Source organism: Cryptomeria japonica, chromosome 3 (genome assembly GCF_030272615.1).
Source record: "Cryptomeria japonica chromosome 3, Sugi_1.0, whole genome shotgun sequence".
Taxonomy (NCBI): domain Eukaryota; kingdom Viridiplantae; phylum Streptophyta; class Pinopsida; order Cupressales; family Cupressaceae; genus Cryptomeria; species Cryptomeria japonica.
Window position 1 is genome coordinate 170,759,864 of NC_081407.1, and position 72,089 is coordinate 170,831,952.

Consider the following 72,089-nt stretch of genomic DNA (forward strand, 5'->3'; position numbering starts at 1 on the left):
GGGGGGATTCTATTGTTGGTGCTAATGCTTCATTGGTTTCACTTTGGAGTGAGATACATATTTAGTATGTGTTGGGTGATCCCACAATATTGGGTTACACTTTTTGGTACATCCTGATTTTTGTTGAAATCATACATTTTTTAGAAAATATAATTATTTAAGCCTTGAGAGGTCCTATTTGAAGTAACTAATTGAAGAGAGTTAGATCAAAGCCTCTTAGATTGAAATCCCTTGGATAGAACCTCTCTACTATTAAATCATGTGTGCAATGAAGTCTCCTTCACACCTATCAAAATGCTGATAAAAAAACACTTTTACACTAGCTTTTGGGGAGTCAAATGAATTCATTTGAAAGTTTTGTTTTTTAAGTATGTATGTCCTTACTATAATCTTTCCAAATAGTATAATTTTTAATATATTTATGTTTTATTTCCTATGAATGTAGGTTTTTCATTGAACATTAAGGATTGTGTTTAACTCGGGGAAAATTTGAAAAATAGAGAATAAAAATTGTAAAAAATATATTTTCCCTAGGTATTGAAATCTTCATTTCAACACAAAAAGAAGAAGTTAATCCAAATACATACAAAAAAAAGTTATGCATTATAGAATACACCTATGTCTAAATTATAATTACTCTGAATTTAAAAATTAACTAAAAAAATACATGTAACAAAATATTATGGATAAATATCCATCCACTAGATATTGGTGTGACAAATCTATATTTTTAAAAATTAGAATTTTCTTCTTGCTATAAAAAATGTTATGCATTACAGAATAAATGTCACTTATGAAAAATGTTGAGTACTATAAATATTAAGTTATTAAAAGTTACATAACATGGACAATTCATTTCTAATTATTTTAAAATATATATATTTACAATCTATATGATAAATCTCACAAATTAGTAGTTTACTTCATCTTTAAATTCTTAATGATTTAGCTGCTATAAGTGTTAAAATAAAAATCTAGTGTAAAATGATTTCAGTGTCAAATTTGGTCAAAAAGTGTAACCTAGTATTATGGGATCACCATGTTCCTATGTAGTAGCTAGATGTAGTGGTTGTATTTTGGTGAGATGGAGCACTTACCATATAGACACTTTTGCATTTTAGTTTTGTGGAAGCAACCTTCTATCCTTAGTTAGTGTTCTTTCGACTATTGGCACCTGTATTTTTTTACTAGTATTTTACTCTTACATGTTTGAGTAGTGTCATTGGGATCCTTCATGCAGGTACATGTGACATTTATATCTTTGACTGGCCAAATGTATGTATTTGTTTTCCATCTAATGGTTTGAGTAGTGTCGTGAGGGGCATTTATGTAGATTGTTGTCTTCTTGAACTTGATCATCATTCTAGTTTTAGAGAAGGTTCTTCATTTAGCACTATCGTAGTTATCATTCAACAGTTGTTTGTAGCTTCGTCATGCTTCGAGGATGTTCTTCATATTCCTACTCTTTTTGGGACATTGTTTTGGAGGTTTCATAGTCCTTCCTTCGTTTTTCTCTTTTTTGGAGAGTTCTCTCTCATTCTTCATTTGTTGTTTGATCTTACAGGCTTGAGTTGCAAACTTCAATAGAGATAACACCCCCCCCCCCCCGCTCAACTAGGGGATCAACAACAACCAAAGGGGGGACAAGATTACAAGGTAGAAGTCAGTCATCGACCATAGGAGAATACAGAAGTTGTGGGGAAGCACCTGATGTGCACTAAGTCAAAACAAAGCAAGAGGAAGTTTTTAATTAAAAATGTAGGAAAACAAGGGTGTTGACCCTTTACAAAGACAAGCCAAAAAGGCTACAAACAATTGGTCAAGAACAAACCTTTGATAGCAAAGGCCAAATAGCCCATTTACAGCATCTAGTAACCTACCTCAAGGGTGGGTAGAAGTTTTACCCACAACTCGAAGAAGAGTTTGGGAAGAAGAGGAAGACCGATCTTTCCTCTATCAATGAACAACGGTTCATGCAACACTATCATTTGGAACACCAACACAAGGGGGAGCAATAGGAACCCCCTTAGTGGGACTACCAACACTAGGAGTAGGATGTTGACCAGGCGACAAATCCACCATTGAAGGTTGGAGCAGAATAGGAGCAATAGGCGAAGAAGGGTCCACCAGTCTAGATAGAAACACACCAATAGCACGAGGCAAAGGAGGATGCACAGGGTCTGAGGAGGTCACACTAGTAGCGGGAGGTACAACATCATCCTATGAGGACTCATACCATCCTATGAGGAGTCATCAAAGAAGCAAGAGGAAGTTTATATCATTGTACTTTTGAATTTTAATAAACAATATATATATGATAAATATTTGTCAATTTTTAAAGAAAAAGAAATAACCCAAAGACAAATCATCTAAGACTCCGAACTACCAAGTACCAAACTAAATATCAAATCACATATCATGAATTTACTAAATGCACACACGATTTTAAATGGAATTTGATGTAATATCTGACAATTTATAAAGGAAAAAAAATAACCCGAAGGCAGATCATCCAAGACAACAAACTCCAAAGTAATATCCTAAATATCAAATCGCATATCATGGATGCATTTATATCTATAGCCTTATATGCCACGAAGATGTAGCAAAAGAGTAGACTTCTTTCAAGGCTATTCAAGAGTTGTCGATAGCTACAAAAATACCACTCACGGGCATAATATTAACATAGTTTACAAATAAAATTGTGTGTTGCAAGCAAACCAAATTTATTTTGAAATAGTGCCACGATATAATAGGAGTCTAAATTGCCATGAAACCAAGGCCAAATTATTTTAAGCTTTAAAATACGGATCGCATTGATCTATACATTATGGTATACATTCATCCAGATTGGATTGCATGCAAAATACTTTTTTTTAATGTTATGGTTAGTTTTAAGACTTGGTTCAAGTATGTTTATAATCTTTAGTTGGATTTTTTTAAGACTTGGTTCAAGTATGTTTATAGTCTTTAGTTGGATTTTTTTCGATTAGTTGATAGAATTTAGGTTGGAATTTTTTTACTAAGAATCAAGAATTGTGAGGTATTCATTCTTTCAAATTTGTAAGGTAGTCGTCACTTATGTGCTAGAATAAGTAATATAAAAATTACATTTATGTTGTTTATGTATCATTAACCATTGAATTGGTGTCAATAACAATAGCTCAAGCCTGCGGGATTTCTTTTTTTTAGTCTATGACTTTGTTAAGTGTCAATGCCCTAGTTAACGCTGCTTTTTAAATCAAAAACAATAGCTCAGAGTCCCAATTTGTTATCACTATATTAACATCTAGTCGTTCATCAACAACGGATATATAAACCGATTCTTTAACTTTTCTTTTGAGGTCACTTGCATGAATTTCACAACTATTTGTAGTATGACCTATTTTCTTGCAGTAGTAACACTCAATCTCATTCTTATCTAGCATTCTCTTTCCCATCCTTTTCTTTGACTATAATGCAAACTCTTATTGAGTATCTCCTCCTAAACCTCCTATAGTTGCTCTCTTTTCTTCAACTAAGAGCACTGAAATCACATCTTCTAAAGTCTATGAAGGCAATTGATTGAGAGTTAATATAATATTACTATATTTTGAAGACAAACTATTTAACAAGATAGCTTTAGAATTCTCCTTATCTACCACAACACCAACTTTCGCTAGTCGTTTAATGAGAGATCTAAGATTGCTTATGTGGTTAGACATAGTAATATCGCTAGACATCTTGAATCTAAATAATTGCAGCTTTAGAGATAACTTTTGTTTTGTTTCTTTTGTTTCTTTTGTTTCTTTTGTTTCTTTTCCTCCAAACAACTTAACTAATTTATCCTAGATTTATTTAAATGACTTCCAAATCAAAGCAGTGAAAGGAAGGGAAGCTCAAAATGGTCCAAACAACAACATGTAGTTTCAATTTCTACTTAAGTGAGCACATAGGACAAACAACTCATGCTCCATTTTAAGTTGTGATCTCTCTCTCCTTGGCAACATTGGATGTGAATTACAACACCTTGATTACCTCAACTTTGATACCAATTTTTTTCAAAGAATAGCATCTACATGATGTTTTTCTTGTTGTTTTTTGCTTTTTGTTGTTAGTCAATATGGTGTTGTAGCGTTAAGAGGTGGTGTTGGGATTTACACTCCAATTACAACAAATTTTGTTAGTGAGGGTTATATATGTCACAAGTCTTAGTTAGCCATCAATTTATTTTAATTGCTATTGAATAGCTTTATTTAGTTGTTAACATAGTTAGCATGATTATAGGAATGAGTTGAAGATTGCAATTATATTTTGATACCCTGTTTATGACTAATAATTAGCAATGAGCGAGTTGCTTTTGTTTTGTTCTTTGATCTTTGTTCTTTTTTTCAATTTTATGATGTTGAGACCTTACACTCAATAAGTTAATATATAAGGAATTTATATTTATTTGCATCATAATTCAGTTGTATATGAATCAATATATTTTCAAATATTTAAACATGAATTTTATCATTTAAAATAACATAATAGAAACTTGTATCTATTATCAATTGTCAAAATTATATTTTAATTTAAATGTCCAACAAGTTATAATATTCATCTAAGAAGACTTTAAAATGGTTTTGTTGATAAGAAATCATAAATTATGGTCACAATTCAAGAGGTATTAATAATCAAATTAAATTATTTAATGTATTGGTCAAGAATCATTCTAGGTGTACTTTGTTCTTCAAGTTCAACACACACTATGTGCCTCTTTTCTAATATCCACAACCCTAGAATACTTTCTGAAGATGGTTATAAGCAACATACCCATTTGCAATAATTGTCTGAACAACTATTTTATTTTTCTAAGATAAAGTAAGTTAGGACTCTCTTCTTTCTATTATATTAATTTTCATAAATAGATACATATGTTTTTGATATTGATAAGCAAAATTGAAAGGGATCAAACCCTTGGACAACAACATAGCCAAAAGGCAAACGAGACTACTACAACCAAGTTACCAAAAACAACTACAAACAAATGATAAAGCTAGGACCCTAGAGGTACCACTTAGACAATACATACGAATCGGCCTCTCACCCAACACTCTAGCATGAGTTTCAGATAAAATATTTAAAAGGACCTTTTATTCCTTCTAAAAGCAATTCAAGAGATATTATCTTCTAAGTCCTCAAAACAAGGGGAAGCGGGGGAGGAGGGAGATCTCCCTCAAAGTGCCCATCAACATGCAAAGGAGCAACAAAACAATGAGGTTAAAGGTGACCCTGCAATATGTAAGTAATCTAAAGTTGATCTAAAACCAAAGGAAAAGCAAGCTATGAGATCTGGGGAGGAGGTTCTCCAATAGGGTTTGAAGGAGCAAAAAGAGGACATGTTAGAGCCACACTAAAAGCTAAAGAATCATTCTCCTAAGAGGGCTCGTCATCCTAAGGAGAGCCATCCTACAAAGAATTGGAGGCATGCATAATCAAGTGATCTTGTTAGCATTCTTCACCCAAATTGTTGTCCATTGAGAGAGAGAGAGAGAGAGAGAGAGAGAGAGAGAGAGAGAGAGAGATATAACTAGGTGGCTACTAGAAAATTGTCATTTACATTTGAAAGGGAGACCAAGGGAGACCATCATAGTCAAGCAATTAAGTCTCTTATCCCCACCAGCAAAGCCACATCCCCGTAAATACACTAAGAGATGTCAATGTCCCCTAAAATGTAAGCAAGAGTGCCCATATAGAAAGTGGAATTATCAACCCTCAAGAAGCAACCAATAAAATCGTCTACAAACCCCATGACATGAAACCTCCCAAAACCTGCCAATAGATACATATCATCAAAGATAACACAAAAACCAAAATAAAAAAGAAATTGAAACAACTGCAGTTTCTTTGTTCCCGCCGACCCACATGGACACCATTACTATCATTTAGCAAAACTATATACATGACTATTATATGTTATTCTGCAAACATTTAAGGACTTCGATATTAAAGAACCTTACAACCTACTGAATATGGTTGAACTTAATTAACTATGGACCATTGTCAATAATTACAAAAGGAGGCCAAAATAACATACAAACGTGAGATTCATCACCAAAATACCAAACTACGGAAATATCAGCTTTCCACCTCTGAATGAACCATCCTTGAGCTTAAGTAAAGCAGCTTATCGAATTAGAAATTTTATAGACTTTTCTGCCTTAGCTACACTGAATTGTTCCTGCAATGGAGAAGATTTGTCTCGTCGAGTGAGAGTCACCACTTGCATGGATGGATGATATCCTTCCAACCAGCAACCATCACCAAAAAAATGTCAAATGGAGGTCCACTCCTTGATGATAGCCTCCATTGAAGCTTCTATAGCCCTAACAGTATGAATTGAAGCCAAAACACACAATTCATAACTAGTACAAGGCATTGAAGAAAGCTTGGTCAAATTAGCTTCGTCCACTTCCAACAAGACCATCATAAACTATCAGATATAGAACATACCCCGAGCTTTTATTAAAGCTTTATCCCCCGTGAGTATGAAACATTGATTACAAGCGCGGAGGATATCTTTGAAATAACTCTGACACATAGAATCCTCTAGGAAATCTCGACCTCTCGAGAATTTACTCAATGGCCTCTTTGACATCTTCCTTTTGGACACAGAAAACCTTTCGAAGTCTGGCTTAAGTAATTTTACCTATAAAGACCGTTTGTCAAACAGTTGAGCCCAACATCACTGTCCCCATTTCCACCAGCTTGCAATGAAGACAACACGCGCCGGCTGCAAAGTGAAATAAAACCTGGTAATGTGTTGTGAAATAATGGTGAAACCATGACATTGACATATCGTTAATGAAATCATTTTAGTTGAGGGAGTCTTGCCTTGCTCTCATACTGTCACACAATTCAAGCCCTCCCACCGTGTCATTTGATTGCGGAAAATTATTGCTTCCAATCAATCAATGACACATTGAAAGAAAATCCATTTTACCTTCCTAGTAATAATGGGAGATGAAATATTCTTGAGGGAATGTGGAGAGATTTTATTTCTATTTAAAAAATTTAAATTTTCCAATTCAACGAATGCCTCTTCTTCAATCACCCTTGATCGCCTTATTTAAGAACAAATTTTGGAGCAAGTTTCTTTTAGGTTGCTTTGATTACAATACTTTTGAGTCTCGACTAGGACACCTTGCAGCTAAGAGATCCAAGTTCTCTTGGGGTGCACCATTAGATTTGAACTTGGATGCACCATCAAAATTTATTTCCCACATTCCTACTGGAGAGGATCTGAGAATAAATCCCTCCCTTAATGAAAGGTCTTTAAGAATAACCATTATAATTACATTTTATTTATTCTCCCTTTTAATTAAAAATACAAGGAAAACACTCTTTTTTCCACTTTGGGAGAAAAGTTCAATAACATAAAAATTCCCTATCATGTCTTATTTCAGATACTATAATAAAAGCATTTATCATTTTAACCATGATTCATTACTTACTCTCTAATAAAGCTTCAATTATCATGGTTTGCAGTGAGTTAAAGCCAGTAAGTGGACCAAGCGATCAGGTTCCTATACGATCGGTTATAGGGTATTATGGATTATGTTAAGGCGGGAGTTTAGTTTAGTTCATTATCGCTCAATGCACTCCCTCAACCAACAGGAATTACTATCCCCTCCCTATGGTCAAGTGTATAAATGACCTCGCCCCTCATCTTTTAGAAAAACGCCATCATCGTCCTCGTCATTAAAACATTGTTTCCAGTGAAGATGTGCATTCATTGCGAACACCACTGACATGAATTTAAAATATCATAAAGATGTCAACTGCAAAATACCGACTCCAACATCAAACATGAATTGTAAAATAGGATGAACTAAGGGTGAAAAAATCATTTACACTATTTCTATGTTCAAATACTTACTCTAAGATCAATAATTTCCAAAACAAATCCCTCAGCTAGAGTAGACCGCCATCTATCAAACTGTGGCATTCTAGAGTACCTCTATCCCCATCAAACCAAGTGTGGCATTAGTGGCATTCCAGATGGGCAGACGCCCAGCAAATCCAACAGAATATACCCCTCATTCATCCACAAGGGTATTCGAAAGCAAGCAAGTAAAAGGCCAGCTACCAAGTCACCTTATCATCTCTTAACACATCCACAAACAGCACACACATAATAAGCACGCATATCATGCATGTCTGCATTATGCAACCTGTTGAAACAAGCCTATTTTCTAAAATTGAGTTCATTTTTACCAAAACATCATATTCAGTCCGTCATTGACTCATTTTCCATAATAATTTACTGCAAATATTTAACCGAGGGTTTCATCCATCATGATGTCAAACCCCCTTAAGGGCATTTGAAAGCAAGTAAAAGCCTTGCTACCAAGTCCACTTATCATGTCAAGTTATCCACAAATGGAATGCTAAAATAATCTGTATAAAACATTTTTCACGTTATGAAACTATTGAAACAATTCTACTATTGGAAAACATTCAAGTTTATTTTTATCCACATATCTATTCAGTCTGCAATTTGCTGTCATAACCGATGACGGCTCATTAAGGGTTAGCACATCTTAAACCATCATATGCACAAGTCACGTTATATTCCTTGTGTCCACCATGCATTGGTTCATGACATTAACACGTGCATACAGGAGCAGTCGCATGTTCCCCTAAATGACAATCAACTTTGCTAGCCTCTCTTTCATCTGTAACACTGAGAAAGCAATCAAACGACAGACAACTCTAGCAACTAAGTTGCCTGAGCATTATAGCAAATAGAATGAACTATTATTGCTCATTTTTGTCCCCAAACAAGTGTTATCATGCAAACAGATATGGGAAATTATTTGCTTCAATAGCTATACTATGTGTTTGTCAGGCACACAGTCCTGAAAGACATGCTAAAGCATCAAGTGCAGGAATATTATTGTGTCACATGCCAAATTTGAAATAATTGATATACCATACCATATCTGCACAATCACAATACCTATTAGCTGTGAAAATTTTGATCGATTAACTACCGAGAAAAAAAATTGTAATATTTCCAATAATAGAATGTTGAATTTATTGAACATCATGACTCAATCAGTGGCAACTCTTATGAAGACATTTAAAATGATTTTGTGCTAAATTCTCATGCAATTACATGAGAAATAGGGTCTTTTCAAGCCTTGTTTTGTACCATGGAGATCAACCAATCAACATTTTATTATCCTCCAAAAATTTGTAGGTTGGCACCTCAAGGTTATAAGGAGCAGGACCCTTCCTGATTCGACCAGATATATCATAATGCGATCCATGACATGGGCAGAACCATCCTCCAAAATCACCAGCATTTGGCAGAGGAACACAACCAAGATGGGTACAAACACCAATCACAACCAACCACTCTGGATCAATCACCCTTTCTGAGTCCTGCTGAGGATCACGGAGAGAACTCACATTTACACTGTTAGCCAATTGGATATCATCATCAGTTCGCCGCCTGATAAAAACAGGCTTTCCACGCCACTTAACTGTAACCGTGTTTCCCGGATCAATGCTTGACAAATCCACCTCAATGGAAGCCATAGCAAGAACATCCTTACTTGCAGACATGCTCAAAATAAACTTGAGAACTAACAAACGGATTAAGGAAGCATATATAAATCTTCCACCTGTCAAGACAAAGTAGGTAAATGCTCTTTTGCTAGGATCCCCTGGGGCAAAACGCTCATGGTTATGTTCATCATATACTATCTTTGAAGTAGGGTTTTTCACTGCTGCAACAGTGGGGGGCACATCAGAAATTCCTAGCTCATGCCTTGGAAAAAGGGTCTCTGCTGCAAAACCTGGAATTCATAGAGCAGTTATAACATCACTTATCTAGTGAGAGCAGATCATTTGTTCTAATACCAAAACAAATTTAGTAGCAAATATGGATAGCATTAAGATAATCACAGATAAGGAAAATATAAAGGATAAATCCAAAGCAGCTAATTATAGTCATCATGCAAATCAGCATATTTCTTATCACTATCTACGTATCATCTCATAAAAAGTGCAAAATAACTTTATTTGTAGAAATTTTAAAAGCTAACAAAGAAAAAATAAAAATAGACAACATTTCCAAATGCTAAAATAAATCCAATGCAGATAAAAGCGCAATATGTTTTATATCACTCTGAGAATGCCTAGACTACCAATATCAACTTCACCACCAACTGAAGTGAACAACTTATTTGAATATTTTGTAAATATCAATGTGAAAAAACGGAAACTTCAAAATAAAACAAAAAGGATGTTTGCGTAAAGCTTATAAAAGAAATTTTCATCAGAGGTAAAAACCAAAGGGTAGAGGCAAAACATCAGCAATGAAAAGTTATGAACAAAATGACTAAAGAAAATTCTTATGCAGAAACACTCACGTTGAGGTGTTCACTATTAAGTGCAATAACCCAGATTGTCAAGGAGAGTAATAGAAGCCTTTACTTAGGAATACTGGCACTATATGGTCATCTCTAAAATCAGCTAATAATAAGCTCAAACACTTCTCCCTCAACAATGTCCAACAAGAGAAGACATTATCTTACAAACCTATTCTATTATGTCCAAGTCTATTATGTTGCCAACAAGTCCAAGATAAGTCTGAGCCTCAAACCTATGTCTGAACCTTTCTGAAGTTTTATGAAATCCTGAACTGTGGTGAAAAATCCTCCCCTCAAACACAGGTTAACCATATTTATAGCTGGTTTTGATCGTTTCCTGAGAGCCTATGATGCAAAGTTCAAGCTTTTTGCTAACAGGTCAAAGAAAGTGAGCAATTTATAAATTAACTAGAAGCATGAATAAACTAAAATGATGGAAGATGATAAATTTATACGTTTTTAGATATGTTACCCCGAGTTTCCGGGACGGGGGGACAGGGAAGCAGGTTTCTGGGACGTTTTTTTTTTCCGTAACAAGGGACGGCTATATATATATATATATATATGAAATTTAATCATAGCAACATAATAACATTTATAAATTAGACTCTTGATTCCAATTCTAATTACCTAATGTCATTGAAATTTGAATCAATGATCATTCATCAAATCGTCATAGAATAAGATTAAGAACATAGGATAGCATCATGATCAAATGAATCAAATAAGACTTCGAATTTCAATTTCATACATTCATAGATATAATTTATTGAAAGAATGAGAAGTATCACTATCAAGTATCATATCATAGATTCATATATCAAAATATTTAAATAAGCAGAGGCTGCAAGTTTCAACTTTCAACAAAATGAAACATTGAAAAGTTAAAGTAATTGATCAAGAGCTATAAGTATCATATCATATATCAACTATCAAGATAATGTATCAACGTATCATATAATGTCAGAAATGAGATGACTCAAAGTGACAAAGTCAGAAAGTCTCAGACTTCAAAGTCAAAATGAAAACAAAATCTGTTCCAGAGCTTAGAAAAGGCTATGTATGTAGGAGTTAATGGAACTCCTTGCATGAGGCTTCTAAATCTATCAGGAGAGATTGGGTGTGCAAGTAGCTTTATTCTCTTCCAGTACAATCTTTTTTCTTCTCATTTTTAATCTGATTCTTAACCTAATCAAATAGATCCCAAGTCTTCCCAAACTAATCCAATTGATCTTTTAAAGGTATTGTGTAATTGGTTTTAATATTTTTACTGCTTAATGTCAATTTACTAATTAGCAAAATTAGCCAAAATCCAATCAACGTGATCTCTCTAAAGGTAAAAAATGTATAATTTTACATTTATAATGCAAGTCAGGAAAACAAAACAAAAAGTTATTTCAGATTTTACTCTTGTTTCTGCAACATATCAGCACTGATTGTACCCATTTTTTAGTAGACAGTCATATTTTCAATATGTTAATGGATTTGAATGAATGGTATTCTCATCCTACATTGTGACTATGCTTGTGATATGTAATCTTAAAGTAACAGTTTTGAGAGTTTTCATATCTGTGGATCTAGGTTGTGAAAATTACAGCTCCATTAGGCGGCTTGAAAAAGCCAAGGATCAGCTGGATCAGCAAAAAAAAAAATATTTTTTATAAAAAAAAAAATTAAGTGCCCTTACTGCCGGAAATGGCTAACCGTCCTCGGGACGGCTAGGGGACAGCTTGGGCATCTCCTGCCATCCCAGGGACTGTCAACGGTCACCAGAAAAATAGTTGACCGTTTCCGAGTTTCCAAGACGGTTTCCGAAAATTTTCGGAGATCGGGGACGGCTTGGAAACATTTCCGGCCGTCCCCAAGTCCCCGAAACGGAAACCGGGTGCCTCAGGGCCGGAAACGCATTTCCGGGTAACACTGGTTTTTAGGCTTTCTGAATATATTTAAAAATTTGACAAAGAGAAAAAAAAGGAAAATACATATAACCCAGAAATGACCAAGAGGTGGCCAATTTGAGTGCCAATTATTAATATTAGAAAAGCTAGATACACTGATAGCATATGCTATGCAGATGGATGAGGTAGAAAATGTGGTTATATGATTTACAAGTGTCACATGGACTGTACCAGTGCTGCCAATCTGTGATAATATGCCATAAATATTATAATAATTTACAAAAGATTAATTTTTAAAAATCAGAAAAACTTTACTCGCTGCGATCAGGGATCTGGATTTTCTAAAAAAAAAAATTAATTGCTTTAAAACTGAAAAATAATATTTTTTAATTTTTTTATATTATTTTTTTAATTGCCCTTAGTGCCGGAAACGGCTACCTGTCCCCGGGAAGGCTAGAAGACGGCTTGGACATCTCTTGCTGTCCCAAGGACAGTCAACGGTCCCTGAAAAAATAGTTGACCGTTTTCGAGTTTCCGAGACAGTTTCCGAAAATTTTCGAGGATCGGGGACAGCTTGGAAACATTTATGGCCGTCCCCAAGTCCCCAAAACGGTTTCTGTTTCCAAAATGAGTGCCTTAAGGCCGGGAATGCATTTCCGGTTAACACTGGAGAAAACATTATCTCACAAACCTATTCTCTTGACTGAGATATAGGAGAGTATAGCCATCAACATGGGTAAAATGACACTGTCCCCATCGTTAGCAGGACTAATGACGCCATTTTGTCAGTATTGTTGCAAGGTTTTGTGATGTAAACTTGAAATCAGTAGTCACCTGAAGACATGGGAGCACAGGTACTGGATGAGTACGCCATTCAAATTAAAGAACTTGAGTAAACGAATGAAGATAAGGCTGTATTGCATAAATAAGGTTGTTTGCTATTTTCCAAGCAATATTGTTGCAAGGTTTTATGATGTAAACTTGAAATCAGTATTCACCTGAAGACATGGGAGCACAGGTACTGGATGAGTACACCATTCAAATTAAAGAACTTGAGTAAACGAATGAAGATAAGGCTGTATTGCATAAATAAGGTTGTTTGCTATTTTCCAAGCACTATAACCAAAAATGTCATGAAAGGTGATAGATGCCTTTTCATAGGAATACTGACATTGTATGATCATCTTTAAAAACAGCTAATAATAAGCTCAAAAGCTTTACCATCAACAATGTCCAACAAGAGAAGACATATCATCTCACAAACCTAGTCTATCAACTGAGATATAGGAGCACTATAAACATCAAGATGGGTAAATATCACATTATCCCCACCATTAGTAGGACTAATGACCCCATTTTGTCTGTATTGTTGCACGGCTTTGGGAAGTAAATTAGAATCAGTAGCCACCTGAGAGCATGGGAGTAAATGAATGAATGTAGGGTTGCATTGCATAAATATAGTGTTGGAATCCAAGAACACTGAGAGAGGGGGTGAATCAGTGTTCTACTAGTAAATGAATTTCTGAACTTATTACTTATGAACCGGTTAACAGAAAAAAATGAAATTAAAGTGCATAAACCAAATAACACATATATCATCAACACCATAACACCGATATTTATACGTGGGAAACCATGTAAAGGGAAAAACCACGGTGGGGCTGATACCCACAATATCTATATACTTGATCAAGGTATACAAATATTTCATAAAGGGGATTGCACATGCAATCAGGGTCACCGCCTAGAGCTCACTACTCAAACAGAAGTCTCACTGACTTACACAACATTACACAATGATTCCATACAAAAATGAACTTATGAAGTGCATCTAACCATGGTGGATAAGTTCCGGTTTAAGTTTCAAAATTGGACTCACTAGCCAGTTGAGTAGTAGCTGATGGAGTGCTAACTGGTGGATCAGTATTTACATTTTGCTCATCAGATTTTACCGGTTCCTTATCCCCTGGTAATTGAATATTCTGTGATTGTACAAAACTGGGACTCAACTCATAGCCAAGATTTAAAAGAATTCTAACCCAAATATCTGTAGTTTCTTCAGGATCTCTTCAAATTTTTCTAACATCAAATTATTAATCCGGTGTTTAGGATTGAATTTTGTTGAGCCTATCTTATTGATTAAATCTGCAATCTCTAGTGGAGTTATTGATGGACAGAGATTAACTAATTATGTCTCTTTATTTGTCGGTCCAGAGGTTGAGCATGTAATTTTTTGACCTCTAACTTATCATACAGCTCCTTTAGGCAAAAAAAAATTCTAACTCAATCAATGTCCTACTGCAAGAATCAAGGTATAAAACAATTGCTTCCTCCAACTGCTTCTTGTCTTTATCATCAAAGAATGTAGAAATATTATCCAAATTACCATCATTAATGATTTGATCAATAATGTCTTGAACATCTAACTTCTTCTTATCGGTTCTTCTCTTTGCTTCCAGTTTAGATTGCTCATCAGCCTTAGGCTTTCGCTTATGTACAATTGTGATTTTGGGATTCTTCTGGGGAGGCTCGTTTGCCGGTTCTTTCTTTTGTTCTCCCTTCTTCTCCCTCACAGCCCTTACAAAAACACCTTTCTTCTTTAGAGCTTGTTTGATTGCTTCATCAGATTCAGTCTCCTCTGAAGATATAGTCATGTATTGTCTAGCCGCTTTCTGCTTCCTCTTCACTAATTCCTTCGACTTGGGGCAAGTAGGCTCATCGGATGATGCTTCCGATTGTTTGGATGATTCAGTAGAAACCGGGACCACATTAGGAGTGGCCTGAGTTGCCTTCTTCACTTCTCTTTCCTCCTTCCTCTCTCCAGGCTTCAAGGATTTTAACCTTTTCTTCAATTTCAGCCCTGTCATGACCTTCACTGATTAATGTCTCAGCTGCAACCCTTGTCATCTTCTTTCGGATAGCTGGTGCAACTTGTTCCTCATGAATTTTTAAGCCTTTCTCTTGAGTTGTCCCAATTTTTTCTTCTTTTTCATCAACTGGGGCTTTCAATAAGTGTTGTGCATAAGCGTCCAGTGTGACCTCATATACTTCATAGCCCATCGACATGATCCAAACTATTCTAGGTTGGACTGCCTCCATCATGCATTCATCTTTATTAACCATAAAACAATTAGTATCTTTGTATTTTTCTACAATTTTCTTAGGAATTCTAGCCCTGTTTTTCATCTCTTCTTGTAAAGTTTTAAAGAATGCCCACAGATTAGCCTTTTGTTGTTTATCACCTTGACTATCTAATATCTGTGCTATCTGGGTGGCTACCGGTCTATCAAAAGCCCACTGTATTTTACCATAACCAAGAATCATATTCAAAAAGTAAAATGCCAAACATATGACAAAAGATCCATGCCGAAATGTGTTTTTCTCATCTTGCTTTATTTTTTGAAGATTTGTCATTAGTTCCTTGGGCATTACACTGCACAGATCATAGTGTGTGTCCTCCTTCACCATTTGATGTGCGATGAGGATGTTGTTACCAGAGACAGAGTTCAGCTAGTTTGACTGATAAACTTTGTAACCGATTACCATTGCTGCAAATTTCACATCAATATCTCTTATATCATCAACTCTCATCGATCTGCCATCGAAGGTGGCATTGATGAGTTTGCACAGTTCGGTGTTGGAGAGTTTTGACCTAGGGCCCAACAGACCTCCAACCTTATGAAGGCAAGTGATGTTTTTAATGACTTCCTCAATGATTTTGTATGGCCGGTCCAACAATATGAATTCCCCATGAATGCGGCTAAGAATATATCTAACCCATTCATCTTCGTCAAATGTCGGAAAATCCATAAACTGGGTAAAACCCTTCCTCTACAAATGTGCATATTCCGGCTTCAGCTGATTGTCGATGATCAGATTTTCAGTGAAAACATGGGACATCTCGTAGCTTCTGATTTCCTCAATGTCGCAGTGGATATATGCCCTAATGTCTTCGATATGAAGAACACCATGGCAAACACTCAAAAAACGCTCACAATGGTTCATCCAAAAGAGATTTAAAAGGATGCTTCTTGAATTCAAGACGAGGGCGGTTCTTGGTGACTGGGAATGAGCAATAGGAAACCCAAGTGACCAGATCAATATACTCTTGGTGACATGTTGTGTGAAACTTTGTACCTTCTAACTATAAGACTAACAAGGAAATCACACGCTTCAAGGTAATTAGGGTGTAAGTGGATTGGCAAAATTGAACTTACACCCAATGCTAGTGTAGGTTTTTCATTTTCCTTACATTAGGGGATATTTCTTTTTTATACACATATTATTAAACTTGCTTAGGCTACTTAGCCTTTGGTTATTATAAAAACATGACATAATTAATCAATTACATGTCATTCTCACCCACGCTTGGGTAATTGAGTCTCACACCATCTTTTGGATTTATATGCCACATCTTGTAACCATTTGTTCACCTGAGTAGGTGCAACCATGTAATTTGGCATTAACCATGTAGATTAAACTCCCACCTATTTTGGTCAGTTGAAGTTATTACACCTCTTGGATGTATGTGCCCTATTTGTGTGCTATATATTATTATATAAAGCATTCACCTCTCTACTCTATTAATTAGAAAAGTAATGTGAGCATTGCTTATACTTGTGTATATTGTCTAATGAGTTCTCCTTTTTTAGATTCTCTCTCCATTCTACTATTTTGACCCTTGATCATCTGTCGACTGAAGTGCATGTGATCTACTATTGACATCCGATCCTAGCTCAGATTCTCATTTCTTGCAGAAGCTAACACCCAATAATGGTTATGTATGCCAAAACTCAAAACCCAGTAGTACAAAATTTAAATAATATACAAAATAAATAATTATAAGATATCCCCTTGAAGGTTTTGATGAGGTGAGTTCTCTTAAGGCAAACTTGCAATTTATTTTGGCCATGACTACAAAACAACCTTGATCTATTAACTTTATTTAAGGTGACAAAAAGACAACCCAAGAACACTTCAAGCAACTATTTAGCTGCTAGCACTAAGAATAACAATTCAAGAGTTCAACTATTCTAAATTGCCAATGCAAATGAACTGGACCACTTGTATTAGAGAGTTGAGCTTGAGTGGTAACTGTAATTAGTCAAATTACTTAGATTTGTCAAGTTGTAAAAGAGGTGACAAATAGACAGCAATTCTCAAACACTGGTTCATTGCAACCCTTCTCTCCACCTAGCAACAGACTGCAAGCAAGAAGAGTCTATGGGATTTTTAGGCAACAATGATATTCCAACATATCATTGAGTCTCAAAGCTCTAATGCAAAGAGTCAATCACCTACAGATATTTAAGCAGAAACGCATCTCATCCACTAGCAACAGTAACTACTGCCAAAGATGGCTTGTCTTTCCTCCCATTAAGCAATTAGCTATTGGCAGGCATATCTCTAAAGCTTATTCTTGGGAGCACTAGCAAAAGAGCAGATGAGAATAATCATGACTTCAACAACTGCCTTCAAAATGACACACTAGTCAACAATGACAACGCCCAAAACAGAAGAACTATGAGAAGAAATAGCTTAGGCAAGCACAATTTCAATCAAGAACAATTTTCCCAAACCCAACTTTGAATTGGAACTAATTCTCGGACGAAGACCACAAGTTAACAGAAATCAAGATGAAAGGAAAAGAAAAACAGCCACAGAAGGGTATCTAATCACCTATAGAATCCAAAACTTACAATCTATGGACACAAGTCAGGCTGGGGAAAAAGGTCACAAAAGTCTACAACAATATTGTGATGTTCTCTTGGTAATGAAAAAGGCTTATCCAGCCAATCAGTTTGACTATATAGTAGATACTTTACAACCTATCAAATAGGTGCATAAGCTGGAGAAGTTGACTTATAAATTTATATATAAGATCTAAATCTAACAAGAAAATCAAAAACAAACTTATTTTATCAACATTTTATTATCTTGTTAGTGTTTTACTTCCACTCTCTGATACAATTTATCTTTTAGCCGTAAAGTCTCATACAAATATCTAATACTGTTCATACATGTTTAGAACTCAAACATAATAAAAAATTTGTCTCAAAAGATAGTTCCCAGGCCAACATATTAAACATAGCATGCCTGCATCCATAACAGACATCATTACAGAAGCAAAATGATATGAAGGCACCTGCACAACCAAAAATAAAGGATTGCATCCGCATATCCAGAAAATGGAGAAAATTGTAACACTTCTAGCCACACTGAAACAATGAACCCACTAGTATCTTCCCATGCAAAACACTGCATAACCACACTGGGAGTGTTATTCTATCCCTATTAATTCTCTTCCCAGCACCAGTACTCACCATCTCTTATTCAGTGAACATACAAGTTTCATAACATGATATGCTCATTTATATTATAGAATTAAAAGACAAGCATGACTTAAAAGGGATTGCATGCTCCCCAAGTTTTGCCAGTGTGAAAAATCCAAATCGGCAAATGTATTCACTGTTCCCTACAAGCAAATTCTTATAGGTACTTGTCCCCTAAGCGGTACCTTACCTAATAACTAAGTGTCAACCAAACCAATGCCTCAGCTGCTCGGCTCACAAATAAATTTTGTTCAACATTTGAGCACTACTGAAAATTTCGTTTGACACCCTGGCAGAAAAATAAAACCTCACCTAAAAACAAACCTGCAAATGCAAAAAAATCATTACAAAACCCACCTCTTAACACCTGATGAGTTTTTTGACCTAAATCACAAGTTTTTGGCAATTGAAGTTGCAAGTTTGGCTCACAATTCAAAAGACTCGTGACAATTTAAGAAAAATTGAAGATTTCTCAAGACCAAGTAATATAGCAAGTTACTCACCGCAGGACTTTGAAAAATAATTGAATCAATATAATCAAATGATATTGAATGAATTAATAATGAATATACAAGCATATATAAAGGAATTACAAGATGGTGTTCTAAACAGAACGAACCGTAAATCGAAAGCTTCAACATGAGGCTAAAACACTTAAAGCAATAAATAAAGAATAAAGCTAAAAGCTAAAATCTAAAAGCAAACTATGCGTTCTTATAAAAGAAGCAATAGTTTCGCTTAACGAACTAAAAAGCAAAAAGCTAAATGACCATTAATAAAATAATTAAATATTCTAATACCCTCCTCCCTTAATGGTCATTCTATCTACTAATTACCCTAAGGAAGACATCGCAGATCTTTTAATCACAAATGGAAAGAACACTTTGTTGCGGCGAAGACCCTCTCAAGATCTGCAAAGTGTTAATGATCAAGATTACCATAACCCATCCAACCTGATGTTGGGTAAAACGGAAACTTGAAACCATGATTTTGTGGAAAAATCGGCAAACCCTCCAAAACTGAAAAAATACAAATCATCATTTTTTGTAAGAAAATAATAAAAACCCTAAACAGGAACTAAAACCTTGAAACGATTTTTGAGGAGAAAATTGAACAAAACCTTGAAACGTCGTGCAGCAAAACCCAAAACATCACGCAGTAAAATATCAGACATCACACAATAAAAAACCAGACATCACACGGTAAAACATCAAACATCACATGGCAAAACACCAAACATCACGCGGTAAAACATCAAACATCACATGTCAAAACACCAAACATCACGTGGTAAAACAACACTTGCTGATTTTTGAGGAAAAATCAAGAAAAACCCTCCCATGATTTTTTGTGGAGAAAAATCAAAAAACCCATCCAATCACAAAATCAAAAAGCATAGAAGGTTGACTACTCCTCTTTAGAACACTCTGCAACATGAGCCTACGCCTGTTCTTGAGACCCTCTCTGGTTGGACTTATCATCAGCCAACCTCTTTCTGCAGAATTTCTAGATATGCCCACGTCCACCACAATAGTGACACGCGAACTTCTTTGTGAACCCTTCCTCAGAGTTGTGTTGTACTTTCTACTGAGTGGACTCGCCTTTGCCTTTGTCCTTGGCTTGTTCCACACTAACACTGTTACTACCAAACTGCTGCTTCCATCTATCTTGCTGCAAACCTCTTTCTGCAGAATTTCTAGATATGCCCACGTCCACCACAATAGTGACACGCGAAGTTCTTTGTGAACCCTTCCTCAGAGTTGTGTTGTACTTTCTACTAAGTGGACTCGCCTTTGCCTTTGTCCTTGGCTTGTTCCACACTAACACTGTTACTACCAAACTGCTGCTTCCATCTATCTTGCTGCAAAAGCTTGTTGCAAAAATCAAGAAACTTCAAATCAACACTAGTAGAAGAAAAATTGAGCATGTCAATGAAATGCTTGTAAGATCAAGGTAGGCTTTTCAACGTGATCACTACCATATCCTCTTCCTCCATGGTTCGGCCAATAGCCTGCAGCTGGTCATGGATGTAAGGTGTGCCTAGATAGATGACTTCTCCTCCATCATAATAGAAAACAACATATTCTTGAGAAAGAAAGCTCAGCTCTTGTCAGATGTTTCATGAAGATCCTTCAAGAGATCCTAGATCTCTTTAGCTGTTTCACCTGACGGCACTTGAAGGAGTTGATCATTTGTGACTGATAACTTGATGAGCATAACAGCCTCACAAGTGTGCTCATCAAATTTATCTTGATTTGCCCTTGATGCTGTAGGACGAGTAGCCTTGCCCAAAACAATCTGATCAAGGCAATGATACTCAAAAATAGTAAACATGCGCTATTTCCAAGTGTTGTTGTGGCCATTGAACTTTTGACTGTGTTCCAACATGATGTTGGTCAAAGATGCCATCACGGAAACCACGGTTGAACGAGGTCAACCTTGTAAAGACACGAAAAAAGAGGCAAAATAATCTGATTAAAAATCAAAATAGAAACAGCTGCACAAAGGATCTGAAACCCTGGAATGAAATTCAAGGCACAAATCCCAATGTGTGAATTTTGAGATTTGCTGAAAAACCCAGAAAATTAAATTTATTGCAAATTTAAAACTTGCAATTTTTCTGAAAAAAAAATCAAGAAAATAATAATCTACAAAAAAAATAATGTTTTTTTAAAACAAAAAAAAATTCCTAGCACAAATCCCGAGATATATAAATGCTGGCACGAAACACGAGGCCTGAATCTGGAAGACCTTGAAAAGAATTCAAAAAACCAAAAAAAAATCCGCTAAAAACCAAACAATTTTCACAAAAAACGTAAAGAAACCCTAAGTACCGCATAGGCACAAATCCCAATGTGTGAATTTTGAGATTTGCTGAAAAACCCAGAAAATTAAATTTATTGCAAATTTAAAACTTGTAATTTTTCTGAAAAAAAAATCAAGAAAATAATAATCTACAAAAAAAAATGTTTTTTTAAAAACAAAAAAAAAATTCTAGCACAAATCCCGAGATATATAAATGCTGGCATGGAACACGAGGCCTGAATCTGGAAGACCTTGAAAAGAATTCAAAAAACAAAAAAAAAAATCCGCTAGAAACCAAACAATTTTCACAAAAAACGTAAAGAAACCCTAAGTGCCACATAGGTCTGTCGCCAATAAAAATATTTGTGCAAACATCATGCCAAAAAAAATGCTAGGTCGCGACGCCAAAAAATTTGTAAGTTTGGAAAAAAAATGTGTCGCGGTTTTCTTTATTCACGCAAAATCTGCAGACAATGCCCACGAAAATCACAGCCAGAAGTCGCAGAAAAAAAATGCAGGCCAAGGGCAACAAAAATCACGGAAATACCCGTTGCAATTTTTCACACGAAATCTTCTCACAAAACCCAGGAAAATCATCGTCGGAAATTTGCAAATCATGCCCAGAAAAGGTCGCAAAAAAAACATATGCAAGACCCTAAAAAATCCACGCAAATAGAGAGAAACAGCACCTAGAAACCCTACAAAAAAAAACTTTGAAATTTCCTGCTTTAGGAAACCCACGATCTGCCCAAATCTCCTAGAAAGAGATTTTTTTTTTTCTCAAAACGATTTTTAAAAAAACCTTTTCAAAAAAGAAACTTTGAAAATTTTTAATAAAAAAAATTCCAAAATTTTTAATTTCCATGCTCTGATACCAAGAAAAATAATTGAATCAATAATCAAATGATATTGAATGAATTAATAACAAATACACAAGCATATATAAAGGAATTACAAGATGGTGTTCTAAAAAGAACGAACCATTAATCTAAAGCTTCAAAATGAAGATAAAACACTTAAAGCACTAAATAAAGCTAAAATCTAAAAAAGCAAACTATGCATTCTTATAAAAGAAGCAATGGTTTAACTTAACAAACTAAAAAGCAAAAAACTAGATGACCATTAATAAAATAATTAAATATAACTGACTAAAATATAATTAAATATTCTAATAGACTTTAGCTCACCCAGCAAGTACTTACAAAGTATGATAAGAATTATGACACACCTGTGTCTTATGCAGCATTACATGCTCCAAAGGCCTTGCCAATTGAGGAAAGAGGCTAGGGAATGAAAAGCCTCATTCCCAAAGTGATGATTATGCATCTCCTCTACTAACAAAAAGCTTAATGGTGCTTGTGTGTTAAGTGAAACCCCTTACCTTGTAATAATTATAAACAGAAATGAAGAAAATGTCACTATTGTAATGACTTCTTGTTGATGATGACTGGAAACCACATAATAGGTTGAATTCCACAAAAACTAAAAATCTAATCAAAAAGACTCATGAAAGCCTTCACCCACGCAACATAGATACAAGAGTGGATTGTAATCGGTTTAGTCCCACATTAGTAAGAATTATGCAACTATAGAGACTTAAAAGGCATTACATGCTCAAAAAGATTTGCTAATGGGCGAAAAACCTGAAGTGATGGATTTATGAATTTCTTACTTTACAATTATTACCAACATAAATGAGAAGAAAAAAAGGAATTTGTGTAATGACTACTTATTAAGGTCATTTTGGGAATACTATTCAAAATGGTAGAGCACAAGCATAGACAAACAAATTAAACCATCATACAGAATGGAAAAGAAATTCAAATGAAATTTGATTGCTTTTGGATGATAATTCATTACATTGCCATGGCTTTTTAAAGCCTTATTTTTTCCCTATGAAAACTGCCTATGGGAATAACTTCCCAAAAACTAACCTACCTAATTTTTTTTATTTAAGCTATAAACTAGCCATCTTAAGGTAATATCCCATGATAACTATAGTATATGTTGACAATAAGGGGTGCATTTTGGCATACAATCCTTTGACAGATAAGCAATCTCTTCTACATAACATATTGGAACACATCCTAAACAGCTAAAACTACAACCTAATATGAGCTTTATATTGAATAGCTCATTACATTACAAAGCGTGTTGTGTCAAGGTACATACACAAAAACAGGAATTGGGCTGAAATGCATAAACTAGTTTTGAAATTGTAAAAGATGGAGAATAGCCTTTTTTTTAAATTCGCATTATACTCTTTATAACACAAGCCACTTCATAACCACAATAACTAAAACACAATGAACTACTAGTATCTTCTCATGCAATCCACTGTGTAACAGTAACAATATATTGGGAGTGTTATTTTATCCCAACTAATCCTCTAGATAGCAACATTGCCTACCATCACCTACAATAGTCAACATATGAAATTCATAACAAGATTGAAAATAGAATTATAGAATTCAGACAGTGGTGACTAACATGAGATTGCACACTACTAACACTTTGTAAATGGGAAAAGAGCTAAAAAGGTGGGAAGTCCAATGCAAAGAATGTATTTATTGTTTCTCCCGCTAAAACAAATGCTTAAAGCTGTTTGTGCACTAACCCATCCCCTCACCTTTTAATTATTACCAACATAAATGAAAAAAACAGCATCAACGTAACAACTTCACATCACCTTCAAGATGACTAAAAACCACACAAGTCAAATCCCACAAAATTTAAAAATCTAGACTAGATTAGATGTCCCATGAAAGACTTAACCTACTTAACACAAATACATGAATGGATTGTAATTGCATTAATCCTTGATGTTAAGAATCACAAGACAACAGCGACTTAATGCATACTTCAAAAGCTTTGCTTGTGGGGAAACAAACTAGAGTGTGAAACGCCCAAATTAATAAATTGTCTTCATAGTTCCTCTCCCCTGCTAATGTAATGTCCTCTTTTTGAAATAGGATTTAATAATATATAATAATAATAAAATTAAAATATAAGAATATATAAATAAAATTTAAATTAAAATATAAAAGAACTAAATTAAAACATAATTAAAATTTAATTAAGTTTAATGAATTGTCAAAAGGTATGAAATGGAAAGTTGTGACGTTGTGACTCCCTCAAACATGAGATATAAAAGGGAGAAGAGAACTTCATTTGGACGGGGAAAAGGAGAAAGAAAGAAAAAAGAGAGCATAGGAACTAAGGAAGGATTAATGGAAGAAGAAAGGAATGAGAAGAATTGATGAAGAGTTGTGATTCTTTCGAAGGGTGCTAATGGTGAAAGGTTGTCTCTCTTTCAAAGAGCAAAAATTATGAAGGGTTGTACTATTTCAAAGGGGAGAAATTGTGAAAGGTTGTGTCTCTTGCCAAAGGGCATACTCAATGATGAAGAGGTGAGACTTCTCCATCACATTGGAAGATATAAAGAAGAGAAAGTTCATTAAGGAAGAAATGCAAGGAAGATCAGTTTGGAGAATAATATATCATTCTCAAAAGGCAGCAATGAAAAGTGGTGACTCAATTCTTATGAAAATAGTGGTGCCTCAAACCCTATGAAAGATGGTGACTTTTTCACCAATAAAGTATAAAGGAGAGATCACTCCAAGCATTCAATGATCTCTTATCAATCAAATATAAGTTGAAGGAAGTAAGGTAGGGAGATGCGATTTACCGGATCCCCCAAACTAAGTACACCACCCCAAGAGATGGATCTGGTCCTGGTTGGACGTTCCTGCCTCTTGCAGACCAAGTGATGAATTGATAACCCCAAGAGATGGATCTGGTCTTGGTTGAATGTTCCTGCCTCTTGTGGACCAGGTGATGAATCATAATACTTATTGTAATATATCTGCTCACTAATTGAAGTAATTGTTCATTATTTCTTAAACTATTAACGCTAATTTGAGATCACTATATCATATTATTATTGGAAATGTTGTTTCCTTGTATAAACAGGTCGATTCCGGGGGACATTACAAGTAGTATCAAAGCCTTGATCCTGCCAACCTGCAGGGTAAAGATAAATCAATGTATGCATTTTAGTCAATGAGAAGGGATCTATTAACTCAATCCAAAAATATGAAAATGACTAAATGACAATGGCAAGCCAGTATGAGAGATTGTTGGTCATGAAAATATGTGTATTTCCGTGTATGCTTCGTGTTTGCATATATTTATCTGTATGCTTTGTGTTTTTATGTGTATGCTCCATATTTGGTACATACCTGATGTGTTTCCAGCATGTTTCTTCCAAGCGTGTTTCCAAAGCCATTTCATATAAGAGTGAATAAAAGTTAAATCAAAATATAAAAGAATTAAATTACAAATTAATTAAGTTTAATGAATGGTCAAAAGGTATGAAATGAAAAGTTGTGACTCCCTCAAACATGAGAAATAAAAGGGAGAAGAGAACTTCATTTGGAAGGGGAGAAGGAGAAAGAAAGAACGAAGGGAACATGGTAACGAAGGAAGGATTAATGGAAGAAGAAAGGAATGAGAAGAATTGATGAAGGGTTGTGACTCTTTCAAAGGGCAGAAATTATGAAAGGTTGTGTATCTTTCAAAGGGCTGAAATTATGAAGGGTTGTACTATTTCGAAGGGGAGAAATTGTGAAAGGTTGTGTCTCTTGCCCAAAGGGCATACATGGTGAAGAGGTGTAACTTTACCCTCACATTGGAAGATATAAAGGGAAGAAAGTTCATTTGAGGAAGAGATGCAAGGGAGATCAGTTTGGAGAATAATATATTATTCTCAAAAGGCAGCAGTGAAAAGTGGTGACTCAATCCTTATGAAAGGTGGTGCCTCAAATCCTATGAAAGATAGTGACTTTTTCCCCAATAAAGTATGAAGGAGAGATCACTCCAAGTATTCAATGATCTCTTATCAATCAAATATAAGTTCAAGGAAGTAAGTTAGGGAGATGTGGTTTATCAAATCCCCTGAACTAAGTACACTGCCCCAAGAGATGGATCCAGTCTTGGTTGGACATTCCTACCTCTTGTGGGCTAAGTGATGAATAGATTACCCAAGAGATGGATATGGTCCTAGTTGAACATTCCTGAGTTTTGTGGGCCAAGTGACAAATTGATTACCCCAAAAGATGGACCTAGTCCTAGTTGGACGTTCCTGCCTCTTGTGGGCCAAGTGATGAATTGATTACCCTAAGAAATGCATCTGGTCCTGGTTGGACGTTCCTGCCTCTTGTGGGCCAAGTGATGAACTGATTACCCCAAGGGATGGAATTGGCCATAGTAGGGCACTCCTGCCTCTTGTGGCATGTGATGCAAATGGACATTATTTGGATGTGTCGTGCTCTCTGGCTTAGTTGGGTTGGGCAATTTACTAGCACCCTTTTGATTTCCCTACCGAACGAGGCAATGATTTGTTATAGAATAGTTAGCTAATCATAATGCTTATTGTAATTTGTCTGCTCACTAATTGAAGTAATTGCTCATTATTTCTTAACCTATTAATGCTAATTTGATATCACTATATCATATTATTGTTGAAAATGTTGTTTCCTTGTATAAACAAGTTGATTCCAATTTAGGGACATTACAACTAACAATTGCTTGAAAGTGCTAGTGTGCTAAGTGGATTTCCTTATCTTGATATTATTACCAATATAAATAAGAAAAAGTGCCATTATCATGATAACTACTCATCGAATTCATCTTGAAGATGACTAGAAACCACAACAATTAAATCTCCCGAAATTAAAAAATACATAACTGAATATGTTGGCAAAGTGGGTTTTGTTTTAGCAGAAAGTTATTTCACATCTAACATAAGTGGTCTCCTCTACATAACAAGTTGCAATACATTCTACAGACCTAAGGACAAAACAAAACAATGAAATAAAATATCAGCTTTGACCCAAGTTACCAATCGTAGTACTACTTTAGGTTAAGGTTTGAGGGTTTGGTCCAAGGATTCAATCCAGAAAACTAGGGTTTGGGTTTCTTTTGGGTTTGTCCCATACAAAAAAGTATAAAAATTATAAACATAAATACGAACACACATATGCAGCCTAATAAAATAAATATGCCTACTTCATTAAAAAAAAAAATTATGTACAAGAATATTTATAAACCTTATACAATATTATCATATTTACTAAAATGAATACATAATGTAATGATAAATTATTTAAAAAGCTTATATTAGTAAATAAATAGTAAATACACTAAATAGTCGAAAGATAAAACTAAATAATCATTGAGTCCACCATCATCTCTAATGGTATATAACCTAATGGTTGTAAATAAGAAATCTGATTGTTTTAAAATCATGTACATGACCCACAATAGACCTTTCTTGGTTGGCATCAAGAGACAGCTGCTCGGGGATCTTTCTTGGTATGAGAAGCAACCTCTCCTCTCTATTCTCTGCATTGTTCCATTCTTTGCCTCCAGCATTTGCTCCATTCAGAGAGTAAAGATCTTTGTTCCACTGGTAGAGAAAGAAAGGAATTTCTTGCAGTCTGTCCAGCAGTCTTCCCTTTAGGGTTGGGGATTTGTTACAGTCAAAGTTTTAAAAAATAAAAAACTAAAGATGTTTGACAGATTCACAAAGAATTAGAAAAAAGACCCCAAGATCTTATAGATTTTCCCAGAATAATTTAAAAAATTGGCAGGCTTTTGATGGATTCGCATAGGTTTGTTTTGAACAGAGCCACTGTTAAAAATGCCCCCTGCCAGAAAGCCCTAACCAGTTCAACTCAGCGTCCGAACTTTGCCCAGATCTGGATCCTGCACAGGACGAAATGGTAACATAGCTTTATACAGAAGAACTTGTTACAACATAAAGTGTATTGGTGTCAAGGTGCACAGTAAAAGGCATGCCTGATCCCATATCTCATCCCATGTTAAAAACAGAGGAACTTATTATATTGTTGTTTGGTCATTGCTCAGAGAAGAATGGATCTATGATATAATTATATTGAAAAGTCCATCGTAAAGACTACACAGCATCTGTTCCCAATGTCTGTCCCTCAGTTCAAATGTAGAGGGCATCTGAAACTTCCTATTAAATTAGTTCTAACAATCAGAGATTCCATATGTACAAATTGATCTTCTGCCTACACAGTAAACAGCTCTGTAGCAAATTTTATGAAACCAATCTATCCCACCTACGAATGTTTAGCCATAACAGGTGCTCCAACAAAACCAATATCCCATATATCTAACAGTCCTATAAAGTCTACATCCCACTTATCACATAGCTTGATTGGCAAAATCAAGTAAAGCTTCCAATAATCACTTTCCTAAATCCAATGATTTATCCCATTGACAAATATCAAATTACTTCAGCTAATTTTCAAAACAAAATAGCATGGAAAACCTCTTGAAATGATCTAACCCTCTTGGAAATCTGAGAATCTAAAGTTTGATTGTTTAAAGTAGGGGAGTTCTCTTTTTTTAACCTTTCAAATTTTAAATGGTCTAACATGCAATAACAGATAGCCACAGAAAATATAGAATCAAAGTCTTAATTTATTCTCTTTAAACACTTTGCAAGCAATTCAATTACTCTTGAATAAATATTGAATTTCAGTCTCTTTAATTTCAGTATTGAGTGAAATTCCACATTCTTCACATACTCGATGAAAAGAGCATTCCCAATCAGGCACCTCAATTCTGATCATGCCATCGTATTCTGATCATGCCACGTATGCTGGAAAGATAGAACAGGCAGATACCTCACAACATGGAATAATTTTAATTGTCTGATCTATTGAGATTTTTCCTCAACTTCTGTGCCTTCATTTCCCAGCAGCATCGCCTCAAAACTATGGAAGTCGGCTGTAGATGAGACCCGGAGTGGTGTTTGGAGCCGAAGTGTTGAGACATGGACCAGCTAGGACTCAAACCTAGGACCTTCCATATGCTGCTGGAGTGCTCTACCACTGAGCTACTGGCCCCTCTTGGACCAGTCCATCATCGGTCGGGGTGTGGCTTATTTCCAACACCAACACCCCCCCTTAAGCCACAGCTCTCATGTGCTTGGGGCTCCTAGCCTGGACCTGGCTCTGATACCATGTTGAGACATGGACCAGCTAGGACTCGAACCTAGCACCTTCCATATGCTGCTGGAGTGCTCTACCACTGAGCTATGGCCCCTCTTGGACCAGTCCATCATTGGTCCGAGTCTGGCTAATTTCCAACACCAACACGAAGTAGCTGAGGAAGGCCAAGTTCACCCTTATAGCCCTCAAACTAAAGATTTGCATGCAGCACCAGATTAGTCGACTGTCAAGTTCGCCTCAGGTTTTTGTCCAAGGCTAGTAAGCACAGGGTTTTCGTCCTGAGCTAGAGAACACAATTTGCAGAGAGAAAATTATAAAAGTTTATGTCATGAATGCCCTCCTTGTTGCATTGATTAACCTTAATATAGGCTTCATCAACACAAAAAGCCATCAAACTCTTCTAAACAATTCTTCAGCTTCGACTTAGGCCTGGTTTTCATTGATAGCATTAATTATTATATGGTCCCCTTGATGACATCGCCTAGACATTAAATGTGAAGTCTTAAATGGCCCCATTTTTATGACTTAATGAACAATTATAATAATTATTCATTACAATAGCTTTTTGGCCAATAATAAATTATTCCCTTCTTAATTTTATTAACTCTAACCCAGGGAATTAAAGAGGCTAGAGTTTGACTGTCATTAGCCTGTCAAAATGATGGGGACATTACACCTCTGTCCTCTAGAGCAATGGTTTTTTCACCATTAGAAATAAATGTTGAGCACTCATAAGTCCATTAAGCTGTGATTGATCTAGAAGTAAGATGGTGCACTTATAGCAATGTTGTCACCAGTTCCAAACTTGCCAGAAATTCCTTAAAAGTACACTTGGTCATTCCCATTGCTTTTTGATAGCAGCTACCAAATTTCATTCAACATGTAATGTCCCCTTCTTGAACCTAGCTCAGTATAAATTTTCCATTAAGCCTATTCTCAGGTTCCCATTGGCTAAGTGGATGTGGTTAGGGGACTCATTGTCCTGAGGCCAGCTCTAGCAGTGATTTTCAAAGTTTTCTAGCAAACTTTCTATTTTCAAAGTACTAGCCTTGGTGAATTCTAATCATAATGTTTCGGTGAAATAATTGATTTTTATTACTTAAGTCTATGATAAAGTAACTTTATGACTTAAGGGTAATGGATTCATGAGATGCCCCCCTTGTCCATCACCTACTCCTAGTAACATGGTGACTTGAAGTTGTTTTTAAAGAGGGACCAGTTAGTCTTCCTATTGTGACACCAAGTAAGGGGGAGGTTTGATACTTTAAAAGATTATTTTATGCATCCCCTAAGTGACGCCAAAGGATGATAAGGGAAATAAAGCATAGTTTTAAAACTCGTGGGACTCACCACGGACTCGCCAAGACTCACAAGTCCATTGGCGGGCCGAATCGATTTGCCAAGGACTCGCGAGCCAAGTCCTGGCGAGTCCTTCCCAAGGACTCGCAAGATTTTTGAGTGGACTCGCGCAAGTCTTTCACTCGGGCTCGTGAGTCTTTCACTTGGACTTGCGCCATTCACTGAACATGCCCAGCCACGGTTTTAAGTGTTTTTTTTTTTACTTTTTTCACTCATTTGGCATTGTTGCTTTCTGAAAACAGGTATGTAGGGTTTGAAGGAGGAGAGGAAACAAGATTAAAACAGCCTCATCATCTTCATCAGAATATATACATGAAATATAACATGTAAGTTGAAATGTGACTTATACTTTATGTTATATTTCATGTATATATTGGCAAGATGTTTGAGAGTGGTTTCAGATCTCTAGGAGTTATAATGCAAATTCTAGGTTTTAGAAGATCTTTTAAATTTTCAGACTTAGTCAAATTTCAGTAATCAGTAGACTCCTATTAGCATTCTCTCGCTCTCTCTATCTCACTCACTTTATCTGCCCCAAATTTTAGACCTATCTATATCCCTATCACTCTTCCTCTAGCCCCTCTCTCTACCACTCTCTATCTTACTCTCTCCTCTCATCCCCCAAAATATAGACCTATCTCTCTACCCAGTAAGTGGTGCTACCCTCAACCTAATTTTGGCGAGCTGGAGAACCCACATCGGACTCCTAGAACTAGACCCTCTAGTTCTATCTCTCCCTTGGTTTTCACTAGAGCTGGAAAGAGGAAGATGTAGTCTTCTCTTTAGTTTGTTCATTGTTGTTTTTCACATTTGGACATATCACTATATGTAATTTTGTAAACATTTATAAACTTATGTTGCTATTATACATTTTAAAGTTTGAAACTAGGAGTATGAATGATGGAAATTCAAATATTGAGTGCTTATAGATCACATGACATGTGTAATTATGGCTCTTAAGTCTTATGTTCTCTAAATGCATTAATTTCTTTATGTTTTTTTGTAAAACTACAGGTTTGTTTTCTTTTGCCGAGTCTTTCACAAGTCTTTCACGAGTCCAAGTCTGAGTACAATTTTTTGGTTTGTCGAGTCCGAGTTTTAAAACTTTGAAATAAAGTAAAGTTAAAAGTTTTTATTGAAAGCTCATGAAAGGGGTCGAACTTCTAAGGGTAATTTTATGTTGTTTTAAAAAAAATGATTTTGGAGAGAAAAGAATTCAAATTGAAGGAAAGGTTGCCCAAATTCTTCCCTCTTTATATTCTCATTTGAGCTCTCCTTTGGTCATGCTTGATTTGACAACTTGCTGTTATGTTGCCGGATTGATTTCTGAAGTTCATCTTTGGCTAGATAAAGGATGAAATCCTTCATCTGGGTTGCTGTTTTCAGTGGTGAAATATCTACCCTAGCTGATTTCTGAAGTTCATCTTTGGCTAGATAAAGGATGAAATCCTTCATCTGGGTTGCTGTTTTCAGTGGGGAAATATCCACCCTAGCTGACTGGTGCTTTGGGTTGCAGATATTCAGTGATTTTTGGCTTGTTGATGAATTTTTGGCTCAAGTAGAATGAAGATATATTCAGTATTTTGATATGGGTTTGTTAGTTTGGGTGTGGTGTGTGGATTCCTTGAGTGTGGTTTGAGTTTAGATAAGTTTTACTTTTGATGCATTTTCTGAAAGCTGGTTTGGGATTTCTGAATTCTGAAGTGCTTTTTCTGAGTTTCTGGATAAATAATACCTTTCTGCTCATATCTCCTGGAGTTCAATTGCTACCATTCTGGGTACTTTTTCTGAGTGTTCCTCTTTGCTGGGCACCCCAAAAAGAGCATTCATTCAGCATATATAGTGAAGTATTGATTTTTAGACGCTGGCCGCGCCTTCCAAGAGGCACATACCATCTTACCTTGGCATTTGGGACTTGTAGCAGGTCTGAAATCTGTTTTTAGTTAGCTCTGTTTCATCATCCTTGGGAATTGGTAATTGCTGGTGAAGGTTTCTTAAAGCTGGAGCAGATTTAAGGGTGCTTGGAGACTTGGTAATCATTTCATCTATTTGCCCTCATTCATTGACGACTAAGTTTGATCATACAAAACAGTTCTGAACATTCCTTTGATGTTTCCGAGATTATACCAGATCTGAATTTGTGATTTAAATCTGATTTTAATGCATTATAATAGTTTGATGGAGTTGTAATGAAGACTTGTTATAATCAGCATTGTATCTTCTTGTTATATTGCAAATGTATCATGTGTCATGCTTGTTTCTTATTCTAAATGCAATCTGAAGTAAACAACAGCAAATACTCTTCATTGGAAACAAACTTGGAAACAAACACTTTTCAAAAATAATAATCAGGAGTGGCCATTACAGAACATCTGTAAATGCAATTGTATAGAAACTCTTTATCTGTTATGGTTAATTTTAGTCAAACCCATAACAGCATTTTGATAGACAATATAGAACGTTCACACAACATAGTTTTAATTTTGGCCACGCTTATTTAACATCTAGATTGTAGATGGGAAGTAAATCCTTAGTTTATCTGGTTATCTTTAACCAGACTGGTAATAGTATTTCGATAGAATTTTGTTTACTATCATCTCCTCTAAAAAGAGGGCAGGTAAAGAGTCACCCCTAAATGTGTTTGCATACTTGATCCAGATGTTTAATTAAAAGGTCATTGCACACTGCATTTAAGTTAAAGAAAGCTTTGGATCTGGTACATGCAGTCCTTGCTTTCAGGCTGTCTATAATGCCCACATTTTAAAAAGACATTCCCCTAAAAAGAAAAATAACAATTTGAACTATGTAAAAAGATGAAAAAAGCCACCAACATTTACTTCACAATTATTCCTATGATGTCAACCCCGAATCAAAATGGCTGACTGAGAAAAAGTAATAGACAATAGTGAAAACTTAACTCAGGTGTAGAATAAATTGAATATTCTTTGAGATGTTTATACTCAAACCTTGAATCATTATGGCTGAGTGTAGAGCAAGGGCCAACAGGAAAAACTAAATAAACTACAACAATCCTTATGATGTATATGCTCCCAACCCCCATCCAACATGGCTGAATAAGGAAAAGAAATCAACAATAACCAATTCTAAACAAAGTTATTGGAACAATTGCATTCGACAACCTCGACTGACTGAAATATTAGACCTTTCATAAGGAAATCTCAGTTTTAGGAGACATCATAAAGTAAATATTGGGTAAAAAGTCGCAATCATTTTTTTGGTCAATTGAAATGAACTCAACTGGCAAAAACAAATGGGCTTCCACAGAAGCGTCCCGGGCTGAAATCCATGTGACATTATAAATTCTTGAGATTGGATAAAATACTGTGACCAACTTTCCAAATGGGATGACATTTTCAAGCGGCGAAGAAAAACAGATTTTTCAGGTTTAAATCCCACGAAGAAGACCTAACAGAGTATAGAAATTGAGAAAAAAAAATTATGCATCTGACATATCGCCAAACGGATAGAGGCCGAGAGACAGTCCAAGGTTACTCTGAGGCAAAGATCTTTATAAAAACCCTCAATTGTGACATCTACCACAAAGGATAACTCGAGAGTATAAGTTAACAAATCAATGAATATGGAACCGGTGTGAACTATGTATACAACCCTAGCTGGCAATTATGCCGATGGTAAATCCAAATATGGGGAATTTCCAAATCAAAAATAATGTTAAGGAGATATGATCTACTAACCTCGGAGGAGAAAGCGAGATTTCCATGAGGGGTTAACTCCCTGAGGGTTTACTTCCTCCTTCAAGCCGATATCACGGTTTCCCAACAGACCCGCTGGCGAGCATGGCGATGTCGATGTAAAGCGGCCATACGAGATTAACCTGCGTCCCGCCCCTCGCAGCATCCTTCCTTTGACCGATCCTGCCAATGTCGCAAATAAACAAAAATGTCCAGCCAGATCAACACAAAATACCCACGTTTTCTGCCACAGAAATCCACATATGCTGTAAAACTTAGATTGAAAATGAAGATAACGATCAAAACCGGAAAAATGAGAACCTCTGCTTAAAAAGAAGAATATACGCTCTTCTCCTTCCTTCTGTTCTTTCAAGTCTGGGGGATGTTAACAAGGGTTACTCAGCACACCGCTCTTTTTTTATTTCCACCTAATAACTTTTGCTCCATTGAATGAAAATAGGGAAAATGATGACCTCTACCGGCTGATTAGGTTTTCCAAGCATTTTACCTGCACGTGTACTGGGCGCTAGGGTCAACCGCCTTTGCTACCGTTCTATTCCACTCCGGTGTGCTGCTAAATTTGCAAGGTCACCAGGATAAAAAGGAGAGGCTTTTATAGGCGAAAATTTTAATTTACATTAAACATTTATACATTTTTTATTCTATGTTATATGTGTATTGATATTTACCAAAGATTGAAAATTGGTTAATGTGATTAATAAATATAATGTAGAGTTTGAGCCCATTTAGGGCAGGTCCCCATGCTGCTGCTAAGCTTATTTTTGCTAGCAGCCACTGCTCAATATTTGTAGGAGCAATTTATATAGCTGGTGGCCCCATGGATATTTAATTTTACTACTTATCTTTGAAGCAATTACCTTAAATTTTAGTTTTAGATGAAAAAATGTATGTAATAATTATTGGAGGCAAATAAAAAGGAGGGAAAGAAATTTGTGGAGCCACATATCATTTTTCTCAATAAGCAGTTGCTGCTTATTTTCAGCCCCTCCTTTTTTCCAAAGCTTATTTTTAATTTCTAAGCAGTAGTTGCTCCACTAAAATAGGGAGAGATTCCAATTTATCCAATTTATCCAATTCCCCAAAATAAAAATTTGCATGGGAACACATCAATGCTTAAATTTAAGCAAATAATGCACTTAAGCAGCCGCATGGGGATAGGGGGTTAGTTGTCTATTGAGTGATTCTCGTTTCAACTTGCATCTTTCGTATCTCAATAAGGCCAAAGTAAGGTGTGGTTGGGTCACTGGGTTGGGTCATTGGGTTATTTCATGATACATATATATATATATATATATATATATTTTTTACATTCAAGATTACAATAAAGTGTGGTGATCATGAAGAAATAGGTATAGTTAGGTTGTATAAATATATACATATTACTTATATGCATGTATATATACATATATATACAATCGCTAATATGAGTGTGTCATTAAATTGTAGGGGTATGTTTCGATTGATCTTTAGTTTAGACATGTTTGTTGAATTCATTTATATTAGCGTTAATATTTAGGTCTTATATGGCATGGCCAAAACAAACCACCCTTAAATTCTCACGAGTCTATATTTTGCAACAAGGCTAGATGGGTTTATATAATTACAAAAAAAAAACTTGTAACCATGCTATATAAATTTCTAATAAATGGAAGTTTGACCAACTAAAGAATGCAACTCCCAAAATTAAAGATAAGCATAGGCTTATTTGACAAATAGAATGATCTTCTATCTATATATTATTTAAAAGCCTATCAAACTATTATGCTAATAATTCTTCCTCTCTTGCTAGCTCGTATCACTTTACCCAATCTTCATTGAGAAGTCCTAATATTGTTTAAGTAGAACTAGAATCAAACAAGTTTTGGTTGAGATGTCTAATGAACAAGTAAAACAAGGTCTTAGCCCTACAAAAACACGAGAAGAAAACCTTCCTTCAACAAGAATCTCTGTGACACTGCCCAGATATTCTACTCCAAAATATTATAAGGGTGTTCCCATGATAATGGATTAAAAACCCAAGACAAAAAAAATCCAACAAAGGAAATTTTTGAAACACCTTCATTTGAAGTTGTACCTTCAAACAGAGGTCTTCCAATCACCTTTGTTTGAAGGTCTTACCTTCATTTGAAGGTGATACACACGTCATCTTGGAACGAAAGTTCAAATCAAATATTTTATCAAATTTAACTATACCTTCACTTTAAGGTTACCTTCAAGTGAAGGTATTATTTTATTATTATTATTTTTAAAGCAAAATCCCAAAATGATAGTTATTTTGTCATTTTGGGCTATACTTGTGAGTAGCAAACAAGTGAAAGTGATGCTAAAGAAGAAAATTGCCATGCACTTGCAAGAAGAGGACATGCCACATCAACTCTCACCACATCAAACTATCCTTCGTGCAAATGCCATGTCTAGTTTGGTTTTCCATACACTAGTTTATTTCCTATCTATTTAGATAGTAGTTTATTTCCTGAAAAACCATAGTTCTTTGTTGGGAGTTTAGTAAGAATCTATTTGTGTTGAGAGCTTGAAGCAAATTATTTACAAAAAAAATTTAGAAAACCAAAACCATTGACATATTTTTCCACCTTCTTGTCTCTTTGATGTACTCCTTTATAAATCATATATCCCTTCCATAAAATGTGTAGCTAGAATGCTATAAAATTAAACAAAACCAACACAAACAAACAAACAAATGCAAAACTAGAAATCAGTTGAGAAGTATAAAACTAGAAATGAGGTGCAAAGAGGAACCTGCGTTTGAAATCAGGGCTCAAAATGGTCAGACACTAGAGCTAGGCACCATAGTCTTGACAAGTGTCCAAATAGAAATAGGTGTCACATCCGGGCTTAGAAACCTTCAAACTACCTTCCATCTGAATTTCAAGTCAAACAATGAGGACACTAGTGCTTAGCTACATCGTCCAAGTGTTTGATAGTTCTGATACTTAATATAAGTGCAGATCCAATAGCCAACAAGATGAGAGGGGGGGGGTGAATCATACAAACTTAATCATCAATAAAAACTTCAAATTCAACCTCGGTAACATATATCAGTCATATAACCAAAACTGTCAAACATGCAAACTTAAAAGCATATGAACAATATAAACCTCATAACACCAGATTTAACGTGGAAACCCAAATAGGGAAAAACCACTGTGGGATTTCGGACCCACTGAGAAATATACTCTTCTAGAGTATGCTCGGTTAAAAGCAAATCCTGTTAAAGATTACAAATACATTGCTAGATGTGACCTGGTTAAGGGATTTCCCTCGGATCTGTTAGGATCTTCACTTTGTTAGAAGTTACCTTGTTAAAGGATTTCAAACACTCAATAAGAATGTCACCTTGCTAGAGGATTTACATATAAGACTGTTAAGTCCACTCGGTTAAGAGATTTTCTGCTACTTCTCAAAATAACAGTAATAAAGATATGTTTGCAACTTCACATCTAAGAATGCTAAAGCAGATTCCTATTTATTCAATACAATTTAGACATAGAACTAATCTTGTCTATATGTCGGGCATCTATACTCTGTTATTCTATTAGGTCTTCAAGCTTATGTGCTCGGTAATCACTATGTAGCATCCTTGTGCATCCACTTGCCCGCATGCATTGTTTATCAACAGTTTCCTATTTATAAACAATCTACTAACCGCTTAATCTCATTGATCACATTTTCCATGATCAATCATAGCCATCAAATCTTCAATCTTGTCCAAGTTCAATGTATTCTTCGATCTGAAAATGTTTTACCCCGCCTTGGAACTTGCATTTTCACCTTGGAACTTGTGTTAGGGTATTGCGGTTCAATCTGAGTTGTAGATCTTCCTGCCAATCTTTCTTTACCATAGATTCTTTAACAATCTTCATACACGGCTTACCAATCATTTAATTCGCTCCAGCTCATCAGCTTCCTTCATTAAATATCTCATGTAAACATTTAATGCATTATGTTATAGCCCAGTTGTAACTCGGTAAATACTAAACTTCACTTGGTAGACATTTTGCCTTCATTAATCGATAGCGATAACCTTAGGGTTTACCGACTGGGTTCCTTAGGGTTTACCGACTAGGTTCTTTGCTCAGTAACATAGTATAGTATTAATCTTTCAAACAATAGCATATGTAGGATATCAAAACAACCTAAACATCATGATCTCATCATTGTCTAACTCGGTAATAGTTGCCCATTGAATATCTTATCCCCTTATTCATCATATTCGTTCTGTATCTTGTACTGACATCTTTGTACTCATCAAATCATACTTCTTAAGATATGGCAACATCATACTGAATTAGAAAATCAATTTCTTTGACATCAATGACAAAATAATAATATTAAGACAGTAATCATCCTTAATCAGTTATATCCATGCTCATCAACAACCTTCTCAATATCCTTATTGAAATGCCAACAATCTCTCATTGTAATTGGAATGCCAACCTTCTTCTTGTCTATTATAATGCCAATAGTGTTTTCTATTGCTTTTTCTTGGATAAGCTTTGTCTCAATCAGCACAATGCTCTTGTACTTTCTGAATTGATCTAAGACCTATCCTTGAGCCAGCAAATACACAAAAACAGAAGAAAATGGTGTTAGGTTGTTAGGGGCTAGCCTAGTCAAACCTCAAGTAGATGTTAACCTCCACTACAACAATGATGAGTAGAAAGAGAACTTACTCTTGCAGAGCAAAGGCTAAATCTAAAATGAAATGTTGAAATCAAGTGTTGATTTTGATTGGTGATGCAATGCTCTTTGGATAAGTCCTATAAGTGTTGATGCAATAACATGATAAACCATAACAAAATGCATCACCCAAACATACTTGAATATTGCTTGATATAGCTCGATTCTTCTTGTACTTAGATCTACCCTTGAATGAAGAAATAATTGCTCTTGGAATGAAATTAATAGATTGTGGATTATCATAACACGAATTAAAGGTGATGTCTTATATAGGGTTCTCAAGGTATTTTTGCATTTTGGTCGACTTAAAATGGTCATATCCAAATTTCAAGACTAAATTTGGCAATGTTAAGGCCAACATGTTACTCTCTCGAAATTTCAACAAAAAAGCATTGAACACTATAGTTAAGCTATAATGTCCAAACAAAATATGCCCTATTTTTTAGGGAAGTGAGATAATAGGACCTTGATACTGGATCTAGAATTTAAATTTGGATTGATAACATTTAAGCATGAAATAAAGTACCTTGAAATTTAAAATAGGATAGAACTCCAAACAAGCTTGAAATGACATAGGAAAAGGCACACTAAAGCAAAGGCCCAAAGAGGAGTGTGAAATTGTAAGGAGTTAGAATTTACGAGACTACATTTAGTGAGAGTATGAACTTACGCTCATACTCATGATAAAGTAGAAATGAGTAGGTCAAGCATTTGAGAACAAGACAAGCTATGGATAGGATGACATTAAGTTTGAGGGACATGCAAGCCCTCGACCATAGGATCCTAGCAATCCATGCACAAAAATCTTCAAATATACACAAAGAAAGCAACATTAGTACTAAAGCAAATGAAATATTCCAACTCAACTAGTTGAAGAGACCTTTGTCGAAATGTCTCAACCACTAATATCATTATCAATATGTTATTACAAGAGCACAAGTGGACTTATAGAAAGAACAAGAATGTACACCAATTGATGAGAGGTGAAGGCATGAATTCTATTGGCCAACAAGGTGTATTATGTTGGATGATTCATGTTAGAGAAAGGACAGAGGCATGAATTATAGTGGACAACAAGGTGTGTTATGTTGTGTGATCCATGCTAAGGAAGATTACAAAACAAAATCTTTATTTGCTAGATAATCTAAAAACACGATTGTGAAATGGATGTTGTAATGTGCACCATACATAAAGATTGCAATTTAACAAAACCTTTGGTTGCAAGGAATCTAAAAAAGCAACTGCAAAATGGTTGTTATATTGTGCACCGAGATATGATATTACAAAAGGGGTGCTACAATGTGCAGCAAGAAAAAAAATGATTATAAGACTGCAAAATAGGTGTTATAGTGACACCAACCACAAACAAGAAGGATGCATTATATACCCCACCTTAAGATGTCAACATACTTCCATGTTGATAGCTCAAGGAAGATAGAGATCCACATCAAGGATAAACACCTTCTCGAGCCTACTAATCTCAGTTGAGATTCAGTGCTGGTTACAAGTCCCACAACTAGATAGTCATCCACACTTAGAAATCCTTCATGGTTCATAGGTTGTATTTAATTATCAAACTAGGGGTCACATAACTTGAAATGGGACAACGTGGTATGTGCATTATGAATTTATGATAAGTTATTATCCTATGTTAATTGCAAAGATTGTAATGAAAAAAGTGCAAAAAAACTACTGCTATAGACTATTATAACTGACAATGAAATATCAAAGAAAGAACAAGTATAGTGAAAGAGAAACCTGATAATAAATCAATCCTATTCTAAGCATATAAAGTAAGAACATCTGCAAACTATCACTTATACTATCTAATCAATTTAGAATAATAAATGTTATAGGATATCAATAAACAAACAAACAATGTATAGTTGTTATGTATATCTAACAATAAATTGAACCAAAAAGATTTACTTAAACTGTATGCTAAAAAATTAAACTAATTAAACTAAGAGTATCCTTACCTCAAGTGGGCCACCTTAGATAATTACTCATCAAAAGATCACAAAGTTACACAAGTAAATAAAAAGAACATTGTTATTTATTCATTACATACATACATGTCTTATAGAAAAATAAGACATTACAATAATCACAACATCGTAGGTTACACTTTTGCTTATTTATACCTACAAATCTACAACTCAATCTTCTAACTAAATACTGCTTGATCCCAAAATCTAGGGAGAGATTTATTGAATATATAAATGAAACACGAGATGACTAAGAGTCTTATTAGGACTGAAACTCGCAACCAATTCAAGACATAAATTTCCACTCAAAACATTACAATAGATTACTAAATAACATGCCTACATCTAGCTGGTATTGTTATGGAAGAAGTCCACGTATGGATATCATTCTTCAATAGCTCAAAGCACTTGGAACCACCTTTGACTAATTCAAAGTCAATACTGTCTTTAGCTGCAGAAGTTGGCACAGTTATCGACTATAGGAACAATTTACTTTCGGTTCAAGTAGAATGTTGCAAATACAGATTGCAAAATCATAATAATTATCCATCCACATCAATCACATGCATAATTATAAGCATATGTGTGCATCATATTTAGATTCATTATATAAACATATTAAGAGTGCGCATACGAGGACTTAATAGCATAATAAGTAAAAAATTATTATTAAATTTTGTGGTACATATGCCATAAAAGATTAACCAAAGTCTGTTATGTAGCAATGAAAAGTGGACAAAACATGAGCCTGTCATCCCCACCAACTTAACGTCTTGCTTGTTCCAAAGAAGGTCCTAATAACCGATTGTGTGCCAAAGTCATTTCTCTAAAATCTAATTGAGTAGCAACAAATATATTTTGTATCAATGGGTTCTAGTAGAACACATTAGATCTTGCAATATGACACCATCTTGGTTCTTCAACTTCCTCAGTATACTACTCCACTCATTTCTAGTATGGTACAAGCCATAAAAGAAATGGTGGCTTAAGGAAGAGCGATATCCATGTCAGCCCCTGTTCTCTAGCTAGCTCAATATGTGTCTTCTCTCTTCTGGTGGCTACATGGTAATTGTATAGAGAACACGACTCTTTCATTTTCGACTCTGTATACACCTAAAAATGGTCTGGAGATAATTGATTAGATATGCAATTATTTAATTACTAACCCCTTCCCAATTAATTGAATTCGCAAGTAATTTAATTAATTTTCCTAATTCATCTACTTGTAAATAAATCTAAATGATTTATTTATATAATTCGCATCATATCTCCCTTTGAATAATTTAATCCAAGTTAATTAGTTAATTCCCCCCATTTAATTCAATTCTTCTAATCCCATAATTAAAATTAACAAATTCCAAGTTTGTTGAGTTTAATTATCATTTTCCTAATTATTTGAATTTCTAAATTCAAATTGAGCACATGGCTCCTAATTTCTAGCCACCTAGCCTAACCACCCCCCAACCTAACCCATTCTATCTAATCTTGGGTCTAACAAACCCTATCCTATCTTGCACATCCTAACTTCCTTATCCTAACCTCCTATGGGTTGGATATTCCCTCTTGGAGACACGTGGCACCTTTGCCACATGTCTTCTTCCCTTTGACACTTGCCTTCTCGTGGGCGATTTGTTAGAGATTCCTTGACACTTGTCACCATAGAGATGACATATGTCCCTCCCTCCAACTTCCACAATCCTAGCCTTTGATATCTCCAGATTAAATCCTGGTCGTCGATTCCTGCCACCTCAGCTTTGGCCTTGGAAATCCTATAAATACCCCTCATTTTCATCAATTAATCCTCCTGAAACCCTTGCATTCTATCTTTTTGCATAATTAATATAGGCAATTGCATCTTTCTATCATTTGACATAATTGATAATTAGATCAAATCTCAGCATGTTTAGCATAGTTTTTATCATGTTAATCTAGTTTCAATATCAATCGTGTATCTTAATCAATCATCTTAGTTATAATCTTGCATCAAATCATCCTAGTCTCACTGCATTTGCATTATCATGATCATATAGCTACTCAACTTTTGAGTTGCCACTTTGGAGGTCATTGCTTGTTGAGAGCCAACTATCTACCACCTTCAAGGTCCTCAAAAATAGAGGAGGATGGGACATCTTAAAGGAGACCATTGGTTTGCTTTTATTTAGTTTTCCATTGGCTTCTTAATTTCATTTGTTTTCTCATTTATGTGCTTTTTTGTTTATTATTGATATTATTTCTAGCAGCACGTTTATTGGCACCCACCATGGGGCCTTAAGCCCTTTGATCTTTAACAAGTTTGCTTGCAAGAAATTTCATTGATAGGTTGAATAGCTCTTTGGATGCATAGATTAGCTCTTTCGGGTTCCAAATATGCATTCTCGGTCTCCGTTTTAGCGTTCCGTCACCTCGAACGACGTTCATAGAGTATTTTTCAACTCTATTTCTATCTTTTTGTACTTTAGCATTTTCCAGTCTTTGTCTTAGTGTTTTTGGTTTATTTTGCAGCGTTTCTGGTCTATCTTGCGGTGTTCTAGGTCTCTGTCTCAACGTTTCTGGTATGTTTGACAATGTTTATGGGAGGCGTGCAACATTTTTGGTCTTCAAAACTGCGTTTTTGGTTAATTTGATAGTGTTTTCAGTAGTTTTTGCAGTGTTTTGGGTTTTTCATTGATCAATTTAATGTTTTATTCTGCATTTCTAATTTCTGCATCTATATTGTCATTTTCTCGAATCTAAATTTGCAGCTTGTTGATTTGCAGGTACCTTTTTTGCTACCAAAGACTAGAGTTATAAACCTTTTCGTCGTCAAAGAATACATTATAAACTACTAACTTTGTTTGTAGCCGCAGAATTTTGCACTTGTTTTTGATAAATTAGGCACATAGACTAATTACAAATGGAAATGAACAAATATGTCTTATGTGTATTTGATGATAGGTGAGTATGCTCTCACTTTTCTTAGGTGATCAGAAAGCTAGACTCGTCTTTTCTTTTCAATAGTGCATATCTTTAGCCAGTCTACCCTCCCAAGAAGCCCATAAGGTCGATGAGAGGGGAGCGACCCAAGTGGGAATGGCTAACACCAAGTACTCCAACCCACTTTAAAATAAACGTGATTTGATGAAAATCAAGTCAACAATAATGCTCGAGAGTAGATCTCCTTCGTACCTTTGGGTATATCAAACCTTGGTTTTCAAGGCTGGGAGACCTCTTAATTGAGTTTATACTCCGGCGTGCCGAACAAATCCCTTACTAGTACCAATTAAAATTAGAAGCTACCAGATTCACCTCCAAACATTATTATTCTCTCAGTGCAGAGAGGGGGAATAATCTCTCTCGAAGACACTCACCATATGTCCCTCTTGAGCATATGTGTGAACTCCCCTTTCGAGACCTTATTGCTAGGCTCATAATGGGACTCCACTAGCTCTTGCAAAGGCAAAAACATGAGCGCCCTTTAGCGGGTGACAATATTCTGTGAGCTAACAGGGTACCAAGTTGTGGGCTGAGAAATAATAATGAAGCCAATTTCCTTAGGATAGATTGATTGGTGTATTTTCAATTGTTCAAACCCGTGAAAACTTGGGCTTTCTTTAAGGCCTTGAACATACACTTTATGTTGTACCTTGGGACAAAGACAATCTGGCTTCTGTGTTTTTAAATCATATCAAGATATCATCCATTAAAACTCAATAAAAATTTTAAACTCAAACTTCAAACAGTCAGATTTACACATTACACAACATAGTAGCTCTTTCGGTCCAAACAATAGCTCTTTCAATCCAAATAGTAGCTCTTTTAGTCCAAACAATAGCATTTTCAGTCCAAACGGTAGCTCTTTTAGTCCAAAAAGTAGCTCTTTCAGTCCAAACAATAGCCCTTTCAGTCCAAACAGTAACACTTATAGTCCAAACAGTAGCTCTTTCGGTCCAAATAGTAGCTCTTTCTTTCCAAATAGTAGCTCTTTTAGTCCAAACATTAGCTCTCTCGATCTAAACTCTAGCTCTCTTAGTTTGAATATTAACTTTCTCAGTTTCAACATTAACTCTCTAAGTTTTTACTTTCTAGATTTAAACATCAGTTTTCAGAATCTGAACCTCAACTCTTTGAGTCAAAACAATCATTTTCTGAGTTCCAACATCAGTGTTTTAAACATTAGATTGCTTGGTCTGAATGTTAGAGTTCTTGGTCCAAACTTCAGAGTTCCTGGTTTAAATGTTAGAGTTATTGGTCCAAACTTCAGAGTTTCTGGTTTAAACGTTAGAGTTCTTGGTCCAAACTTTAGAGTTCCTAGTTTAAATGTTAGAGTTCTTGGTCCAAACTTTAGAGTTCTTGGTTTAAACATTAGAGTTCTTGGTCCAAACTTCAGAGTTCTTTGTTTGAACATTAGGATTCTTGGTCCAAACAATAGAACAACTCTTTTAGTCCAATCAACGACTCTTGTAGTCCAAATAGCATCTCTTCCAATCCAAATTTTAGCTCTTCAGGTCTGTTTCATAGTTTTGCTTTGTTTCATAGCATTTTTGGTCTATTTCACAATGTTTCTGGTTAATTTCACAGTGTTTCTAGTCAGTTCCACAACACTTTTGGTCAGTTCCATAGCATTTATGGTCTGTTTCACAATGTTTTAGGTCAGTATAGCAGAGCTATTGGTCATTTTAACAACATTTCTGGTCATTATAGCAACGTTCCTGGTCATTTTGTTAGCGTTTCTAGTAAATTACATCAAAATCAGAAAACAAAAACAACTCATTTCTCAGATAGTTAAACATAGTGACTAGGTCATCTTCTCGGGGCACTTAGTTAGGTTATCTTTTGCCAAAACAATTTCGAAACTAGACACACTAAGATTTTCAAGTATCCATCTCCAACAAGTTTAAGATCCAACATCTCAAAGTGCATAATCTATTTTTTGTTGATAAATTGATATCTCAAACATAGTTTCTTATCAGGATCTATCACGCTTGATCAAGCTAGCCTCATTCTCTACATAATCACAAAATTTTGCACTCCAACTAGGATCAAAAAACTTGCAAATTCGTAAATACTTACATGACCATTTCATATCATCTAAAAAAAAGGAAACTTAGTCAGAAAGCGATCTTGAGAAAGAGAAGATTTCTCTACATAAACCGCAAACTCTTATTGAAACATCACGTATTCTTACACTGCTATTGTGATTATCTATGTGGTCATGGAAACGAGTTTGAAAACGAACCTCTAAGAATGCAAGAGTTGCAACAAAGATCAGGGTTATCGCAATCTCTCAATATAGGTGGTCGCATCAATTTATCCTATTTACCTCAACAATTGATCACTTATTGAGACACATTTTAGAAAATCAAAACCTCCCAAAGCATTCAGATCACTTGTATGCTCATTTTAACTAGGTCTCAGAGATGAAAATCGAAGAACTAGAAATAGAAACACCTGAAATGGTAGAAGATTATGATAGAATGGTACAAGGAAATGAAATAGAGGAAGAGATGACTGAAGAAAACATTAGAGAAATCCAACAAGATCCTAAATTTGATACATGTTAGACATAATGTGCCACTGAGAGGGGGGTGAATCAGTGGTACTCAATTTCTTTTCCCTTAAACTCCTAAGTAGATGTACCGATTAACATACTAAAGCCAAGATAACCTACCAGTATGCTAAGGAGAGATTACTCAATGCAATCACACACAAGGGGACATCACATAACACCAACATATACGAGGAAAACCCAAGATAGCCTACCTTATGCACATCTTCATCATATGGGAGTCTTCTGCATCTGCACCTTGTCCATATCTTCAACACAAGTCAAAGCACTAACTTGTGTATCGGTGACTTCGTTGTGACTCCAATGGTTATTGCACTGAATGCCATTCTCTCCCTTACTAGTGACCTGCAACACACAGTGATATAAAAGACATCACATCTAGTATGTACCAATGACATTGTTGCACATACATCTCTTATACCAGTAGCCCTTCTATATCGATTGGCATCAATGACAACACAATGCCAACAATAAATTCGTAGAGAAAATATTGGAGGGTGAAAAAGAGAAATACTTCCTAATGTTAGCAAAATTTGGTGCTAAACTTCCCCAATATTTTGACATAGAGAACTTAACACAAAAGGAAGGATCAAATGATACTCTCAATAACAATGAGGAAAATGATGAAACTCTCAATCGCATGAATGATGACACAAGAACTCATGAGGACATAAGAAGAACTCGTGATGACACAAGAAAGAATCATGATAACACAAGAACTCGTGATGATACAAGAAGAAATCATGTCAATGATCCTCTTTTAAATCTCACTCAACACATACAAACTCTACAACAACAGATTCAAGATATGCAGAACGGAACAAGTGCTAAAAGATATTCATTAGAAGACATTTGTTTGTATCCTTTTGGTAGGAGTTTGAACATGGTGTCGTTTCCACAACATTGTGAGATCCCAAAATATGATAAATATGATGGTAAAACTGATCCATAAGATCACATCAGAGATTTTTGCACAATGAGCATGTAATTTGCTCATAATGAAACATATCTCATGCGATTATTCTCTAGAAGTGAGTGGACAATCAATGGAGTGGTTTTCCAAATTATCACTTGGGATTAGATCATTTGAAGAGCTAGTAAACAAATTCATTTCACAATACTCTTATAAAATACAACATGAGATAACTATGTTGGATTTGTGCAATATTAAACAAAAGAATGGGGAGTCTTTCATGACCTTCTTACAAAGATGAAGATGTTTATTCAACAAATATCTTAGACTAGTGCCAGATCACGAAAAGATGGACATATTCATTGATAATATCACAAGTGAAATGAGTTATAGGCTCAAATTACAATGTCCTCCTAATTTTTAAGGATAATTGAAAATGGTCTCAAAATAGAGGATGCTATGGTTAAGAAAGGAGAATTGAAACTCTACAAATAAGGAAATAACTCATCTAACTCCTTCAACAATAACAACAACAATCACAATAATGATAAACCAAAACTTTGGACAAAAAATAGAAATGTTGTGAATGATGAAGTAGTTGATACTAACAATGTTAAACCACATCAACCTATTTTTAATCTATCAAGTAAGGCACCAGTGAGTAATCAAGACAATAAAGCTAAATCAAAACCATTATTTCCCAATGCTCGCGAAAAAATTACCAACATTGGTGAACCATTACAATCGGCTTTAAAAATGCTTCTTGCGAACAAATTAATCACACTGCCAGAGGCAAGAGATTTTGAGCCCAAAATTAAATTGAGTTGGTGGAATGATAATCATTTTTGTGAGTTTCATCGGAACAAAGGGCATCCAACCAATGATTGTCAAAGACTTAAACATGTTATTCAAGATTTAATTGACAATGACGCCATCACAATGGATGGGCACAAAACAAATGAATCGCATGTGGCCTTAAAAACTCCATTGCCCAACTATAAAAAAGGTGAACCATCAAATACTCAAAATGACAAAGGGAAAGAAAAAGTCAACTATGCTCACACCTACGACAACATAGTAAACATCATTATTGTAAAAGAGAAAACACCAGCAGAACCAACACACGCCATTACTCGAAGTAAAGCTAAGGTAACATTCCCAGGTGTGACAAATAATGCAACATCTAACTCGAGGCAATATAACATAGTGGATCAATTATAGAAAACCCTCGCGCAAATATCAATCCTAGAGCTCCTAAAACTCTCACCAACACATAAGGAAATATTAGAAAAATCTCTAGTTGAAACCATAGTTTCTAAAGACTTGGATTTTGATCAATTCCAAACCATGGTGGGACACCTCGTAGCTCCTCATTGCCTATCATTCACATAAAATGACGACGTGCCATTGCAACATCCCCACAATGCTCTATTGCACATTGAAGTGCTCATCCACAACGTGTCAAACGTGTTGTCATAGATGGAGGAGCAGGCTTAAATATTTGTGCATTGAGTTTAGTGCATGCCTTAGGTTTTTCAAAAGAAGCAGTGGATCCCAGAAAGAAAATAACAATAAAGGCATATGATGAAGAAGAGCTATCCTCCAAAGGAACAATGGTATTACCACTCAGAATAGGACCAGTTCAAAGAGATACAGTCTATCAAGTTCTGGACTTAAATCTATCCTATAAAATTCTTCTAGGAAAACCATGGATCCATCATATGCAGGCAGTCCCTTTGACATATCACCAATGTGTTAAATTCCCCCATAACAGGAAAGAGGTAACAATTTCAACATATTCAACTCAATTTTGCAACAATCTGAGGCCAGCTCAGGATGCCACAATTCCTCACAACAGAGAAGCATTCTCTCCTATCACCTCATCCCAAGAGAAATTGTTGACATCAACCCTAGAAAGTATTGATAAGAAGTTGAAACTGAATGACAAGGGAATGGAAGAGTATTCTCTACAGGCTTTGCCACTTTCCCTCGAGATCTTACTGAAAACCAACAAGTTCACAATCGCAACTCCCACAAAAACCTCTTCAAATATATACGATGGAGCATTTGTTAGAGCTGGGACATTATTTGAAGAAATTGAGGACAAAGATGTGCTACAAATTCTATATAAGGATGAAGAAGTTCAACAAAAAATCAATAATGTTAGTGATGCTCTGCAAAAAGGATTAGAAAATCTGTTTGATGGCAACACACACAAGAGCACAAGAAACAAACGTTAGTGTTAGCAACAAAAGATTATCCTAAACAGGCATATCAAGAGAGATATTAAGCATGAAATAGAAAGCATATAAACATAGAATGAAATAGCTAATCAAGATGCTCATAGTTGCTCCTCCCTTGTTCCTCTCCTCTCCAAGTCCCAAATGAGTGTAGCTCTCAGCTTTTAGCACTAGCCATGGATGCCATATGGAGATTCAAGATGGTTGAATATGATAAGCAAATACTATGCAAGAGTAGATAGTGATGCTATGAAAAAGCTCTATGCTAATGCCAGTATAACAACAATACTCTAAATGCTTCTCCTTTTGCTTGAGGAGAAGGGTTCTATTTATAGAAGAAATGGAGAAATGAAGGGTTAAGATTGAGTGGTTTAATCAAGGGCCAAGTTTGAAAGTTGGGGATCCATGTGCACAATTGGCACCAATAAAATGGTGACAAGTTTCAACATAGGATTGGGTTGAGAGAAGAGGTTGGAGGCATTAAAGGCCTGAGAAGACCTCATGGTTATCTAGAAGGTAAGGGTCAAGTCTAAATTAAGATTACCCACTGGATTAAGAGTTAATCCAAGGATAAACCTTTGTGCAAATGTTTAAGAGATAATCATGGTCAAAGCATTAATGGCCTGATGAGACCTTTGGGTTGGGTAGAGGTTGAGTCAAAACAAATGTTTTAACCATGTGGGAGGGTTGAATTAACCATTAATGGTTATTGGAGACTTTGGGGATTAAGTGGTTGAAGGTTGAAAGCTTTCAAAGGTTATCCAAGACTTTGAGCCATTTAGTGGTTGAAGGTTGGAAGCTTTCAAAGGTTATCCAAGACTTTGAGGGTTAATTTGTTGAACACACAAAGCATTAATTGCTTTTCAAAGACTTTGGAGTCTTTGAGAAGTGACTCCAATTTGCTTAGGAATGTGACAATATTTAGGGGATGGATTAGGCTAATTAGGAAGGGTTTAGAAGAATTTAGAAGGGGTTTAGGCATGCAAGTGGATTTTGTAGGAAAATGCAAGTGGGAGAAATTTTGGTATTTTCAATTAAAATAAAATCATTTATTTCAATTAAATGGTGTAATTTGCATTTGGATAAATATTCAAATAAATATTAATTTATTTAAATGAGAAAATGAAGATAAAGCATTTAAATGCTTGAAGACTTTGAGGGAAACCATTAAAGGCTTGAAGACTTTAAGGAAAACCATTAAAGTCTTAAGAAGACTATAGAAGGAAGCCATCAAGTTTGAAGACTTTAAAGCCATCAAGTTTGACTACTTTAAGGGAAACCATTAAAGGTTTCAAGTGGGTGAGGATAAATAGGATTTTAAATAAATAATTTATTTAAAATAGTTGTGCAACTTGTTTTTGTAGGAAAATACAAGTGGGTGGAGGATAAATGTGATTTAAATAATTTATTTATTTAAAATAATTGTGCAACTTGCATTTGTAGGAAAATGCAAGTGGGTGGAGGATAAAGGTGATTTAAATAAATGTTAATTTATTTAAATGTGAGAGGTGGGATTTTGGGGGATTTAAATAAATATTAATTTATTTAAATGTGAGAGAAGATTTAATTAAACAAATATGATTTATTTATTTAATTAATGGTATGAATTTGGTTAAGTGAATTAAATCAAATAAATTGAATAATTTATTTAATTAATAGGAGAAGAGGGTTAAGATGAATTAATTAAATATTAATTTAATTAATTATTAATTGATGGTTAAATAATCAAATAAATACTAAATATTCATTTAATTAAGTGGACAGATTTATGTGACTACATTTGCCCCTCTTTGAGACGGTGCAGTTTATCGCATCGTTTCAAAGAAAGAAAAATAGGTGTGAAGAAATGCCCCATAAAATGTAAATTTAATGGGTGGTATGCCCCCTCGAGAGATGGGCCGAATTTTTTTGAAAAATCGGGCGATCTCTCGAAAAAGAATGAAAAGCGGAGGGGAGGTAGAATAGAAGAAATTAGAACTAATGATGAAAGAATGGGAGAAAATGGAGTGAATATGAAGAAACAACAAGCCAGCGAGTACCCTGAGGTCATGCAAGAGATACATAGCAGATGTAGTGTGGGGTTTGGATTGATGCTATACAATTGATCAAAATTGTTTGGACAATCTGGTGCAATCGGTTGAATTGCCCCGGTCAAGTCAAAGCGTGACAGTTGATGTCAGTTGGTCGCTTGAACATGATAAAGTCTGAGTAAGTGAATCAAAGTGACCTGATGGTGACTTAGACAATTGATGTAATTGTCCGATGAAGTCAAGGTATATGAAGCAAAATACTCGTTGAGACGCAGACAATTGATGTAATTGTCCGTTGGATTGTGTTTGATTGGTTGATCAATTGATAGTGTGTGCGTGTGATGGATGGTTGTGGGGAATCATGACAACCCCATTGAGACTAGGTCATTATGATAAATGCCTGATGTAGTCTAGGATTACCATGATCGATTACCTGTTGAGACCCGAAGATACTTGATCAGAGTATCTGTTGATAGTCTAGGTGTGTGGGAGTCGATGTATCTGTGCAAAATAGAGTAACTTTCTTGACTTATTGGATGACTTAGGATAGGAAACACAATCCCTCCTATTTAGAGATGGATGGTGATGAACGTGGCTTGATTAGGTTGATTGGGACATGATGTAGGGTATGTGATGGTGATTATCGAGATGGGGAGGGTGAGGGGGGATTCGATGTTAGATAGAAGATATGGAGGACTAGGACCGAGTCCTATGGAAGAAGATGAGTAAAATAGAGTATGCATTATTATGACTATGTATGCATGATATGCAGCTATTATGAATGTATGGATGGGTGGAATGCAATGAAATGCAATATATACAGATGAGATGGAATGATGATCCATAGTGCTCTATTTTCATCATTGAGCTTTAAAATGTTGTAAGAAAATACAAGCAACTTGACATAAAGATTCAAGATGACCAGAGTATTTCTTACATGGATTTTATATAGCAAGTTAATACAAGCAACTTGATATAATGGATCAAGTTGACCTGAGTATTGCTTGCGGAACAGACAAGGATTATCTCCTTTCATGCATGACTTGGATCGTCCTCCTTGATCTTAGGCTGATCATATCCTGAGACAAGTGCATACCGTAATAAGAGATAAAACCTTTATCCAGTTTGGATGAGGTAGGAGGAACCAAAGAAAGAGAATTGTACCTGCAAACAAACAATATATACATAAAGAATAAAGAATATGGATCCTTGGTAATGGTTCATGCTCATATGGTCGAGATATACGCTGTAGTCAGCAAGCCGTAGTGATCTATGACTGTATTTTGCATAAGATCACGTAGCTTGGTGAACTTCCCACGTAGACACCATTAGTACATGTCCCAGAACTTCATCGGAAATAATGCACAAATGATACAAAACAATGCTGCAAGATCCTGATACAGATAAACAAACGATTGTACTCACAAATCAACCAAGTATTTGATAGCTTAACATAATTTTCTTGTCAAAGAAAATGTCACTTGTCTTTGTTTTGATAAGGAAGGATGCATCCTTGTTTAAGACAGTTTGGATTGTTGATGTTGATTGTGTTGGTCGAGTGATAAGTGGTCATTTGTGTGAGTATTTTGTATCTGATCGGATGAATATGTACAAGGTGTTGTCATGTTTTTTTGGGTGATTTTCGATGGTTTTTTGATGTTTTTGGATTTTGTGTAATAGTTTTTGAATGTTTGTGGATTTTGTGAGTCATTTTTGAATGTTTTGGTATTTTGCGAGACATTTTTGAATGTTCTTGTATTTTGCGAGACATTTTTGAATGTTTTTGCCAATGAATCACCAGTAATGTAGAATCCACTTCCATCATCTAGATTGTAAGGGCATTGCCCCCAAGTTGGACATGATTTATGAAAAAGCGGGATGCTAGACGCATGAAGTACTTTCTTGGATGACAGATCAAATAACAAGCCATGGTTAGATGGATGGATGTGTGTATGTATGAATGTGATCGCAACAAGCCTGAAAGACAATGGAGCCATAGCCTTTACGAGTGGTGCCTGTTTGCCAGGTTTTCGCCATCGTACTTACCCAAGGTGCCACCGGAGTGGTTGTTCACCGTTTGGATGCATGATTTTTCTTTACTTTTTTTGAATGTTTTTGTATTTTCTTCAGGAATTTTCTGAATGTTTTTGGTATTTTTCTGATATGTAGGGGAGCCTGATGCTCTGTACACCTTAGGTATAAAACCGTTTGAGGTGCATGCTATTGATTGGGTATGCGAGTGGTTCTCCATCTGATGTGGCCAACTGATATGCCCCGGACCCGAATACAGCAGTGACAACATATGGGCCCAACCAGTTTGATTCAAACTTGCCTTGATGTTCTCTGTTTGGTTGGTTGCGAGGATTTTCTCGAAGAACAAGATCACCTACCTCAAATGTACGAGATCTAACTCGGTGATTGTAGCTTCTACTCATGCGCTACTGATAGGCTTTGAGGTGATTGTATGCAGCTTGTCGCTTCTCATCAAGTAACTCTAAGTCCTGAAGACGGGATACTCTGTATGCTTCATCATCGATGAGATTGTGCAATGAAACTCGTAAGGATGGTATCTCGACCTCAATAGGTAAGATAGCTTCAGCACCATAGACCAATGAATAAGGAGTTGCACCTGTAGGGGTCCGAATGCTAGTTCGATATGCCCATAATGCTGGATTCAATTGAACATGCCAATCACGACCGGCATCATTGACTGTCTTCTTTAGGATCCTCAATATGTTTTTATTGGATGTTTCGGCCTGACCATTGCCTTGTGGGTAATAGGGAGTGGAAAAGCGGTGTTGGATATGAAATTTCTCACAAAGCTCACGAACATCCTGATTTTTGAAAGGAAGACCGTTATCTGTGACAATGGACATGGGCACACCATACCGACAGATGATGTAATTGAGGATGAATGAGGCGATCTGCTTGCCGGTGACTTGGGTAAGTGGAACAGCTTCGATCCACTTGGTGAAATATTCGGTGGCGGTAATAATGAATTTATGGCCATTGGATGAAGATGGATGGATTTTACCCACAAGATCAAGACCCCATTGACAAAAAGGCCATGGTGTTGTGATTGGTTGTAGTTCTTGAGCTGGTGCATGTATTAGGTCGCCATGAACTTGACATTTTTTGCACTTCCTAACAAAGTAGTAGGAATCCTTTTCCATAGATGGCCAATAGTATCCAGCTCGCATGATCTTCTTGGCTAGTGATGGACCACTTGAGTGAGTCCCGCAAATTCCTTCATGTACCTCTTCCAAAGCCTTTGTTATCTCATCTTGTTCCAGACATCGAAGGAGAGTACCATCAAGACCGCGTCGGTATAGGGTTTCGGCAATAATGGTATATCGAGCAGTTTGGCGAATGAAGGTTTTACGTTGGTTATTTGATTGGTTGGGAGGAAGGGTGTGATCACGGAGATAAGTGTAGAACTCACCATACCATAGGGATTCAGAACCGACAAGGCGACATATCATTTCGGATTCGGGGATATCATAAGCGGGAATCCAAAGCTGTTCTACCAAGAACTCGTAGCGTGTTGAATTCTGTGGAAGATCTAGTAGAGATGCAATGGTAGCCATAGCGTCAGCAGCTCGATTCTGATCTCTTGGTATCTGCTCAAAAGTGATAGTAGTAAATGATGTCTTTAGATTTTCCACCATTTGCTTGTATGGCATGAGTTTATCATCCTTGGTCTGATATTCATCGGTTGCTTGTCGAATGACTAGTTGGGAATCGCCATATACTTGCAGTTCTTTTAATTTCCATTGTATGGCTAACCTGAGTCCTGTGATCAAGGCCTCATACTCTGCTATGTTGTTTGTGCATGGAAATGTGAGCCTGTAAGACTTCGGGATGCTATCACCTTGAGGTGTGATAAACAGAATGCCTGCCCCCGAGCCGTGCCTAGTGTATGAACCATCAAAATATAGTTTCCATGGTTGTACTTCTATGAGCATGAATATCTCTTCATCTGGAAAATTGGAAATGAGGGGATGATCGCCTATGAGTGGTGCATCGGCCAACTGATCTGCAATGACCTACCCTTTGATAGCTTTACGGTCCACATACTCGATGTCAAATTCACTTAGAATCATTACCCATTTGGCCAAGCGACCTGTCAATGCTGCTTTGCTGAGTAAGTACTTGAGTGGATCAATCTTTGCAATGAGTTGTACCTTGTGTGTTAATAGATAGTGCCTCAGTTTGGTGGCTGCCAAGATTACTGCTAGGCAAGCTCGCTCAATAGGTGTGTAATTGAGTTCATAGCCCACCAGTGTGCGAGAGATGTAGTATATAGCACACTCTTTACCTTCTGCATTATGTTGTGCTAGTAGTACACCCAATGCTGTACTTGTCGCTGAGATATAAAGTAACAACGGTCTACTTGGATTTGGTGGCATCAGCAATGGTGGATTTATGAGATAGTCTTTAAGCGCCTGAAATGCTTGCTGGCATCTGTCATCCCACTGAAAGCGGATGTTCTTGTGTAGCAGGTGTGTGAATGGGTGACACTTATCAGCCAATTGTGCAATGAATCTGCGGATAGATTGAAGCCGTCCTTGTAGTGTTCTTAGCTGACTGATATTCTTTGGAGGTGGCATGTCCATTATTGCCTTAACCTTTGCTGGATCGACCTCAATACCTTTGCTTGAGACAATGTATCCTAGAAGCTTCCCGGAGGTCACTCCGAAGACACATTTCTTTGGGTTGAGTCGAACATGGTACTGTTCCAGTCTATCAAAGATTTTATCTAAGATGTGAAGATGTCCTTCTCTAGTAAGTGATTTTGCTAGTAAATCATCCACATAATCTTCCATTATAGTATGCATCATGTCATGGAAGATGGTGGTCATTGCTCTTTGATAGGTCGCTCCTGCATTCTTTAGACCAAAAGGCATTACATTCCAGCAGTATGTGCCCCATGGACATGTGAAGGCTGTCTTATGTTGGTCCTCTGGTGCGATCTTTATTTGATTGTATCCTGAAAAGCCATCCATGAGTGAAAGCATGGCATGTCCTGCTGTCAAATCTACTATGATGTCAATATTTGGTAGAGGGAAGTCATCCTTAGGACATGCTTTATTTAGATCTCTGAAGTCTGTACAAATGCGGATGCCCCCTTTTGGTTTGCCAACTGGCACAATATTGGAGATCCATTCTGCATAATCAATTGGTCTAATGAAACCAACATCCAGGAGTTTCTTGAGTTCTGTTTTGACTAGCATGGCAATCTGAGGATGCATCTTACGAAGCTTCTGCTTGACAGGTTTGGCTCCTTTTGCTACTGTGAGATGATGCATGACTAAATCTGGATCAAGCCCAGGCATGTCTGCATATGACCATGCAAAGTTGATCTGACGCTGTTGGAAGAACTCTATAAATTGAGGTTGTTCCTCTGGAGTGAGAAGAGATGCCAGATGTATGATATGAGGGTTTTCAGGAGTCCCCACATTGTATTCTTTAGTCTCCTCAATGAGAATCGTCGATCGTTCCTGTTGTGTACTAGCAGGGAGAATGTCAAACCCTTCATCCTCAAGTGCCTCAGAGAGGTTTTCACCGTTGGATACGCTCTTTCTTTTTACTTTTGTTGGATCAAACAGTGCCACAGTGTGGTTTTCACTGGAAGATCCATGTTTTAATGTTATATTTTTGCAGCTGAAGGATTTGGCATCCGCCCCGAAGTATGTTGCGCTATTAAGTTCAATGGCGAATCCAGCTTTGTGATCCCCGCTTGGTAGATTATCCCTTAATTCCAAAAAGTCAATGATAGCCTCATCGTTTTGGAAGAGGTCAAGACATGGGGGATTTGGTTGGTTCCATTCGATGAGTTCAGGGTGGATAATGGGCATTACTTCATTGATTAAGTTAAGTGCGGGAGATGTATCAGTGAGGGTTAAGACAGTGTGGTGAAGGTCGTTGATGGTACTCTCCCTGTCAGAATCAGGCGTAGGATGAGACGTAGGGTCTGTGGAAGATGTTTCCAGCTCAGGTACCCAAGTGGTCTTTATCTGTGCTTCTCCGTAAACAGGGATGTCTTTGCGGGGTGGAGGTGGTGACGTGTCTTCCTCATCTGAAGTGTTAAGCTGTACAGAATCAAATTCCCACTCATGTGAGTCAGTCTCTGAATCACTTTCGAGCATCCGATTGCTATACCATACTGGGATGTCGCTGGAGTTGAATACTGCAGGCGTGATTGGTTTATGTACCTTTGTGGTGATCGGTGCTGCAGGAACCGTGATGGGGATTAAAGGATTTGTCACTGGAAGTATCGGTAATGGTGACTCAGTGGCTGCTGATGGAACGGCTGGTGCTATAGATGCTGCTGCGGGTTCTGATACAGTTGTTGCTACAGATGGTGTTCTTGATGGGATTACTGGTTCGTTTGGTGGGATGATTGGTATTGTAGATGATTGTGGTGGGTTTGTGAGCCTCGATGGGGCAGTGACAATATTGCTTGATGGTGCTTTGATTATGAAAGGTGTCCTCTTTACAGTAGGTGGGCAAAATGGTTTGCTAGGTTTTCCTTTAAATCTGAGTTTAGGAAGGATCTCTTTTTCAAAGCCTAGGCCTGTATTACCTTTGGGCTTGAACTCTGGCAGCAGCGGTTCATGTCGTCCTTGTTTGCAGTATCCCAAAGCACTCTGACCATCATATCCCATTCTTTGCATAATGAGGAGGCCTTTGCCATATTGTTCCGTAGGAAGTGTAACTTGCGGTTTGTCAGTGGTGATGGGATCTTTATAGATCCAGTCCGCCAGGTCCTCATCTTGTGTCTCTTCCTCTTGACTCTTTCCAAGAATGAAAGGCGTTAAGGCACATGCAGGCGTGATTAGTGGTTGCTGGAGCAACTGCTGTGGTTTACCATGTGTTCTAGGAGAAGTGGGCATTTGTCCCACACAAAAGAGCTGACTCAAGTTGTATTCTCCAGGACCTTCCTCTGCGATTTTCATCTTTAGCTTTTCTTGCTTGGGCATAGGGGTGTTTGAACTGGCAAGAGAGGCGGGATTTATATATGATGTGGATTAAATGGCTTCTCTATTATTAGGAACGGTAATCTCTGGTTGATGGCTGATATTATGGCAAAATGCAAAGGGATTTGCATCACCCAGGATTGTGATCTCGACCCCGTTATGTGGGAACTTGATACATTGATGGTAGGTAGATGGAACAGCTTGCATGGCATGTATCCAAGGTCTCCCTAATAATAGATTATATGGTAGAGGAAGGTCCAGAACCTGACAAATTATGTGTTTTACCACAGGGCCCACTCGGATGGGTAGTACCACAGCTCCTTTGGATGAACGCTCTGCATCATCATAGGCCTTGATGGTGATCTTCTTGCGAGGATCCACTGATTCTAGTGCATATCCCAATGCTGTGACCAACTGTAGTGTACAAATGTTTAGGCCTGCTCCATTATCTATCAAGACTCGCTTGATCCTGTGTTGGTTGACAAATCCTTCAATGTGTAGCGAAGCGTTATGAGGTTGTTGGAAGGAAGAGTTGTCACTTTCGGAAAAAGTGAGACAAGGTGATGACTTTAGAGTTCCAACCATGGCTTGAAATTGGTCCGTGTTTAGGTTTGCAGGGACTGACGCCTCTTGGAGTGCGTGATCCAAGATTGTTTTATGAGAGGGTGACAGACGCAAAAGCTCCAAAATGGATATAAGTGCAGGGGTTTTGTCTAATTGTTCCACAAGATTGTACTGCTTTGGAACGGAGGTGGTGCCTTGTGGAGCTGCCTTGATGGTGACCTTGCCACGACGTGTAACAACATTGCAATTTGAGATGGGATTTTTGAAGGTGATAGTTGCAATTTGTTCACTGGCATCATACAGGTGATTTACAGTGTAGTTATACGCAGCCTGCGTATAATCAGTGGTATCAGTGCCTCGTCTGGAAGTGGAAGGACCCCTTTGATCTTGTGATGGAAGTGGATTCTTGAACATCTGATGATCATTATTTGTCGTTTTTGGATCATGTCCTTCAATCTCAATTTCTCCTCGATCAATAAGATCTTGAATGAGATCTTTCAATCGATGACAATTACTTGTCTTGTGTCCTCTTCCTTGATGGAACTCACAGTGTTCAGTATCTTTCCACCATGCTGGTTTGACTTGAGGCTCATAGTTTGATAGCTTAGGTAGAGTGACCAAATTTTGAGAGAGGAGTTGTCGTAACACTGTTTCAATGGGTTCCCCTAAGGGAGTGTAAGTGCGTTTTTGTTTTTGTGGACGAGGTCTTGGTTCATCTTGAGATGTGATGCGACCTTGATTAGGAGGACCATGTGTATTATTTTGAGGTGGAGGATTTTGTCCTGCAAACCGAACCACAGGTTGTGCATTTTGGACAGTCCGAGCATCCACAACCCCATCGTTGACGATATTTTTATTCTTGTTCCAGAAGTTTGGTTTATCACTATTGAAGCGCGGGCGAGGACCATCATTTGGTTCATTAAAGATTTTGATGAGTCCTTTCTTGATGAGTGCCCTTTCACATTTTATACCCTTGGTGATCATATCGTTAAAGGAGTCTGTGTCTTTGACATCCAGGTGAAATTCCATTTCTTCGTTTAAGTTGGAAATGAAAATTTCCACTAGTTCTTGTTCAGGTAACTGAAGAGAACGTCTGCTAGACATTTGGCACCATCGTTGCAGGAATACTGAGAATAATTCACCTGGTTTTTGTTTGGTGTTGCATAGATCAGCCATGGTGATGTCGCGTTCAATGTTATGAGAGTAATGAGATAGGAACTTCTGGATGAGTTCCTCAAATGTTCTAATGCCACCTAGAAGTCGGGAAAACCATGATGTGGTTGTTCCTCCCAAGCTTTGGGGAAAAAGGCGCATTAGGTATGTGTCCTCATAAGCCACTTCAAGACAAGCAGAATGAAATTCTCAGACATGATCACGGGGATCCCCCTTTCCTCTATATTTTTCAAATTTGGGTGTGTCAAACCCGCGTGGAAAGGGTGGCATATAAAGGTTCCTATCAAACGGATAGGGACATATGTCATTAAGTGAGAATTGATTGGTCTTAACACCACTATGAAGTTGTTGGGCGAGATTCTTGACTTGTTGCCGCAACATCTCCATTTCATTTGGAGGAGGAGGTGGTGGGTTACCTCGAGGAATGTTATATCTGATGTGATCTCTACCTCTTTCCTCCTCATGGCGACTTTGTCTTTCTGATGCTTGTCTTAATTGGGCAAGATCAAAGTCCGAGGGGAGTTTGGCTCCTTCTTGAGCGAGTTTTAAGAAGTGAGCATCCGCATTGCTCCTTAATATTTCATCAAATAATCTGTTGAAGTGAGGGTTATGCTGAGCCCTTTCGATTGTTGAAGGAGTGGGAGTACTTGGGTTTTCATCAGTTACAGTTCCTCCAAGTGCTTCTTGAAATTCATTGAGGTTGTCTTCTTCTTCCTCAATTTCTATTTCTCGTTGCGTTGATCGCGATCAGGTTTGAGCCATTTTGTTTGCAAGTTTGTGTTGAAGTTGATTGAATATGATGATGAGTTATTGATGAAAGATTGATGATTGGTGATTTGTATTGTATGGGGATCTCTAGCACTTTAAGGTAGATGTAACCGAAATTCCTTCTTTGAATTGCTTGTTTGTTTTGAGGAGTTTGGATGTGATAAGGTGTAGAGAAATCTGAGATGTGTTACAGATTTTGACTACCTAGCAATGAGAGGATTCACTCATGAACTAGTTTTAACCTGCGTAGATGTGTCTCTTAGGATGAGCTTATCCTAGATGTAGAAACAATCTAAAAGTGATGTGATGTGTTTGATTTCAAGCAATATCTAAAAGAGAACTTGGGACAAGAACCTCTTAATGTTTTGAGAGTTGGGACGGATTGATGATGAAGTGATGATGTATGAGTGAGATGATGGATGAAAATGTTTTCAACTTCAATAAAAACTTTGTGTTACAAATGGAACAAACTCTACTTCTTCCCTTTCAGGCGTTGGTGGCACTTCTCGAGCTGTGTTGTAGGTGATACAGATGTTTGGGAAGAAGTTGGGATTAATCTTTCCTCCTTGATTTTTGTGATAACTCAGAGCTCTATATTGCATAAAAGCTCTGCGGTTCAATGATTCAGAATCAAACTCGTTTGTTTTACCTTGAAGATAGAGACGCATGCGATGTAGAAAGACTCTATGTGAGACAAAGATTTGTCTATTGAGATAGAAGAATTTCCTCCTTTTGATCAAAGCCTTTGAGCTTAATGGTCTTCTTTCAAGGTAATATTCTGATGACACTTCTTCTTTCGCAAGATGTGAAGAATGGTCATAAAATTTGTCTCTTTGTTGTTTGTACTTTGTTTTTGATGTGTTTGGTTGTTTTTGAGAAATGTTGGATGAATACTGTGTTTTTGGGATTGATTTTCTGATTTTTCTTTGACAAGAAAACAAAGCAAGCACACAAACACAAGATTGTAGCCTCAAAGGCACAAATGAGTATGGGTCTAGATCAACCCAATTCTTGGACTTGTTTTTGACCCTTCCTTTAGATGTATTTTAAGGTGTATTTCCAAAGCCTGAAGTCGGCTCAATTTGCACTCGGTCTTTAAAACGAACACACTTCAAACACTTTTTATCCCTAAGGTCAAATGGCCAGTTGTGATAAATTTAGCCCACATCTTGATATTTCTTCGACTTTGGTACTACATACCTTATGAATCCCGCCGTGGCAGGTAAGGATGTGATATACTAAGTCTTGCACGAGCATAACAAATAGATGATCCCTATGATGGGGGAGTCACCACTTTTATCAAGCCACAAGTGACTTTTCAAAAAGCTATGTTTCTACTCAAGGAAATATGTATGGTGAGTATCTTGGGAGCAAAACCATCTATGCTCTTGCACTAAATTATATCTCAAATATCCTCAATCAATAGAACGGGTGGGCTACTACTTAAAGGTGTTTGGTCATGTTCGATATTTTTGGACATAAGTTCATTCTGCAGTGACTCACTTAAGAGCCTTGTAACTGGTGGTGGGGCCCATTTGTCCTTTCGGCCAGTTACACTGTAGGAACAGCTATACCCAAGGCTACAGCTTTCGCTCTCACCTGATTTCTATAGCGGCTCGAAGGATTTACCGCTCGAGGTCGTTCCCAAGAGTATCGATCCCTTGGCAGGCCTCTCTTAAAAAGATAAAATGTGAGCGTTACTAACACTTTTCTCTTGCACCTAGGACCACGAGAGCCAAGGGAGAGGATAGTGTGTGTTAGAGGTAGGACCACTCGACTGACTCTTTGCACAAGTGTGCCAAACACAAAATTCACTTGTTCCTTTTAATTTGTCATCGCAATGATTTTCTATCTATTTGGAGATGTTGCTCCAACAATCATGGTGTTCTTTTTAATTTTCAAAGGCAATTGTTGGAGTAAACTAGAATTTGAAAATCCTGGTCAACTTAATGAAAAACACGTTTGCATGAAGTAAAATTGCTTTAAAAATGAGACAAGTTGATTGTGAATTTTATTTGCACCAAAAATGGAAGTGTGGATTGTGAGTTTTATCTTGATGCAAGAAATAAATTTTGCTTTGTTTATTTTAAGCACCAAAACGAAGTTTGTTTCCTAACTTGCAAAAAAAATAAAGTTGTTTTTGTATAAGTTTGTGGTTCTTTTTACCTTAGAACAATGAAATTCTTTTTAAGAGCCCCAAACAAATATGTGATTCTTTTTTTAAAAGCCCAAAGTTGAAATGTGAAGTTAATTTTAAACCAAAATAAAAAGTGAATTCATTTTTAAAACCAACTTCAAAAAACAAGTTAGTAAAAAAATATAAATCTACTTTTTAATCTAATTTAAATCTGCACAAAAGAGAAAAATAGTTAGTAAAATCCGCCTATTTGGTGGGCTTCTACAAGCCTAAATTTTTTTTTTGGTTACAAGGTGATTTGTACAACGTTTTGTTACAATAGCGCTAGTCTGCGTTTGAACAGAGGCACTATTTAACACAAACGCACTAAAAGAAAGGGAAAGACAGAGAAGGAAAAAGCACTGAAACAGGGTGAATAGCGCCAAAATAATGTCAAATGCACCAAAACAGTGTCAAAAGCGCAACCTGTGTGACATTTTCAACATTCAAACATGTTATTGGTTAAAAAAAAAAAAAAAGTTGATCTTTTTGGTGTTTGGATTCACGTCGGGTTCACCAAATGATGCTCTGCAAAAAGGATTAGAAAATCTGTTTGATGGCAACACACACAAGAGCACAAGAAACAAACGTTAGTGTTAGCAACAAAAGATTATCCTAAACAGGCATATCAAGAGAGATATTAAGCATGAAATAGAAAGCATATAAACATAGAATGAAATAGCTAATCAAGATGCTCATAGTTGCTCCTCCCTTGTTCCTCTCCTCTCCAAGTCCCAAATGAGTGTAGCTCTCAGCTTTTAGCACTAGCCATGGATGCCATATGGAGATTCAAGATGGTTGAATATGATAAGCAAATACTATGCAAGAGTAGATAGTGATGCTATGAAAAAGCTCTATGCTAATGCCAGTATAACAACAATACTCTAAATGCTTCTCCTTTTGCTTGAGGAGAAGGGTTCTATTTATAGAAGAAATGGAGAAATGAAGGGTTAAGATTGAGTGGTTTAATCAAGGGCCAAGTTTGAAAGTTGGGGATCCATGTGCACAATTGGCACCAATAAAATGGTGACAAGTTTCAACATAGGATTGGGTTGAGAGAAGAGGTTGGAGGCATTAAAGGCCTGAGAAGACCTCATGGTTATCTAGAAGGTAAGGGTCAAGTCTAAATTAAGATTACCCACTGGATTAAGAGTTAATCCAAAGATAAACCTTTGTGCAAATGTTTAAGAGATAATCATGGTCAAAGCATTAATGGCCTGATGAGACCTTTGGGTTGGGTAGAGGTTGAGTCAAAACAAATGTTTTAACCATGTGGGAGGGTTGAATTAACCATTAATGGTTATTGGAGACTTTGGGGATTAAGTGGTTGAAGGTTGAAAGCTTTCAAAGGTTATCCAAGACTTTGAGCCATTTAGTGGTTGAAGGTTGGAAGCTTTCAAAGGTTATCCAAGACTTTGAGGGTTAATTTGTTGAACACACAAAGCATTAATTGCTTTTCAAAGACTTTGGAGTCTTTGAGAAGTGACTCCAATTTGCTTAGGAATGTGACAATATTTAGGGGATGGATTAGGCTAATTAGGAAGGGTTTAGAAGAATTTAGAAGGGGTTTAGGCATGCAAGTGGATTTTGTAGGAAAATGCAAGTGGGAGAAATTTTGGTATTTTCAATTAAAATAAAATCATTTATTTCAATTAAATGGTGTAATTTGCATTTGGATAAATATTCAAATAAATATTAATTTATTTAAATGAGAAAATGAAGATAAAGCATTTAAATGCTTGAAGACTTTGAGGGAAACCATTAAAGGCTTGAAGACTTTAAGGAAAACCATTAAAGTCTTAAGAAGACTATAGAAGGAAGCCATCAAGTTTGAAGACTTTAAAGCCATCAAGTTTGACTACTTTAAGGGAAACCATTAAAGGTTTCAAGTGGGTGAGGATAAATAGGATTTTAAATAAATAATTTATTTAAAATAGTTGTGCAACTTGTTTTTGTAGGAAAATACAAGTGGGTGGAGGATAAATGTGATTTAAATAATTTATTTATTTAAAATAATTGTGCAACTTGCATTTGTAGGAAAATGCAAGTGGGTGGAGGATAAAGGTGATTTAAATAAATGTTAATTTATTTAAATGTGAGAGGTGGGATTTTGGGGGATTTAAATAAATATTAATTTATTTAAATGTGAGAGAAGATTTAATTAAACAAATATGATTTATTTATTTAATTAATGGTATGAATTTGGTTAAGTGAATTAAATCAAATAAATTGAATAATTTATTTAATTAATAGGAGAAGAGGGTTAAGATGAATTAATTAAATATTAATTTAATTAATTATTAATTGATGGTTAAATAATCAAATAAATACTAAATATTCATTTAATTAAGTGGACAGATTTATGTGACTACAGTTAGTATACCCACAAAAAAATATGGAAAAGGATTCAGCATCCTATAGAAAATGGTGTACACTGGAATGGGTCCTATGGGAAAAAGAAAGGAAGGTCTTCTGGAACCCATACAACCTAAATCTCAAATGGCTAAAGACAAATCAGGCTTAGGGTATGGACAAGTTACTCCAAAAGAAGAAACACATTCTATACAACAAAAAGAGGAGCATGACAAAAGACAAGAGGAACTTGCAATCCAAAGAGAAGAAGCATTTGCTAGAAAATAGTGAAAAAGTAGAAAATCCAAAAATAGTGAAAAAGCAGAAAATCCAAAAACATTGAAAAAGCAGAAAATCCAAAAATAGTGAAAAAGTAGAAAAATACAAAAACAACGAAAAATAAAAAAATAAAAAAATATGAGGAAACATGCAATAAAAACAGATGGTGAAAACTTGGCAATAGGTGCTATCTATAAGCTCAACTCTTCTATCTATGAGTTCATGCTTTCTTTTTGCATCCATTAGTCACATTTGTATATATCCATCATAAAAAACCTCTTGTACATAATTTGGCAGTGTTATCCTGCCATGGCTTGGATCATCGTGTATATCCATAATAAATTTGTTTCTAGACTAGGGGAAAAATCCTAAACCTAGCTAGGGGAAAAATTTCACTTTGAGCTTAATCAAATAGGTAGAACAACAATTAGGCAACACTTGTCATGTGAAAACTGAGACACATCCAATGTTGAACACAAGATCAAATCATCAACCATAAACTATCAAATTAAACATTGCAAACACATATCAATGGATGATATCTTTTGACTAATGATTTTAACACTTTGAGAACAATGATTCAACTGTTATATCTTGATTTTCACTATCATGATTCCTGAGTGACTCAAGGATGTCTTTGACTAGAGTAACAAGGAAGGAACACGATATTTTATTGTCTACTATCTGTAAATTAATCGTTAATAATGTGCAAGTTTTTCTCAAGACATGATCATCTGAGCATCGTCGAAGACATTTCAGATTTGCACATAGGAATGGTTAATACTGCCTGTTTTATGCTAGCAACACTCAAGTCATCTTGGTTCAATTATACCTTGATGCTTGTGCTAACTTGCAATATCAAAACCCAGGAAAGTAGTGCTCAGGTCATCGTGGTTCAATTATACCATCGATGTTTTCCCTCACTTCCCACATTTTAAAGGCTCGATAATGATAAAAAGCAACGACCAAATGACCAGTCCAATCGTAGCATTACATTTCATTTTGCATTTGCATGTTTAAAGTAGATTGCATTTCATTTTGCATGGGATCATAAAAGCTCAGCTTTTCCAAGGCCCAAAGCTTCAAAATGGCGTTATCTCTCTTATTAAGTGATCGAGTACATTGGACATCAACAAAATATAATCAATTCATCCATCCCGCATGATAAGTTAAGTTCATTTCATCACATGTAAGAATTGCACAATAAGAAATCATTCATATAGATAATCAAATCAGTTCATTCGATTAGATCATTCATTGCATAAAACATTCATATATCATCAAATCATGTACCATAGTGCATCATTGTCACATTGTATCCATCTCATATCAATATGCATAGATAAAATCATAAAAATAGGAGGCATTTCATCGCACATGCATCGCATAGTATATAAAACATTTGTATCCATCATAAGCATATACACATCATCGCATATCCATACATCAAAATCAATAAGCATCATTATAAATAAACTCGCATTGCATACATCCATCATCTAGAATTCATAATCAAATAGAAAGTAAAGCATACATCATTTAAATAATGGCACAATATAATCATATAGCAAGTAAAATACATCCATAATCTCATAGGTCATATAGAGAAAATAGAATCGATTGCATATCATATCATCAAAAAAAAGAATCGATGTCCAAGGTACAATGATATCACAAAAATATCTGAGATACATCACAAAAATACATTGTAGGAATCATTGGTATCTCATCACAAAAGGGTGTATACACTAATAATCAATGTCACGTATCAGTGTGACCACTAGGACGCGAAGCATAACTCTATCCTGATGCGACAGGTTTGGTAACACCAACCGATGCCCTTTTACCTAGGTCCCCAGTTGGGGGATCTCTCTGAAGTGGCCCTCTCACTCCTCAGCTCTCAGACTGGTTCTGTCATGATTTCCTTCTCATCTTTGAAAAACCAAGAGCCCTCTAATCAGCAGGAACAACCATATGGTATAAGGTCCTATAATACTCAATCTCACGGGCCAAGTGTTGGATGGCCCTAATGGCCTCCCCCGACCTAGTCCCTGCGGACGCAATCACCTTTGTCTCGGCCATTCGACACCTGTCCAGGGCTGCATCTCTCTCTGTCGTGAAAGAGGCAATTCAAGACTACGCATGGGAAATCTGTGCTTGTGCCTGTGTCTATACCTAGGCCATTTATGCCTGAGCCATCTGTACCTATAACTATGCCATATGGGCTTGTAGTTGTGCTATCTAAGAATCTCTCTCTGGCAATCGATCCTCTAACTGTTGAACCTGACCCTACAAGTCACTGATTTGAGCTTGCTACTGGTGGGATGACATCCTAACGAGGATCCATCGTAGTGCCTCTGCCTATACCTGCTCAACCTATGGTGCCTCTGCCTGTACTTTCTCAATATGTGGGACCTCCTACTGTGGTGCCTATTGTACTTGGTCCACTAGTCCTGACCTCCTCCGTCTAACTACCCTGGTCACCCAATGCATAAGTAGTACTCTAAAAGGTCTAGAATTACAAGCTCCTGGCATGCCTGCCAATATCACTGCCACCACGTCGCTACCTCCTCCATCTCCATCTCCTCCATCATCATATCCTCCATCCTCATCCTCTCCACCATAATCTCCTCCTCCATATCCACCTCCCCAATCCCCTCCATCTACATCATCTCCTCCTCCATCCCCACCTCCTCTCCCCCCTCCATCCCTTGGTCGTCTTGGAGCCCTGTGTCATGGTCTCTCATCATCCTCGTCAAAGGGTGGCTCTGGCTCATCATGACATGTCAATCTAGGAAACCCGTGTGATGTGAAATGTACAACATACTCACTAGTCATCCCACTATCCATGATACATAGAGAATAGTCCCAATCTTGCGCCCCCAATGAGAGGTATGATGTGCATGCCCGCTCATAAGAAATAGTAGTCCTCCGAGTGGGCACATCATACCTCATATGTGCATAATGAGTTGTACCCTGTGGAATCCTTTGTATCCTGCCATATTGTCTCAACACCCTCATGCAAAATAATTGTTCAACAATGTAGGGTGTGGATCCAATATGGTATCAAGTTAGAAACACAAGGCATCTCCAATGCATCCTCTGGCCAAACCTCACAATATTTGTAAGCTCTCCATACAACGATGTCTAGGTCATCTAGAGCTCACCTCCAATACTCCAATTTGCCCAACTTTTGCTGGACAATAATGCCTAGATATCCATGAGCATAGGGCCTCCCTATAGGTCTCTCTCTCTGCCAGTGGTCATGCAATAAGTAAGTGCTCCCAGGCCCATATCTGTAATATGGTCACACCTGTCGATAATGTCGTTGATCCCTGATATACCACTTGGTGTATATCGTGGTTCAAGTGTACCGACATGCAAGATCCCCATGAGAATCAATTCCCCTATGTAACCAACTACTCTAGAAGATGACCCCATCCAACATATAATCCCTTTGACCTATGATTAGGAAAAAGGAAGTCGCCAACGAATCCGACAAACACAATGGGTAATGTGGCATAATCTAGATCTAGCATCTCCTGCCACATAATGTCGTATTCGTTGATCTCATCATCATAATAAACTCTCCCGAGTGCGTCGGTGCCACCTTGCTCATTGAGGTCGTAATAGACAAGCTCTCCCATGATAGGTATCTTGAGTATCCTATGCACATCCTCGAGAGTAACGATCATCTCACCGGTCGGTAAGTGAAAGATATTATGATCACTGTGCCATCGCTCGGCTAACGTTGTTAGTAACCCCCAGTTAATCAAATGTTGGGGTATGTCAATAAGGGAAGACAATCCACACCTATCAATGTGGTCTCACTCTGCCTGGCTAAGGCAAGGTATCAACATCCATGTCTTAAGGAAGTGCTCCCGAAATTGAAGAATGCCAAAGGGCTCCTACAATCATATCATATCTACATATCGGTAACTCAATTTATTTATCTATCAATCTATCAATCTATCTTACTCAAGTGAGATTTCTATCAAATCTCGTTGAGCACCTATCATTGACTCTCATCTATCATGAAGTCGTCATCAATCCTACATTATTAGGCACACTAATCGAGATAATTGAAGTTGATTATTAATCTTAATCAGTCAAGAGTTTTTTAAATAAAAAATCTTCATCAATTTGATACTGAACATCAATCGGACCTATCATAACCCTATCAACATCATTCTAAAATCGACATGACAACATTAATCGCCCTCATAAAAAAACAATGACATTTAGTGGGCCCGAAACAAAATTTGTATAATCAAAGCACTCAAACCACATTTTTGCAATCATCTCATGCTCCGACCTCGAGGGCTGAATTGGCACCCTTGGTGATCCCTGTGGCACCCCCGACAGCTAGCATGACGCTGGTGCTCACGACATCCTCCATGGAGCCCCTTATGACATTCGCAGTGCCTGACGGTGCTCATGGTGCTCATGGTAGCGCCGACAACGCCTATCGTAACGGTCGTGGTGCTCACCATGGCTCTCGTGGTGGCAGTCGCAGTGCCTGCCGGGGTGGCGGTTGCGGTGCCACCCGCGGCGCCGACAGCTCGAGAGGTGACGCCACTAGTGGCACCACACACCGGGGTTTTAAAGCAAATTTAAAATATAAATAAATAAATAAAAATGGAAAAAACCTAGTATATAAAACTGTAGTGTCATAAATTGTACACCCTTGCTAAGGTGGTACAATTCCACGCTTGGTTTAGCACCTGCCTTGGTGTGTTTTGAATTTTACATTTCTAACCTCTTTTAAGTATTTAATTAATCAATTTAATTAAATCTAAATCTATATTTCATCACTTCACACATTATAAGTTGGGCCCTTTACCCTAAGCGTGTCCCTTTTCATTTTATTCCTTCAATTAATCATTAAATCATAAACCCTAATTATGTCCTATTTTGATCTTTAAGGCCCAATTTCGCATATCAAAACATCTCAGAATCAACTGCAACTTTGGGATTCGCTCTAATATCATCATATCTAATAGTCCTGAAAATTTGATGAAAAGTTGGTCGGACTGTGTGCAAGTGCAACATGGTCGCCGACATTTTTCCCAAAATTTTGGGAGCGCAATTCTATGATATTATAATGTTTAACCCTAAAATATTGGCAGGAAATTCAAATCCTAGGTCGACCTAAAGATGAAATTAAGATCTAGGGTTTCATACATAAGAGCTCTCTTTCTTCATTTGAAGGGCTAAGGAATCAAATCTAGGAAAAAGCTTTTGGAGCGATTACAAGGAGCCTTCTATGTAGCGAAAGAGCAGTTATTTGGAGTCTTCAACAACATTCAACAACACCTATCAAGCATTCATCAAGCATTCTTTCATCAATTGGGGGCTTTTTAAGATACAGGAAAGCAATAGGAGATCACCTACTGAAGATTGACTTGTACCTCTCCCTTGGGGTTGGGTATGGTTTTATGTTATTTCTATGTCTTTGTATGAGCTTCATCACATCAATTTGATTTACATTCATGATTTAGATCACTTTTCATCGTTGATTTAGAGCATTTACTTTGTCAATTACAAGCAATTGGGGTTTACTCTTTAGGGTTGCTCTAGATTGTTTACTCTCATCCTAGGATCTTGAACACACACAAGGTTCTTGCACACACTATTTTACTATACAAATCGACTATTTGTTGAGGTGGAAATCACCAAAATAGGGGTTTGACTAAGGCAAAACCTCGTATGGCCACCAAAACCCTATTTTTAGCTATAGGTGCAGATTTGGGATCCAAGTGTCGCTGCAAGTTTCAGGATTGAGAAAGTGCACAAAGATAATT

General features: G+C 36.5%; 1 protein-coding gene across 1 annotated transcript; it reads right to left on the reverse strand.

Moving 5' to 3' along the window:
* Positions 1–8,989: 8,989 nt before the first annotated feature.
* On the reverse strand, positions 8,990–35,033 carry LOC131029207 (cytochrome b-c1 complex subunit Rieske-4, mitochondrial). Its single transcript, XM_057959609.2, has 3 exons — positions 34,880–35,033; positions 34,562–34,741; positions 8,990–9,830 (listed from the first exon to the last, which is right to left on the reverse strand). The coding sequence occupies exons 2-3, from the start codon at positions 34,722–34,724 to the stop codon at positions 9,190–9,192; spliced, it is 804 nt and encodes a 267-aa protein (XP_057815592.1). The 5' UTR covers positions 34,725–34,741; positions 34,880–35,033; the 3' UTR covers positions 8,990–9,189.
* Positions 35,034–72,089: the final 37,056 nt, after the last annotated feature.

Coding starts and splice junctions, on each gene's coding strand:
- LOC131029207 (XM_057959609.2), bottom strand. CDS start 34,724: ATGCTGCGAGGGGCGGGACGCAGGTTAATCTCGTATGGCCGCTTTACA. Junction 9,831..34,561: donor ATCTCGCTTTCTCCTCCGAG/GTTAGTAGATCA, acceptor TATGAATTCCAG/GTTTTGCAGCAGAGACCCTT.